We start from the raw sequence: 71,020 nt of genomic DNA, 5'->3' as shown, positions 1-71,020 counted from the left end.
TTCCTCTTCATAAGTCTCCCTTTCTAGACTTTGCTGCTGCAGCTGGGCTTCTGGGTGTGGTTTGGGTTCTTGTGATTTGATGCGATCCCAATGTTTGGAGGTGGGAGTTATTAGCACACAGCACCTTTCTGCTTTCTGCAATCTGGGTCAAAAGACTGGGCTTGGTGTGTGGCTCACCTTCAGGGATGGTGGTCAGAGACAATAGAAAGGCATATTTTGTTTTGATTTGTTTTTTTCTGTGAGATGAGGTTCTGAGTGCACAGCCAAAGAACCCTGATTTACATGGGGCAGATCTGGGTCAGTGTCTTAATTCTCCATTTTTTCTCATGCTTAAAATAGTGACACCTCCTATTTTCTGCTGCCAGCCCCCAGCTCTAAGTGTGAGGCATAAATTTACAATGAACGATGAGCTCAGAAGCTGCCCTGTCAAGAGCCACCCCTCGCTGAGATGCATATTATTTGAAGCACACATGTTCTGCACAATGCGCTCTTCTTGGGACTATATACTGTGTCATTACCTGAGCTTCCCAGAGCTGCAGGGTGAATGAACATCAACATTGTCACCCTGGGTTTCAGGGAAAATGCCAGTGTCTCATTCACCTGGGAATAAAGGCACTTGCCCAACGAGCAACCCCCAACTCAATTGGGAGGGAGATTTTTAATTTTTCTTCTTACTATGTGCATGTAATGCCCCACCTCCCTTTCTTCCTCATTTCTCCTGTCTTTTGAGACAGGATCTCATGTGTTCTAGGCTGGCCTAGAACTGGCTCGGCAGCCAAGGATGACTTTGAAGTCCTGATCTCCTAGCTCCACCTTCAGAGTGTTGAGATTACTGTGCGTGCTACCGTGCTCAGGTTTATGCAGAGATGGGGACTGAACGTGGGCCTTTGTACCTACCAGGCAAGCACTCTACCAACAGAACCTCAACTCCAGCCTCTATTATGTAATGTGTCTAATGCTGACTGTGTTCTGACTTCACCCAGCACAGAGGGTGCATAGTGTGACTCATACTGATGCTCACATCAGGGTTTACAATGAACACAACTTAGAGGAAAATTTCACTACAAAGTTCTTGTGTGTTTAACTATCTTGAGAGTTAGTAGCACCGGCTGCTGTTTACTGGGCATTTTCTGGGCCACCATAACGATTCTAAACACATTATTAGCTCACATAAGCCATTGCATCAAGTCGTTGCAGAAGGTGGACTTCTGCCTTGCAAATGAAGAAACAGAGGTATAGTAGATAGACACCCTGCCCTCTGTCACACTGCCAGGAAGTGACAACATCTCCATTTGCACGCAGACCTTTCTGGCTCTGGAAGCTTATGGATATTTTTTTTCCTTCATTTCCCCAAATTGGACCTTCAGAGTTTTGTGCAGCTTCAGGATATAAATTCTAGGGAAACTGAAGGATGTTATGGGATGACGATGAAAAGTGACTTCATTTCTTTCCCTTGTGAAACCACTGGCCCAGAGTGAGGGGTAGTGGAAGCATGCTTTCTTAGTATGTCCAAGGTCCTAGGTTACAAACACAAAAAGCCTCAGAAAGTTCCAAGAAAGGGGACCAGTGGTGGTCCTTGTGCAAAGTTGACAAAAAACAGGGCAGGCCACTCTCCTTACAGCTTCTTCTTCTTCTTCTTGGCCATGGGCCAGTTCTAGGAGTCCTCATTTACTTCTGTTGAGTCTGACTTCTACCCCACACACAGAGGGGTGCATCAGGAATCCTGAGGGAAAGCCTCCTGTGTGCCTGCCTCCCAGTAGCTCATTTCTCTTGCTGGGCTAAAGCAGCAAAGCAGAGCCTCCCTGTGTCTGCTCAGAGAGTTTTCTCCCGTGTGCTTACTCTGTGCCATAAAAGGTGTGAGGAGGGGCAAACCATCTGGACATTGGAATCTAGACCTTGGCAACCGAGGGCTGAACAACTTATGACTGTGTTTAATTTTCAACGTTGCCCAAATACCCAAGCTGCTTACCAACGTCATGGAGGGGGTCAAGGCCTCCAGGTCATTTAAGGGTTGCATCAGCTGCTGTTCGCAAGAATTGCTGACAGGAGCAGCTGTTTTCCCAAGTGCAGGCTGGAGTCCCCAAAGGGAATGAGGGTTCTACACGTCTCACTTGCACATGAACCTTCGCTCCTGAGCAAACACGGGTGTATTTCAGAGGCAGGAACACATGGACTCAGCTTGGCTCGGCTCATCACGGTTGAACTTTCTCCTCTAACTTCTAAGCTTGTTTTTAATCAATGTTTAACTTCCTGATTACTGTCAGTCGTTTCTGAAGGTAATTTTTTCACAGCTCAGATAATGTGTTCTGCACGCTCGCTGAGCTAAGGGCTTTCTCAAAACTGTAAACACTTCAGGTTGCTTTGCCTTCCTAATGTTTTCCCTTAGTATGTGGGGGTTAAAAATCCAGTCTTGCTTCTTTCTGCTATCTGCACAATTGCCAGCACTTAAACATGCTTGCCTCTCTCCCTCATTGCCTCTGGGGAGAGAATCGCTTGCTCAACCTTCACTAAATTAGTGTTTTTCTGGTTTGTTATCTCTCATTTCCTGAAGACCATCGTGTAATTAGCACTTGTATTTTGATGTTTTTCACTGGACTGCCTTTTCTTTGGCGATTCACCTGCTTTTCGTTTTCATCCTTCCCATCTGCTGGTTCCAGGGAGGAACTTCCTCGCCCACATCTTCACTCTGTTTGCTTTTTAAGACAGTTCATGGTTCTCTGGAAGGAGAATGCGTTATCCAAAATCGGAACCGTCTCCTTTGTCATCTCGTCTGAGCAACTTGAGTGTATTTTCCATCCTCTCTTCTTGGGTATTGGACTTGGTGGCGCCGTGTAATCCTGTAATGGAGCCACACTTAAAAGCCAGAAGAATTCCTCAGAGAACTATTTCTCTCGAGCAGTCCCATTACCAGTGTTTATCAATGTGCAACTGACACGACAAAGCTCCTGGGAGGTCATTTGTGACCACCAGAGGACATCAGGTGGGCGCTTCCCAGCACACTCCCTCCAGTGTTTCCTTCCCCGCCTGCTGGACCACAAGCTCTGTAGTTCCTTTCAGTTATTTATGTCTGGCTCCTTCTTGCCAGTTTGTCTGTTCTTAAAACAGCAGATGCCATCATATGGCTTGTGATAGGGCTCTCTGGTTAGTAATACATGTCATTTTGGAAACAAAAATTGAAGAATGTTATGATGCCACTGCACATCTTAATATTTTCCTGTGGAGTCTTTAAATTCATCTTTTCCTTACATTTTGAGACATGGTCTCTCTCTACATAGTCATGGCTGTCCTGGAACTCACTTTGTAGACCAGACTGGTTTCAAACTCACAGAAATCTGCCTGCCTCTGTGTCCTGAGTGCTGGGGCTAAAGGTGTGCGCCACCACACCTAGCTGTCTTATGTCTTTAAAAACCTTTACTCCATAGAACCCAGTATGTTGGAATCTTCACTTAGATATATTCAGTGATTGCATTTCCTATTTATAGATTTCTATTTTCGATGTGTGTGTATATGTGGAGGCCAGAGGCCAGCCTCCCGCATTGTTCTTCATGCTCTGCTTTTGGGGACCAGGGGGTAACACAGTGTCTCATTGGCCTGGTACTCATTCGTTAGATTAGGGTAGCTGGCCAGGGAACCCCAGGGATTTACTCGTCTCCATTTTCCTAACACTCACTCTGCCCAGCAGTCTTAGAAGGTTCTGGGTTCTAATTCGTGCTTGCTTGGTGGGCACTTTATAGAACAAACATCTGTCCATGACTGAGTCAGTGGTTTCTTAACATTTGGGTTGTGTGCCTAGCCTCTTAAGGCTGAGCCATCTCGCCAGCCCTCAACATAAGCTCTGAGAGGAGTGATTTCCCACCGTAGGGCCTGAGTCTGTGCCAGTTACTGCCCTTGTTTTCCTACAGAGTAACAGAAGACCTTGGACACTGAGGTATCTTTTGGTTGTCTAGTACCTGGTGTGGGCGGGTATAGCCTGAGTGGTTGGTTTGAACAGGCAGACATCGGTTTAATGAGGCGGTAGTTCTGAGCATACCCGACATTCCAGGTGGTTTTTATTCTCTGGGTCTTTTTTTTTTTTTTTTTTTTTTTTTTTTTTTTTTGCTTGTTGTTGTATAATCTTTTGATGGGAACTGGAATTATTTTCAAACCACTTGTCACAGTGTGGTGGGTGTTCTCATCACATAGGAAGATGGGAACCAGCTCCAGGCCAGTGTTGGTGTATAATCTGGGTTTTATCTCTCTTGTGAGTGAGGGCTGGCCTCCTTGAGGTCAGAAGGGAGACTAGTCTTTATCATCAGACCTTCACCAACACTGTACTTATAAAAGCATGATAACATTTTAAAATGGCAATTTCATAGTACAAGATAATATTCAGATAGGCGAGTTATGAATGGGAGGTTACCATGGCTGACTCCCCCAAAACTTGCAGTTTGATATTTCAGAAGAAATAAAAATTCCTCTGTAGTATCACAGTACTGTAATACATCAGAGGTTAAACCCTTTGGGGTGCCACTGGGTGCTTTTGCTTCTTGTTTATTATGCTCTGGCATCGTCTTGTAAGCAGAATCTAATCCACACCCCTGGTGGTGGCACAGAGGGCTCTCTGCCAGACTCTACTGAGTGTTGGAGGTGTTGGCTTCAGCCCTGCTGGCTGTGTTCAGTCCATAGTCGTTTCTACACTGGTGCAGCTTTGAGAATTATGACAGGGACAGTACGGCACACAGACTTCTCTCTGACCCTTTCACGGCAAAGGAAGCCCAGCGCTGTTCTGTAGAATGCCGCCCTTGCTGCCTGCCAACATCTGCAGCCTGTTGCTGAAGACTCCCCGTTCTCTCCACTCTTAGAGAACTGGGCACTCTGTCTGACTTCATGGTACTACAGTCTCCCCAGCAGCCATTTCCTGAGGTGAAGGGTGTGTCCCCAAGGTCCTCTTGTGGCACATGATCCCCTTGGGGGCCCATGGGGACTCAGAGCTCCCCCACCCAACAGCTCACACTTACTCTCTTCAGTTCTTTAGTGAAATCCACATAGTGAAATTGCCCGTTCTTCACTTCACAAATGGGTGGCATTTGGCAGGTTTATCATGTCACCTTTCTTTAGTTTGAGAACATCTCTACCACAAAGAAGCCCTGTGCCCGAGAAGGATCTGATTTCAGCCTTTTGGGATTTAGCTAGTCTGGATTTCCGCTGTGAATGCGGGGGGTTGGGGTTGAGGGGGGCACCGTCATGCCAGGAATGCAGGGGTGGGGGTTGAGGGGGGGCACCGTCATGCCCTTATTTACTGCTGCACATCCTGCAGTCACTGTTTAGCATGCTTGCCCGAGCTCACGATTGGCTTTGGCTGGGTTACCCTGATCTAATTAATCATGGCCAAGGTTGGAGGAGGTGAGGGTTATGGGGCCTCTCATGGGAGGTCTGTGGACTGTGTAATTCCCCTAGAAAGGAAAGGAAACATGACACTCATAGAACACTAGAAAATAACGTGCTTGTTCATGTGTGCCCATGTGTTCATGCTCATGGAGAGAAATAGCAGATGTCTGCCTGCCTCAATCAGCTCCCAACAGTTTTTTGTTTGTTTGTTCTTGAGCTGGAGTGTCTCACTGAGCTTGGAGCCCACCAGTTTGGTGAGGCTGGCTGGCCAGTGAGCTGCAGGGATCCCCCTGTCTCCACATCAAATGTGGGTGTGATCACATTTGTGTTTGGCCATGCTGGCTTTTTAATTGTATGCTTTGCTAAGGAGATAAATCAGACACCCAGGAGCCCAAGAGCTGAGAAAAGATTGCAAACTTTGGGGAGGAGAGTTTTGCAATTTAAGAATTTCCCAAATGCCTGGGCTGAGTGACTCAAAGAATCTTCTTTCCAGTGAATGAAATGCATTCATCAAACTTCCTGGATTTAGATCTACTTCATTGTAGGGAGTGTGTGCTAGGAATCTATGCTTCTAGAATATACTTCTTTGATGATTTCCATTCATACCAGAATTGAGAGATTTAAAACAATGCCCTTTAGGAATTTTTCTAGGGGGAGAAAGAACTAAGATGGTAGATTAGATCTGTCCTCTTTCTTATGTAGAAGGTTCCTGACACGTTCCCTGGCTGCAGGAGGCAGTTAATATAGACAAGGAACTATAGTCCCTTGCAATGTTCAATAATTGGGATGGTAGCTGGGCATGGTGATGCACGACTCTAATCCCAAGATTTTGGAAGCAGTAACAGATGGATCTCTGTGAGTTCTAGGGCATCATGGTCTAAAGAGTGAGTTCCAGGACAGCCAGAGCTACATAGTGAGACCTGTTCTTGAAACAACAACAGCAACAACAACAACAACAATAACAACTAATAATAATAATAATAAATGATGACAGTGACAGTAGCAGGAACCTAGTCTTAACATAATTAAAAGATAATTAGGTGCAAAGCAAAGGATAAAGTCATATTCGGGAAGAGGCACCCAAATTTTAATTATAATTAAATTAAAAAAGATATGACATTTCTGCTTCCAGCCAACATGGTTTGGATTTATCTTTCCACCTGACATATCAGAAGGAGGCTACAGAATAATAAGGAGGCTAGTACAAGGTCTGTGTAAGAGACAGGTCTGGGTGTGGCTATGCACACCTGTAATCCCAGTGCTAGGGGGATTAGGCAGGAGGTTGGCTGTGGAGTTGGAGCCAGGCTGGTTTATGTAGAAAGTACCAGGTCAACCAAGGCTGTAAATCAAGGGCCCATAGTTTCTCTATCTACTAGTAATGAGTGATCAGAGACTGAAATTTGTTTTGTTTGAGGAAGGGTCTCACTGAGTAGCTGAGGCCAGTTTGGACTTACTCTGTAGTTCAGCTGGCTTTAAATTCTTGATCCTCCTATCTTAGCCTTGCAAGTGACAACTAAAGTTTTTTTTATGTCGTATTCGACAGCATAAAAGTATGAAATACTTATGGGTAAACATAGCAAAAGATGAAATTGCATTCAACTAAAAACATACAAACATTAATGAGAGAAATGAAGCAATACCTCTGAAAATTTAGACTTGCCATTTCATTATTCATAGGTGCCAGTCAAAATTCTTGCTGAATATTGTTGGAATTAACTGACTCTAAAGTTGATATGCAAATACAAGAACTTAGATTAGTTCCAATGTATGTTTTTTTTTTTCCTGAGGTAGGGTTTCTCTGTGTAGCCTTGGCTGTGTTGGAACTCACTTTGTAGATGAGGCTGGCCTCGAACTCACAGACATCTGCCTATCTCTGCCTCCTCGAGTGCTGGGACTACAGGCATGTGACACCACACCTGGATCCCAACAAACTTTAAAAAGAACAAAATCTTAAGACTAACAATACCTGATATCAAGATTTATTTTAAAGCCAGGTGTGGTGGTGAGTCTAGGACAGCCAAGGTTACCCAGATAAGCCCTGTCTTAGAAAAAAAAATATTTTAGAGCTACAATAGTTAAAACACATGATTTTGATATAATGACACATAAATAGATCAATTGAATAGAATAGAAAATGCAGACATCAGAAACAGATGTACAAATATAAGAAAACTGATTTTGAAACTGGGGCAAGGGCAACGCAAGGCAACTGGGTACATGCATGCAAAGACATATCCTGTGTCTGTGTTGATATCCCACACTCAGTGCACAGCTAGTGCCTGGTGAATAACAGACCACAAACTTATAAGAAAGGTGAGATAAAGTTTTGTGGGAGGTGATGAGGGACGGGGCTACAGTCGGGATGTAAAGAATTCAAACTGCAGAACAAGCTGGTACCTTACATTGCTAATCTCATTACATGGGAACAGCTCTGAGACTGGCTGAGACATGATGTCTAGGCATAGACAATGCTTCTTGTTGGCTACAGAACGCCTATGAATTATTATTAGATGCCGTTCTTCATATGGCATGGATGAAGATTTACTTCTGCTCATACAAAGAGCAGAGAACCAGCCTTAATTGTTCTGTGCATCCCGCACACCTCATACATTTATAATTTTAGGTCTGTATAATGCTTTAAAGGAAGGGGACAGTTGAATATGAAGTGGAAAGTGAGAATAATAGAGAGGGAGGTTTAACCTAGGAGAGGGAGAGAGAGTTTGGCAGAAGAGAAGGTGGGGGAGAGATAATGAAAAATAACTGCCACTAAGGATGTTCGAAAGGGCCTTATGAAAACTACCATTTTATAAGCGTCTTCAATATATGCATATGGGTGGAGATATAGATAGATAGGTAAATAGATTGCTATTACACTACACAGGAAATAATGCTGCTTATAGAAAACACAGGTTGCCAAATGAAAAGACCAGCCTTTCTTGCTCTCCCCACAAATGACCACTATCTAGTTTCCTGGATTCCACAGGCACTTCAAATAAAGCATGTGAGTCTAAAGGTTTGACACTATGAGCCACATGTGAGTACATGTGGCAGTTTTCTTTCTGGGTTTGAGTTACCTCGGTTAGTATATTTTCCATCTCCATTTATTTACCTGCAGATCTTACATTTCATTACAGCTAAATAAAACTGCATTGTGAATAGGCCCCACACATTCACTTTCCATCATCCATTCTCTTGCAGTGATGGACATCTAGGCTGATTCCATGTTGTAGCTGTTGTGTATAGGGCAGTGTGAACGCGGACAAACATATGTCTCATTATCATCTGTGAACACCATTCCTCAGCTCTGAGTGTAGACATGTATCAGTGACTTTCTAGAGGCTCCTAGGCCTTTGTCTGGGGCCCGGGCTGCATCGTAGTTCCTCTTGATCTGGTGCCTAAAACTTCTTGGACCTTGAAGCTGCTGGTTTCCCCTGCTTCCCAGTCCACAGATGGCCACTATGGGACAAGTCCGCCTCTGATGGTGAAAATCAACCTAATAAACCTTGTCTTGCAGTGCAGCTCTGCTTCTCTAGAGAATCAACTGCATACATTTGCTCTAACCTCTACCAGCTCAAGTTATGTATTAGTGTTATAAAAGCCATGAGAAAATATGGCATCCCCATTTTGTGTGAGACTATGTGTCTTCTGCACTCACAGCTAAAAAAATTGCATCAAAGATTTTGCTACAGTGGGTGGGAGTAGGGGCCATATGCAGGGGAAAGATCCCTTATTGGTAGCATCTTTATGCAAGCCACACAAAGAAATAAACATGGAAGTTTATTTAAGCCTGTGTGGAGTCAGGCTCAAATAATAATAAAACTGAGAAAAAGATAGCATCTACCAAGTTGCTCTCTCGAGTTAGGGGATTTCAAATGTTCCCTTCAACTGGCAGATGTCTCCTATTCTAAAACAAGACAAAGCAAAATACAGTTGAGGATGCTCGAAACCATGCCAACAGCAGACAATAACAGCTCCTTGTACTTCCAGGGAAGTTTCCACTGAGGTCAGTGATACTCTGCAGGGAGTCACTCAAACCCGGCCAGCCTGGGGATGTTTTCAGAGACTGTGCCAATGAGGAAGTGTAAAGACAAGGAGTGTCACTGGAAAAGGGCCTGGAGCTGATGCTGCAGGGTCATCGGAGCCTGATCATCAGATTTAATCCAGGACGAAATGGGGATCAGGTGACCTACCTGGTTTTATATGCTCTCTTTCATAATATTGGGTTTTATTTACCACGTGAGTCATTAAAGTGACTGAGTCCACATTAGCTCTGTTAGCTCTAGGTTGCGGACTAGTGGGTGAAGGCAACATCCCCATTGCTCCTTATGCTGATGGGTGATGGCTGGCCTGGTGATGTCCCTGATAGGGCTTCTCTATATGTCCCATATATCCTGGACCACGTCTGCTGACGTTCTTACTCCAGCAAGATAGCCTCAGAACACAGACTCACAAGTATGTGAATGGGAAGAAAACCTTAACTCTCAGAGGAAGGTGGTACATGGACAGCCAGCCGGAACTCTCGGAGGACTATGGAGGGAACAGCCTGGACCTTTCAGAGGACACGTTGGCATTGAGGAATATGCTCCTGGAACTGGTGCTCGCTGTCTTTATTTGTACTTTCAAACACATCCACCACTCTTCTCCATATGCTCTGGGTCTGAGAAGATGATCTTTAGGATAGCATCAAGGGTTCTCTTGATCTCAGGATGTCAGTTGGGGTTTTCTGTTGTACAATCTCAGAGAAATGGGGAGATGGGGGATGGGTACATACTTCTGGTACCCTCAGGATTACAGGGGCTAGCCACTTCCCTCTACCTACTTTTCTGCTGCTGGCATTAGCCCTCTTGACTGTGTGTGTGTATGTGTGTGTGTGTGTGTGTGTGTGTGTGTGTGTGTGTGTACAAATTCTGGTGAAATTTAGGCCTAGCAATAGCAATGACATTGTGCACAGTTGGGTTGGCACTGGGGTAATGTAACATCCAGCATGTCTTTACCTATCCATAGCTTTGTCAAAGACTTCTTTGTACACTTCTCTTGAAGTCATCTTAAGTTTGGTATGCCTGCTCTTGCCCATGTAGATTTTGACTTATGAGTTCCTGAATGTATAAAAATTAAAAAAGCAATACTATCCCATGGATTGTTCATAACTTATCCCAGTAATGATGACAACTATATGGCCAATAAGTAGCTCAGGATGTATCTTAAAGTGGTGCTTGACTCAACACAGGTCAGCCCTTTCAATATGTGCTAAGCCTGCACTGTTTATAAGGCCTAGAGCTAGCCATTTTCCAGGGCATAAAAATGTTATAGTGAGTTGTACACGGTCCATAGCACTCACGGCGACAGTTTAACTTCTCTACTTTTTTTTTTCCTCCTTACACTCAACATTACTTGACAGATATTTATTAGGGTTTATCAAATTTTGGGTGACATGCTACTTGGGGATGAAACAACAAACGAAATATATGTAGCCCTGATTTTGGAGCATAAGCAGACTACTAGGAAGGGGGAGGTGTCAGTGATATTCTTTCACATGCATCATAGAGTGTTCTCTACAAACGGACAGAAGGGCTTCAGATGAACACCTATTTCTGTAGGACACAATACTTGGTCCTGGACCAGGGCCAGGAACTACTCTGCTGAGAAGGCAATGCTAAATGAGATGGAAGGAGGAGGAGGGGTGAACCAGGCAGAGACGCATGCACCAAGTCCATGTGCGGGAGCCCTTCGGAGGGAAGTGTCTGGAGTAGAGAGAGGATACATGCATGCAGGTCATTTGGCAACCACGCTGAGTCATTGGATGTAGGCTCTGCAGGCAGGGATGGCCTTTGGATCTGAACTTAAAACCAAGGCTAGCTTTGATGGTGCACATTTGTAATCCCAGAACTTGGGAGGTTGGTGCATGGTGTTTGAGAGTTTAAGTCCAGACTGTGTGAACCCTCTCAACGAACAAACGAACAATAACTCAAAGAAACCTATCAGGAGGATGCTTCCTGGTGTTTTTAAGGGTTGAGGGCACCACTAGGCAGTAACAAAGAGAATGGGTTGGAGGGTGAGGAATGCTTATGTGAAGAGCATAGGCTTTGGCCATCATCTGGCTGAAGGAAGACAGTCTGGGTTGAACTGCTACCAGAGACCATGGGGAGACCTGGGATGGTAGAAAGGACATTGATAAAACTGAATGGACAAGAAAGTTGGGAGTAGATTGGAGGTGGAGGGTGGAATATTGAAAAGCATCAGCCTAGAAGGGGAGTACTGGGTATTGGTGAGGTTTGGTATGCAGGGTGTGGAGACGACCAAATACAGTTTTTAGCTGTATATGTCCTTTGAGACGTCTAGATCGAACATATCAAGAAGCAATTCGATCTAGGGCTCTGTACCTCTGAGGATAGGGCTGAGATGATGTTGAGAATAATTCACAGAAAACCCTTTGTGATCCCTGACAGGCTGAGTATGGAGAGAGCTCATAAAGAATTCCAGAAGGGTACAAGGCAAGCTAGAAGTGTGGGTGTCAAAGAGACTGAGAGAATGTTGCAAGTGAAGGGAGGAGTAGCGCCAACAATGTCTAGGGTTCTTGAGAAGCCAAGAGGAGAACCGAAAAACAGCCGCTTGATTTAGCAACATGGAAGTCTTCAGTGACCCTGGCAGGAGTAATTTTAATGACACGTGGTGACCAACGTTAACCTGGAGTCATGTTAAGGAACACAGTGAATTTATCTTTGTCGATATCACTTTCTTAATTGATTTAACGATAAATAACAGCTGAAGAAGGGGAAAGAGGCAGGGATGCATTGTTGCGCAGCCCTCCCTCTTTTACTTTTTAAAGATGTATTTTATTATTTTAAATTGTGTGTGTGTGTGTGTGTGTGTGAGTTTGACGTTCTTATGAGTACAGGTATAGAAGGAAGCAAGAATCAGGTGTTGGATGCCCTGGAGCTGGAGTTACAGGTAGTTGTTAGTCACCTGATGTGGGCACTGCGAACTAAACATGTTCTTCACTGCTGAGCCCCTCTTTTCTTTTCATTTCCTTACCCCCCCTACACACACACACCAGGCTCTCATGTAGCCTAGGCTGTCCTAAAAGTCATTTTGTAGCTGGTGATAACCTGAAACATCTGGTCTTCCTGCCTCTGCCTCCTGTGTACTGGAATTCCACGTGTGCTGCCTATGAGCAGAGCTGGAGTTGGAGCCCAGTGCTTCATGCACAGTAGGTAATCCACCGAGTGAGCTGCATCCCAGCTCTGGTTTTTCTAAGATGTCCTAAGATGTAAGGTATTTAAACATATTTGACTGTTTATGAAACAAAACCAGCTGAGAAGAGGTAGCTGAATAGGTCAGGAGGAGGCTGGCTGGACAGCACAGCAGATTTTAGGGAGGAAGCAAGCAAACTGTTTCTTTTCTTTGTATGATGAAAAGCATAATTAATATAACAATATAAATTACATACAGATAGAAATTATAAATTAAATTAAATTTGAAAATGGATAGACATTAATAAGATTGGCCAAATAGAATGGAAAATTGTAAAAATAATAAAACATGAATGAAAATGAGTCATTTATATAAACATACAGAAATTTTCATATGAAGGTATGATTGATATAATATTACATCAAAAATTGGCTCAGCTTTTAAAGCTGAGGCTCACAACCAAAAATATAAGCTGACTATTTCTCAAGCTCAGATGCTAGAGAGACAACAAGGAGCACTAGTGCTTCCATTTTCAGGGAACGCAGAGTTGCCTCATGGTGGTCACCTGGTGACTCACTGTCAGCTGTAACTCCAGTTTCAGGGAACCCAATGCCACCTCCTGCTTCTACGGGCACCGCAGGCGTACAGTGCATAGACACACATGCAGACAAAACATTCATGTGCATAAAAAGCAAATGAAGAAAAAAAAATCCACAGAGGTAGAGGATGGTAAAAGAGGAAGGGAGGACTGGACAGAGGCAATGAGGTTAGAGAAAAAGGCGAAAGTTACCCCAGGAGAAAGTGCAAAGTTACCACCTGGGGTCTTTTTCTTATTTTTTCTTCCGTAGTGGAAGTTTTGGTTTCTTTAAAAAGCCCAGTTATAGCCTGGCGGTGGTGGTGCACGCTTTTAATCCAAGCACCCAGGAGGCAGAGGCAAGCAGATCTCTGTGAGTTCGAGGCCAGCCTCCTCTACAGAGGGAGCTCCAGGACAGCCAGGGCTACATAGAGAAACCCTGTCTTGGAGGGAAAAAAAAAAAGATGTTTTAATCTTAGGTATGGGGCTGATTCAGATTGTCCACAGCAGCAAACTATTTGTTCGGGCTGAGAGGGGCTCTTTGCTAGCTGTAGATAATTTAATTCTGAGGACTATGGAGACGAAATAAATGCCAGAGCCAAGAGAGAGACTGGGGACTCCAAGAAAGAAAAATGCTACTGCTCCCCACTGCTGCTCCTGGTTGCTGCTGATGGGGTTTGAAAAGAAGTGGGCAGCCGGGCGTGGTGGCGCATGCCTTTAATCCCAGAACTCCGGAGGCCGAGGCAGGCGGATCGCTGTGAGTTCAAGGCCAGCCTGGTCTACAAAGGGAGTCCAGGATAGCCAAGGCTACACAGAGAAACTCTGTCTTGAAAAACCAAAAAAAAAAAAAACAACAACAACAACAAACCCCCCCCCCCCCAAAAAAAAAAAAGAAAGAAAGAAAGAAAGAAAGAAAGAAAGAAAGAAAAGTAGTGGGCAATACTCTGAAACGAAGATTGGACTTGCCCCAAGGGACCAAAGGACCCTATCTGGCAGGAAGTAGTCTAAGAGAGCCACACCCCCTCTCCCCACTAGCCTTCTTTCTCTCCTACCTGATGTTGGGGTGTTGGAAGGGATTGGGGTGTGGAAGAAAGGTAGAGGTATATGGAACCCCAAATAAAAAAGAGCTTAAAAATTAGCGCCTACATTGTGTGTGTGTGTGTGTGTGTGTGTGTGTGTAGGGGGTCAACATCTGGTGTCTTTATCATTCCCACCTTAATTTTGAGACAAGATCTCTCATTAAGCATGGGTCTCATCGATTCATCTGTCAGATGAAACAAACCCTCTCTTCTCCAAGTTGCTTCTGGTCAGTATTTTGTACACTGACAGGGGAGCAAGCCAGGACAGTTGCCAAAGATTCAAACCCACAGAGACGCACATAATGCATAGAGCAGTGATAAGAACAAGGCTGCATTCAGCACGAAGAGGCTCCCGAAATGACAGCTGGGTAGAGAAAGCCCAGGCTTCTCCCTTCGGTTGTTGTTCTTTGTTTCTTTTACTTTAAAGAATTAGAAAAAAGGAAGGAAAAAAAAAAAAAAAAAAACCAAACCAGTTTCACAGTGGTTATGGTAATTAGAAACAACAGCTTGGAACTGAGTAGAACAGAGTAAGTCCTCACAAATCTGAAACTCTGGTTTGAAAAAGTCCCACTGTCTACTAGGAAAGAGGAAAGGGATGGGGGAGAGGTGGAGAATTAGGGGAGACAATGGGGATGAATGTGATCAAAGGTGTCTGCATGTATGAAAATGTCACAATGAAGCCTATTATGTTGCACAATTAATATACTCTATATTAAAAAAAAAAAGTCCCATTGTTTGCTGGTCACACGAGCCTCCAGTGAGACCCACGTGGGTGGATTGTGTTCTGTTCTGAGAACCAGCTGAGCTGGGCCACAGGACACCCAGCAGGCTCTTTTTTCCTTGGAACTTACACCTTGACAAGAACGTGGACAAGTCTTGGAAACATCAGAGTCTGAGGCAGCAGTAGCCCCCCCCCCCCAGAAGTGAAGAGCTGAGCCTCCTGGGACTTGCCAGGGTTTCTCTCAGGACTAGGAAGGGCCAGGGCAGAGGAACCTGGACTCTGAGATCTTGGAGGCCAGACAGACATAGCACGTGCACGCAAGTCATCATGTCTGAGTGTCAATGTCCACCCCTCTTCACTGTGTGACCCAGAGAAAGCTACCGAATTTCTTAAACCACAGGTTCCTCCTTTATAGAAGGGGAATAAGTTCTGATTGCACTTAATCACAGGGCTAGGGTGGGACAGAACAAGAAGATTCATCTGGAAGAGCCTTAGCCAGACATGTAATAAGCACTCAAGAAACATGAGCGATGATGATGACAAAGCTTGGCCCAAAGATGTGAACTAGTGTTCCTAAGGTGGTGTGGTTTGCAGGCGAGCCAGGTCTGGGTCTGCACACTCTTTCTCCTTTCCATTGGTGCTAAAAGAAGCAATATGTTGGCGGCAGAAAGCAAAGCCAAACTCTGGGCTCAAGTCCCAACTCTCCACTGTCTGATGCTAAACGCATAAAAGAGGAACTCTATTGTTTATTCCTGCGTTTATTTAGTGTGCTAGGGATTGAATCCATGGCTGCATGCTATCATGCATGCTACACAAGCACTCTACAGCTGGCCCACACTCCCCTGGCCCAGGGGCACCTCTTTAAACTTCAGATTCCTCCGTTGTGTTATGGGCGGACCCAGGTTGTCACAGGGTCTGAGATGAAAGGCCGTGAGGCTGCGTGCATGTGCCTAGCAAGTGGCATTTCTCTGATGCCCCCTTTGCAAATTTCCCTCGTGCCTTCTAAGTCAGACTTTCAGAACCGGCATGTGGAAGAAGGCCGGGGGCAAGCCTCCAGCCCTTTAGTGATGTGATCACAGTCTAACAAGAGGGCTCTGTGTGGAAAGATGCCTGCCACCAAGCCTGACAACTTGAGTTGTCATTTGTAGAAGGAGAGAACTAACTCCCAAAGTGGTCTTGTGACCTCCATGTGCATATCACAGCATACACATACACACAATAAATAAACTTAAAAAAAAAAAAAAAAAAGGAAGTACTCCTGATTCTATGTACTGGCCTTTGGTTCAGGGCCTTGGGAGAGTTGGGCAAACTCAACAGATACAGGCTCGTCGTCTTAGAGAGTATAAGAGAGGTACATGTGGAACCTTGAGTGGGGTAGCTGGAGCCTGGGAGAGACTGGAGATGTAGGCCTCAGACTGAGAGTGTGTGTGTATGTGTGTGTGTGTGTGTGTATCTTTGGGGGGGGGCAGTCCCACCTGGGATCAGGGAGAAACAGAGTAACTGGAGCAGTCTGGCAATGCCTGTGGCTGTACATGTGACTTCGTGGTGGGGGAGAGAGTAGCTGAGAACGGGAACAGCAGAGGACAGCCACAGGATACAGATGGCCAGGTCTCTCTGATGGTGATGGCAGTGGGTGCTGTAGATATCACCCAGTCGCTGAAAGAGGACAAATTCTTCCATAGCTGCTGGGACTGCTGGGTTAGACAGCGCTGCAACTTTGAAGGCAAGAGACAGGGCAGCCTACAGAGGATGACAGGTGACCCTGGTGTGTAGCATCTTGGCCTCTCACTGAAGCCATCTTAGGAGGGTCATCTCAGCCTTAGGGGTCCCCACGGTTAGTTGCACTAATTATTGCTATTGTGTTATAGCTCAGCATCCTCCATCTCACCCTGCTCAGTATTGTCTCCAGGCACAAGAGCATAATTTCTTAGGAAAATGAGTCATTGGAGCACAGGGTGGGCCATGTGGGTGAAGAAGAGGAATTGGAGAAAAACAGGATGGTACTGGAGGGCATGCCAAGAGGCAGTGGGTCCAGGGCAGGGCAGGAAGTTTCAAGCCCACACCAGATGAAGAATAGTTGAGATGGACAAGTAGTTTGATAGCAACCTTTGACCATCAGACAGAGGACTCAAATAGGCTAAACGGAAGGTATGCTGCTAGGCCTCCCCGCTTCAGTCTATAGCCTGTTCCTACACCATTTAGAATAAAGCAAGTAATGCCACTTTCCACCTTAAAATTCTCCAAAGAGCTCTTCACGCACTATGAATAGAACCCACAAGTGTCTTCTATGACTCATGAGATCTGTCAGAATTTCTTCCTTTTTTTTTTTTTTTTTTTTTTCTTTCCTGATGTATGTGTGCTTGTTTGGTTATACATGTGAGGTCCTAGAGACAGCCTTGGGTGTTGTTCCTTGGTCACTGTCCACCTTATTTTGAGAGATGGCTCATTGCACTACCCTGGCTGGCTAACCAACCCCAAGGATTTGTCCTCATTGGCTCCCCCCCCCCCCCCCCGCCCCAACATCCTTCAGCTTTTTGTGCAAATCCTACTTTCCCAGTGATCTTTCTGACCTCTCAGTTTACTCTCCATTTCCCTTTCCTCTTTCACGGTCCCCTGTGCCAATGTGGCTCCTGTAGCAAACCGACTCAGGGTTTGTGTTTGTTTTGTTTGTTATCTGTCAAATGCTATACTCCAGGAGTTTGTCGTCGGCACCCCCCCCCCCTTCCCTGGAAAGGTCAGGATGCTGGCTGTGGAGGTGCCTGATCTCAGGAGGATAGTTTTTGTGTCTGCAATAGTTTTCTCTGCAGAACACACTTCTTGGAAACTAAGGTTCTCAAACTCTAGGAGGCAACAGTTAAGATTCAGAATGGACAAGGATGGGAGAATCCACTTCCCAGGAGGTGGCTCAGAAGAGCTGGCTGACAGGGTGCAGGGAGGTGATGGGAGAGCTGTGGGTAGGAACTGAAAGCAGGCCATCTTGGGCTCCAGTGCGGCTTTCCGTGACCGCTGTGTGACACTGAACTTGCTTTGTATTTTAAGGAAGGAAATGTCCACCAGGCCTTCCTCTCTGGCAGGTTACAATAGTGATTGAAGGCGATCACCATGCAGGTAGCTCAGAGGCAAGCTGCGCAATGCAGATGGGCGGTGGGGCAACAGGGGAGGAAGTGGCTATGTTGGCAGCGGCAGTGGCAGCGTGGCATCTAGGGGAGGGTGCACGGAACGGAGGGAGGGAGAGGCTAGGAAGATTTCGGCCAGCGGGGCGCGGGCAGCTAGCTGCACAATGCAAATGGGGCGGTGGGGCAACAGGGAAGGAAGCGGCTATATCAGAGTGGCATCTAGGGGAAGGTGCATGAAACGGAGAAGCTGGAAGGATCTCAGGCCAGCGGTTGGCAGTTGGGTGGAGGAAGCAAGCAAGGAGGTGTTTCCTGGGACAGGGGGCGGAGACCAGATGATTAGAGGCTCCCCCAGGACTCAAGTTCACTGAGCTTCTGCAGACACTGGGTACATTCAGTCCTCTCTCTGTGATCATCACCTGGGGGCCCCACCTGCCTGCACCTGTAGCCAGCACCTGCAGCCCGCACCTGGCAGCTAGCACCTGCGCCGGACCTCAGCAATGGCGGACCAGGCGCCCTTCGACACGGATATCAGCACCCTGACCCGCTTCGTCATGGAGGAGGGCAGGAAGGCTAAGGGCACCGGAGAGATGACCCAGTTGCTGAACTCGCTCTGCACCGCGGTCAAAGCCATTTCGTCCGCGGTGCGCAAGGCGGGCATCGCACAGCTGTGAGTTAGGCCTCTGGCGGCCACGTCCTGTTAGAGCACCTGGGGTCTGCCTCTGTGGACACCTGCGGGTAGCCAGCGCTCTCTCTCCTCTGACACCTGAGATTCCGGTCTCTTGCCTTGCTACATACAGCTCTCACTCCCCTTTCTCCTGGTGATGGAACTTGCACCCTCACAGGACTGTCTCTCAGGTGCACAACTGCCCTGGTCTCTTGTAGTCTCGAGAACTCTCCTTCAGCTCCATGGTAAAAGTGAGTCATTTACCAGGGCACACACTCGCAGACGCACCCACCCTGCTCCCCATTTCCCTTTTAACTTCCGTTACTCTCTTTGGAATTGCAGTCCCAAATTCGGTTTCTAATCCAGTATCATCCTTAACCTCACCTGTCAGTCAGTCTGGGAGCAAGCCTAGTCCAGCGAAGTAGGCTGGGGGCAAGGTGCCCTGGGAGCTCCCTCTTCCTGGAGCCAGCTGCAGACTCATCTTGTGAGAATCAAAGCCTCTCCCTGCTTGGCTTGCATTAATGCCATGAACAGACCTTGCCCAAAGACAGGGCAGACATTGTAGACTGCTTTTAATGGACCCATCTCCTTCCCTTTCACCGTTTGGGGGCCTTGATATGCAGACCCTGCTTCGGGGGCAATAGAAAAAGTCTGAGACCCCTGCCTTTCCAACAAGTCCCCTTGTGGTGGGTGAAGATGGTAATGGCTTTTTATTTATTTTATTATTTGGTTTTTGAGACAGGGTCTCAATGTCTTAGAACTCACTATGTGTAGACCAGGCTGACCTTGAACCCACAGAGATTCGCCTGCCTCTGCCTCCTGAGTGCTGGGATTAAAGGCGTGTGCCACCATGCCTGGCCTGGCGGGTCATTTTAATGCTCTGATCTGCAGTTTGTGCTACAGGTTGGAGAAAATGAAGAAATGCAGAGTCTCAGAACACCTTTTTGTAAACTACCAATACTTTTTTTTTTTTTTTAACTTTGTTCTGACCAGAGCACATATTTGGTGTGTGAGTGGTCTTCGCACAGTTGCATGGGTTTTCAGATTATCTGTATACTTTCTTAACATTACTCATACCTGTGGACAGCGCAGAAATGATATGTGAGGTTTAGAGCTGATTTGGACATAACTTGGAAGTGCATTTTTAAATGTTCCTCCAACAATGTGGCCTGGCTTTATTTACCTATTGATGCATTTATTTCTGGAAAACTTTGGTTCGACTGTGTGGCCTGGTAGAGATAATTCTGAGGAATGAAGTACCTGGTAGCATTTATTTTGAGATGCCAAGCAGGGTTAGGCCTTGCTAGAGAAAGCTAGGAACAGGTGTGTTACAGGCGGTGACTCCTTCGCTGTTTTGTTCTTGACCCTAAGAAACCTTTCAGGCAACACACCCAGGTGAAGTCTCACTTCAAATTAAATTTAAAGCTTATGGATTAAGCTCTCTGAAGACCTGGGGGCTTTATGAAAGACAGCAGTTGGCATTTCTTTTAGAAGTTGGCGTTAGCTGGGCATGGTGGCCCACATCTGTAATCCCAGCATTCGGGGAGGCAGAGGCAGGAGGATTTCCGTGAGTTTGAGCCCAGCCTGGTCTACAAATCAAGTCCAGGACAGCCAAGGCTACACAGAAAAACCTTGTCTTGAAAACAACAACAACAACAACAACAAGAAGAGACGAGCAAAAAAAAAAAAAAAAAGTTAATAATGGGAGTGGGGTTAGGTGGAAGGTGCTAATTCAGAAGGGAACGCGTATTAATAGACTAGGTGGTCATGGCACCAATTTTGAAAATGTTATCACAGATTCCTTAAGGAGTTGCACCCATTGACAAAAACACCAAGCCATTCAAAAGATACAAAGGAAAAGGAGACCCCGCCCATACCATGCCAAAACCCTGGAGTACCCACTGCTAAGTCTTCTTGGTTATTTTCTCAGACACTTTTTATGCTCATATAAATGTCCATATGAACATGCATGTATATCTTCCTGTGTAGCTAGCAAACACAATGGTACTATATGTGCCATGTTTTTCTCCAATTATGCAATGAGCACTCTCTGCCACCAGAGCATGACATCTACCACCTTCTTTTAACCTGCTGTCAGTGTTTCCCTGAGCAGATACCTTGAGTGATGGAACCCTCCTGCAGTCTGGGGCATGTAAATCCTCACTACTGTGGTTACTACCGTAGGAGAACAGCTGTTGATGCTGACGGTGCACTCACACCAAGTAATGAGGGGAAGGCGTTGGATTCTTGTGGGACAGGAAGCATGTGGCTATTCACAGGATGGCATGCAGTCAGACCACTAGGGCCAGATATGATCTCAAGACAGGCCTTTCAATTATACTCCTCTGGGCTTTGATGTGTTGGATGAAGAGCCAGTAAGGCTGCCAGTTGATGCACCCAAGGGATGATATGGGTGCAAGTCTGTGAGAAGAACCCCACCAAGACTGGTTTCAGCCTGATGTCTCTCACAGGGAATCAGCCGAGGTGTAATTATGGATCATGCTGCTTCTCTGTCTCAGTCAGCCTTAAAATTGCCATGGTAGTCATTTCCACTGCTCCTAATGATATGATATGGTATGGTATCTTGAGGCAGCATCTCATATAGCCCAGGTCAGGTTCTGAGAAGGGAAGGCTAGAAGTGTGGGGTTGGAAGAGAAAGCATGGAAAATGGGTGGAAGAGATGGAGTGAGCAGAGCTAAGGTAGCAGAGAGCAGGGTAAGGACCTGGCAAAGGTGAAGTGTGGATTGAATTTGAACGCAATGAGGGCTGTTCTCAGAGAGCTTGTTCTAACAAACCAGAGCAGAATCATGCCATTGAAAACCAAAGCAAACAAAACACCAAGCAGAATTCCAGGGAGAAGTTGACTTCTAGAGGCTGAGGAATAGTGGGGGTGTGCAACATTTGGGAGCCTTGGCTTAGGCTATTGTAGAAATGTACAGTCATAGACTGCGGGCCTCTACGCCACTGGACTTAGTACTTTTGCCCTGAGGCAGAGAGGAAGAGGAAGAGAACCTCAGGTCTGGCTCTAGAAAAGGAGGGGCATGCAGAACCCAAGAGCCCACTGCAGAGAGAAGGAGTGAGGCTCAAATCCCTGGGGCCCCCATTTAGTTTAGGAGGTGATATGCATGGATGGGTGGTGAAGCATCTCTGAGAGCCTCAGTTTCCCCTCTTGTTCTTCAACCATGGAGGGTCGTGTGAAGATGAAGGAGTTTACTAAGGACATATGATGTCATCCTGCTTTGCTTTCCATCTATTTTGTAGCCACTCACATACATATCAGCTGGAATATACTCCAGTCTACAACGTCTGGAAAATGTGTGTGTGTGTGTGTTTGTGTGTGTGTATCTGTATATGTGTGTGTGTATCTGTATATGTGTATGTATTTGTGTGGAGTGTGTGTGTGTGTGTGTGTGTCTGTGTGTGTGTGTGTGTGTATAGGTCAGGGCTAACCTTTGCTGTTGGTTCTCAGAGGCTGTCTGTCTGCCTTGTTTGTTGAGCCTGGAGTTCACATACTGGTTAGGCCCGGCAAGCTGCCCAGTGAGCTCCTGGGATCTGCCTGTCTCTACCTCCCCTGCATTGAGATTACAACTGTGTGCTACCATCCTCTGCGATTTAAAACATGGGTTCTAGGGTTCGAGTTCAGAAACTTTGCTCATGTCACAAACAATGAGCTCCCCAGAACATTTCTTTCTTTCTTTCTTTCTTTCTTTCTTTCTTTCTTTCTTTCTTTCTTTTTTTTAATGGATGAGGTCTTCTCTCTTGTTTGACAAAGGAAAACAATAAGGGATGCAGTTCTAAGTTTGGAACTGTGGGTCAGCTAATGTGTGCTTATGCTTGTCTTTGCATTTGCAGAACTTATGGCACAAAACTGCTGAGAACAGTAGCAGATTCTCAGGGTGTTTCTTGGCTTATCTGCGCCATATGGCGTAAGTGCACCACAATCTCATTCCAGGGCAGAATCAGAGCTGGCCCCATACCCTGGCATCTGTCCATCTCCACCCTGTGTGAACAAATGCCATGGTTGGGTTTGTGACCCTGGGGGAGCTTGATTGGCACTTCTCCCGTGTGTTTCTGCAGTAACCCTTGGATTTTCCCCTCTGGGTGAGTGGTTGGTCATTTGCCACAGGATCAATCAATAGCAGGGTGGAGGTGGGGTTGCCTAGGGGTTCAGTGGTAATCTCCCTCATAATCTCCCTCCCTTTGTCCATGGCTGGGTGTTCTGAGAATCAGAGCGGGCCTCCTGCCTGCTGCCAAAGATGCTGCTGCTCATGGCTCTGGGGTACACACTGGAAGGGGGGACATAGTCTGCCAGTCATTAAGTCAAGGGTGTCACATCCAGCCTGTGACAGTCCTGGTTCTAGTCCTGAGGATCAAAAGTTCAAGGTCACCCTGGGATACATAGCAAGCCTAGGCTACGTAAGACACCCCATCCCATCCCCAATTCCACTGAGGCTTCTCTCCCATAGTCAAAGAAGCTCCTTTTTGCAGCAGTTGGTGGAGAGAGGCCCAATTGGGCAGACTGTTGAGAGTAAGAGACCAGGGCTCAGCCCTAAATAGAGCAAATTAGCCAACACTCTAAGGAATTCCATTTTCTATTAATTAAAATTCCATTTTCTATTAAAAAAATTCAGTAAAAATTTCAGTTAGACAGTAGAAGTAAAAGATGAGATATATAAAACACTCTTCAATGCTATCTTTAGTCCAAGGATCTCAGAAGGAGGATGTTGTGTTTCTGGAATCCCATGGCAGAAGGTCAAGGGCCCAGACTCTTGACCACACACTCCCCTCACTGTAACCGCTTGAGCTGAAGGCCAGCTGATTTCAATAGAACGGAACTGTAATGTCATAGGGTCTAAAAGGAGCTGCTTTTTCTTCTTGCCACTTACTTGTGATGACAATCCTGTGCTGGCAGGCATATCTCTGTGAGTTCGAGGTCAGCCTGGTCTACATAGAGAGTCCAGGACAACCAGGGACACACAGAGGAACTGTCTTGAAAAACCAAACCAAAACAAAGAACCTGTAAATTCTTAGGTGTGCCTTTTCTGCACAAGGTCAGTCCCCTTAGCAAGTACCCTCAGCATTTTCCTCACACCTCTGAGCCCCTGCTCTAGGATCAACCCTCACCAGAAACAAAGCAGGCTGCCACGTTCCCAGGAAGAGCCCTGTGGAGAGAGAGTGACCTTTAGACTGGCCCCAGCCAGTCAAGACAGGACGCAGGGATTTCAAAATAGACAAGTCACTGTGTTGTATTGCTCACTGCTATCTTTTCTAGTCTTGGGAGTCCTAACTCTGACTGAGATATGTGCAAATGTGCTGGGCCTTGAACTCATGCTAAAGCACTCTAAAACGGAGTACGTCCCCAGGCCTGGTCTGAACGCCAGCTATAATCTGCACACATCTGAGCTTTAATGAGCTTGGCACCCCGGCTCGGGTTCTGGGTCCTGGTGGTGCGGGCAGGTCAGAATGGCCAAGCATTCGAATTCTGTTGTCTACATGGGTGGCCAGTGGTGCTCAGGCCTGAGCAAGCACCCCACCCTTTTGCTTTCTGCCTGCTGGGGAGGCCTCAAGCCATTTCCCCTTTCATACCTACTGTGCTTTGACATTTCTCCTTTGAGACCCAAGGGAAGAGAGCTAGGGAGCAGTGTGAGATGCTGCCTTTCTTTCCTGAAGTAACTCCCCATTGGGACAAGCTTCCCAGGCAGTGGAGCCGTGGTCCCACAGAAGCAACTGCTGCTGGTTTCAGTTCTGTTGGGGGCTGCAGAAGGCACTGACCCCAGACCCATCTGCCTCTCCTGAGGTCTTTGCCATCTTCGTTCTCTGTGATCATGTGTCCCTCGTTGGTGGCAGGGTCCAGCTGGGCAGTGTTACTGTCTGGCAGCTGGAGATAATTCTCCTGAGCCCAGTGTCCACTTTGGAGTCTTGTTGCTGTGTTTCCTTGTCGGGTGTCTTAGCACCTTGGCTCCCTCGGGGAAGCCCACACACTTTGAGCCCTAGAGAAGTTGTACTTGAACCTTTGAGGTTGGAGGTTTCTGGGAGAGGCAGACCCTCACTGGGAGCAAAGAAGAGGTTTGAAGGAACTTGGAGGAGCAGTGTTACACCACGTGATGGTGAATGGAGTCCTGGAGGTGTCGGGTGAGACTGGTGCCTCAGTGCCGGGGAGAGAGACGCCCTCCATACCGCTCCAACCTGTGGTGTGTTATCTAGACAGCAAGGATCTTATCATGGGCAGGTGCAAGCCCCTGTGACCCTTGGCTTCCTGCATGCTGGGTTCTCTGTGACCCCAGGGTCAAGCTCTTGGAGGGAGTGCAGACTATGAGCTTGACCCATCAAATCACCTTTGCTGACACCACTGTGACCTCTCATAGGCCAGGGCAAGATGTGTGATGCCAGGTGTCGTGTTTATTTATGTTTTGTTGAATGTTGGGGCCGAAGGCTCACATTTAAATTCAGCTGAATGGAGCAGAGGCTCTCTTTACTGTATCTCATGAACCAAGTTCTTCCTGGATCCTGGATCATGGGACCAAGGCCTCAAAAGTTTTAAACCACTGTTTGTACAGATGGTTACGGTTACACAGCATACAACTCCTTTCTTCTGGAGATGCAGAAAGCCGGGCTATCTCCTTGGAGCTGCTCATGTACCTGCGCTTCGAAGTTGTTGCTGACTGATTCAGGCTTCTTCAAGGACTTTGGGTATCTTCTCTTTCTAAAACAAACAAATGAACAAACAAACAAACAAACAAAAACAACAACAACAAAATCCAAAACCACCCCCACCCCCCCCAAAAAAAAAAACAACAAGAAACAAGCAAAGCACTCTAAACTTCTTGCAGTCTGAGGACCCACCCTGCTACCTGCTGTAGGTCCCTGACTGTTGCACTCATTTGGAAACAGCCATTTTCTTGTTTGTCTCTCCTCACTGCAATAATCAGGCCACCAAGGCTAGGGGCCTGGCATTCCCTGTTCAGCAATGCTGCTCTAGCCCAGTAGGTCCCCCAGGAAGTTATTTGTAGATTTTCAATAAAAGACACTGGGGTAAGGGAGCAGGTGGGACTGGGGACCCATGGGAAGGAGGTCAGTCCTTCCCACAAACTCACCCTGTGGTGGTGGAAGCCTCAAGGGATCATGTGCTGGGGAGCCTAGTTCTCAGTCTGCAGGTCAGTGTTGAGAAGTGCTGGGACCTTTAAGAGGTGGGGCCCAGTGGGAGGAGGCAAGATGGCCCTGCCCCCTTACCCTGGCTCCTTTTGTTTCACCTGTGAGCTTGTCTCCTTCTTCCAGGCACTCTAGTCAAGGGGTGTCATCAACGGGACAGACAATAGGGTTCTTATCAAAGCTGGTACTGTGTACCTTTGTGGCCTCTCTCTCTCTCTCTCTCTCTCTCTCTCTCTCTCTCTCTCTCTCTCTCTCTCTCTCTCCTCCCTCTCCCTCCCTCCCCCCATCTTCCCCCTCCCTTTTTTTGTAAGCTAAGTACTGCTTGGGGTTCTTCATAGTTGTGAGAAACTGTAACAGGGGTCCCTGACTGCAGTGCCCCAGTCCTTTGCCTGGGGGGCTCATCTCCTGCTCTGCCCCCACTTTTCAGGCTTTCCAGAATTGTTCCCATTAATCTGTATCCCTGAGGTGAAGTACCAAGGGCTGTACTGAGCGCCTCCCCACCCCTCGTCCTCCCCCCACGTGTCTGTCTGCTTGTCTGTCTCTCTCCTCTTTCTCTGTTTCTCTCCTCTCTCTCTCTCTCTCCTCTTTCTCTGTCTCTCTCTTCTCTCTCTCTCTCTCTCTCTCTCTCTCTCTCTCTCTCTCTCTCTCTCATGTGTGTGTGTGTGTGTGTGTGTGTGTGCGAGCGCGCACACACACGCGTGCCTGTTTTCTAATGGCAGCCTCACATGAGAGATTCCATTCCCTCTGTGCACATACAGGAAGGAAGAGAGGGAGACTGAGAGACCGGGCATTCACAGAGCAGAGGTTTGCAGAGGGAGTGAGGGAGCTAAGGTTGGCATCTTTATGCTTCTGCCCATGACTGTTGGTACTGATGAGTGGCTATGATGGCAGCAACCTGAAGCTAGAGGGAGAAAAATTGTCACTATAGGGCCAATGAAGGAAAAGTGCCAGGGGTGGGGATCCCCAGTAAATGTCCAAACACCCTCTTCCACCAGTGTGGGGGCTTCACAGTTGGGTTCAGAAAGAGGCCCAGAGCCAGAAACAGGATTGGCAAGGCAGAAAAGGAGAGATGGAAGGGCTAGAGGGCAGGATGCTGTTTTCCAGTCTAGAAGGGAGTGACGGTGACAGTGGTTGATGCTGGCAAATGAGCCAACCAGGCTTTTTGTTCAGTTATTTCTAGGTTGCACTGTGCTTTGCCCAGCAATACAGAAGCAATTTAGGTCTAGGGGAGGGAGATATGTTTTCAACAGTTGAAGCAAGGGGCTGGAGCTGTCACTCAGGTGCTGGCTCCACCCTTAGTTCCTATGATTTGGGTATGGAGGTGGAAGTAGGGGGATCAGAAGTTGAAGGTTGTGTTCTGCTAATACAAAGAGTTCAAGGCCAGCTGGGCCATATAAGACCTTGTCTAAAAGAGAAAAAACAGTGAAGCCATCAGTCACTGAAGCAATGACAGCCAGTTCCTAGGAAACACAATAGAGATCTCAGGGTGCCACTGTGCCCCCCTTACCCACTTCCAGCTCTGTAACTGAGCCCCTTGTCCACTCTGCATTTTGTGCCTGCTTCCCGTGTCTTTCTTCAACCTGCGTTGTCAACAACCTGCCTCCTCCTCATTCAAACCGTTGATCTCAGGCTGCATTTTGGATAAACTTCTTGGCTTCTGGGAAATCCCTCAATGACTGACTTGCAGGTGGCTCACAAAGAAAGTAAGAAGGGAGGCACCTCAGTCCTTCCACCCTGGAGGACTGACTCCAGCTCACTGCCAGCCATTCTGTCTGCCTGTGTGAAGTCCACTGGTATTGGCATCCAATCTTCCTCCTCTGTAAAAATGACCTGTGAGGCAGCCGCTGCTCCTTTTCTTTCAGGATCATTTCTGCTATGAAGCTGCAGTGTCCCCTGGGTTAGCTCATCGGCCAACTCGCTTCAACCTGGGCTTTCTTGTTTTCAACTGAGGCGCTGAACCTCCACATGTGGGGATAAACATTGGTTCTTGCACAAAATAAACAACATAAAAATCACTCCTTATTCTGTATGGAACACAGACATAGTAGTAAACACCCACTATGGAAGCCAGGCAGTGCTCTGTTGGTCTTATTAAAACATGCATTTATGGGGGAGTGGGGAAGATTGTTTTAAAAGGCTCACTGGGGACACTATAATGGAAAAGAGACTGGGAAACATGCATGTGGCCAGTGACATGAGTGATCTCACGACTGGAACTGGGTCTTCTTCTGAACAGTGTCCCGGCTCCCCACTGCTGGCCTCTCCAGGCAAGGCCACCCTTCCTGCTCCGTCTCCCCAGAACCAGGCATACCTGGCACGTCTGCTCTTCTCCCTTCCAGATCCATTCATGGTTGCCCGCGGTGAGGTTCTGGTAGCCATGGCTTATTTTCTGTGCTTTTCTTCCCTCTAGCTTTGGCATCGCTGGCTCAACCAATGTGACAGGGGATCAAGTGAAGAAGCTGGACGTCCTTTCCAATGACCTGGTTATCAATATGCTCAAGTCATCCTTTTCCACCTGTGTCCTCGTGTCCGAAGAAGACAAACACGCCATCATAGTAGAGCCCGAGAAGAGGGTGGGTCTGCGTTTACACTGCCCAAGGCTTGCCTGGAGCTATTCCCCTTCTTGGCTTCATGGAGGACTTTGTGTGCTAGATTTCCAAGCTAGATTTCTAGTGATTTTACCAAGCTCCCTTCTGTCATCTCAGACCTGTCCTCTGAACCCAGTTCCACAGGCTCCATGGATGTGGCTCTTCTCATCTCTCCAGGGTGTGTCTCCATTCCTGAGTGGTTATTGGCACTTAGGGACATCAAAGCCTGGCCTCTGCTGGTTGCCTCTTTGTTAGCACCGATCTCCAGCCTTCATGTTAGGCCCACTGCCAAGCTGACCTACCTCCCCTTTCTGTCCTCGGCTCAGGCATCGGGATCCTCCGGAGGCCAGGTTGCTTTATGAGGGCTAGTGTCTAGCTCCACAGCAGCATGCTATGGGGCTCAAGGACAAACTGCTGGGGGACGGTGGAGCATCTGCTGGGGACATGTTCACCACTGCAGAGAGGCCCTTGAGTTTGGACCATGGCCTGTTACAGGCTCCTATAGACAATGGCAGCTAGGAAAACAAACGTGAGACTGGAAGTAGTTACTGTCTTTCCATGGTCGAGGTGAACTGGGGCCAGGAAGGAGCAGAACTGGGAGAGAAACCCAGATTAAACACTGAGCTTTGTTAACCTTAGTAAGGGGCAGGAGACAACCTAGAGTGACCTGCTTTACCCCCCCCCCCCCCCCCCCACCGCCTTCTAAAACATCACTACAGGCCACAGGAGTGTTCTCCAGCAGGCCCCTACCCCCGCGGTGACATGCCATCACAGTGGCTGCAGTCTCATTTTCCAGTCTACAGTTTCCTGTGTCCGTTCGTGGAAATGAACTGTTAAGAACAAGCAGTCAAGGAATCCCCCTGAATGGAGGTGGGGTGGGGGCAGAACATTAAACACCCACTCTGTATCTAAAGAAGCTAAGTTGGAGGTGGAAAATTCCCAGTGTGATGAGCCCAGTAAACGGGCCACTCCAAAAAAAGTCTCCAATTTGCTGAACTTATAAAACTTAATGGTATAAGTGTTGAAAGCCTGGCCTGGACACTGACAGAGTCTGGATAAAGGTTCAATGAGCTCTCGAGAGCTGGAGCATATGCTTTGCTCCCACCTCAACAGAAGGACGTTTCTTTTAGGAGTCATGACAGGGATATTGTGCATGACAGTTTAGAGTAGCCCTGACCAAACGTGAATGACAAATGTCTTACAGCCCTAAGTGATAAGGACATCTTCCCACCCGCTAAGACATTATTTCTTTGCCTTAAAAGAAAAGAAAAACAAAAGATTAATTTTGTTTCCCTTTTTTTCCCCTTTGGCTGCTAGGACACTCTCTAACCAACTAACTCAGTTATTCAGTGATGTAGGAAGTAATGATTTAATTATCTGTATTTTATCATTTCTATACTTTCTATTCTAAATGATGTTTTCTCTGCCTAATGATCTACCTGTCTGCTGTCTGTTTATTCATCCACCTTCTCATGTCCTCCCAACAGAATATAAATAAATAAGATCACATTTCTCGCCGTGTGCTCACCTTGTTTGCATTGTGTTTTCTTTGCTCAGGGCAAATACGTTGTCTGTTTCGATCCCCTCGATGGCTCATCCAACATTGACTGCCTTGTGTCCATAGGAACCATTTTTGGCATTTACAGAAAGGTAAAGTGTGGTGTGCAAAGCTCCTGGTTTTGATCAGAAAAATAAATGCGGAGCATTAACGCTGTGGGGCTTGAAGAGATTCACAACAAGGTCTCACGGCCCCGCATATACGGTGCAAGAAAGATCCACAAAACTGCTAAGGTACAGTAGTGGAAATGCTGGTCGGAAGAGGGGCCGCTTCATCCTCTCAGCTATCTCTCTTCCTCAAAGAAACAGATTTAAAAGATGGCGAGGCAGCTATAGTGACAGCCTTCCCAAACCAGCCCAACTGGCCTCGCTGTTTTCTTCTTGAAGCCAAAAGCTTTTTAAAAAGGTTCTTTTCATGCAATACAGGCGACAGAACCAAGCAAAGCTTGTCACGTGAGATGACTCACCTTTCTCTAGTCTAGTCTTCCTCTAGTAATTGGCAGAACCCTTAAGCATATTTGGTGCCTGTAGCTAAGAGGAACTTTAAGAGGGATGGTTATTGCCCTTGTGAGGGAAAGGCCTTAGGGAAACAAACTAATAAAACCAAAACACAAGAAAAAAAAAAACACACACACTTTTATTTTTCTTACCAACCCCCCAGCCTCTGATATCTTCCACTCCCTCTTAGGTTCTGTGAAACCAGCTTTAAAATGTGCCCTTACTCTGAGTTCCAGGGGTGGGGTGGGGGTGGGGTTTGAGAGGTTAGGGTGGGGGGAGAATGTCAGCAGCATCTAGCCTGTGCTCTAATGACTCCAGAGAGATGCCACAAACTGTATTTCTGAGAATTTCTTTGATGTGGGAGTAACTGACTGCACTGCCCACTGAGTGTGTGCTTCAATTGACAAAAGCTCACGGAATCGATTTCCCCAGTAGATGCTGGGCCCTGCAGCCCTGTGCTAATTTGTTTAAAGAAAGATGGAAAAGGCAGGTGAAAGATACTGGTGCCTGTAATCAGGTTACATTAGTGGAGCTGGCGAGAAAGTGTCCTGCTTTTTGGAAGTGATAGTGGGCACATGAGGGAACATCAAATTAGGAAGATGTTAAGGGGATGTTGATTGGAAAGAACCTCATGCAGGAAGCTGGCATCTTTCAGGAAGGCCGCTGTAGTAATGCAATCAGAATGCTGCTGCTGTGTGAAGGGAGGGCCAGCCCTGGATGCCAGTCACACTCATTAGAGCAGTGGGCCGCATATCAGATATTTATATTATGATTCATAACAGAAGCTGGTTATGGTTATGAAGTAGCAACAAAAATAATTTTATGCGGGCTCCTTTGTTCCAAAGTCAGCCTAGAGCGGCTGGGCGGGACAGCCATGTACCCCACCATGTTCTCCTTGGCGCTGTGGGCTAGGGTTACTAACCTCACCCCTCAGTGGGGACAACATGTAAGGAATTTGCATAAGACAACAATGCGACATGGTGCTGGAGGAGCCTTATTTGTGCATAGAGATACTTGCGGGAACAACCCAGACACTCCATTCGATTTCACACCAGAAGACTGTAAGAGGATGGAGGCAATAGTGAAAAACTTCCCAGAAGGGCACACAGCCACAGCTGTTCTTCCAGTCCTGCATCTGGTCCAAAGACAGAATGGACGGTTGCCCATCTCCAAGATGAACAAGGCGCCAGGAGTTTTACAAGTACCTCCAATGAAAGTATATGAAGTAGCAACTTTTGAAACAATGTATAGTGGAAAGCCAGTTGAAAAGTACCATATTCAGGTGTGCACTACTACTAGACCTTGCATGCTTAGAGATTCTGACAGCAGCATATTAGAGGTGCTTCAGAGAAAGCTCGGAATAAAGGTTGGAGAGACAACACCTGACAAACTTTTCACTCTAACAGAAGTGGAATGTTTAGGGGCCTGTGTAAATGCACCAATGGTTCAAATAAATGACAACTACTATTAGCATCTGATGCCAAAGGATATTGAAGAGATTATTGATGAACTCAGAGCTGGGAAAGTTCCAAAACCTGGGCCAAGGGGTGGCCGCTTCTGTTGTGAGCCAGCTGGAGGCCTTATTTCTTTGACTGAACCACCTAGAGGGCCTGGCTTTGGTGTGCAAGCAAGGCTTTAACTTATATTCAACTGTAAAATGTCACCAGAGAAATAAACTATGAACTTATCTACATAAAAAAAAATAATCTTATGGCTGGGGGTCACCACAGCATGAGGAACTGTATAAAAGGGTCACAGCATCAGGAAGGTTGAGAGCCACCGCCCTGGAGGCACCACCCTCCCATGCATCCTGTAGATGGGTGGCCTGGAAAAAAGGACCACAAAACAAAATGAAGTCATGTTTTGTTTTCTCTTCTGCTTTAGAAAACTACTGATGAGCCTTCAGCAAAGGATGCTCTGCAGCCAGGCCGGGACCTGGTGGCAGCTGGCTATGCACTCTATGGCAGTGCCACCATGTTGGTCCTTGCTTTAGAGAGTGGTGTCAACTGCTTCATGCTGGACCCGGTGAGACATCTCCTAGGTTGGGAGCTTAGCTGGTAGCTTTGAGCTTGAACATGGTGTGTGTGTGTGTGTGTGTGTGTGTGTGTGTGTGTGTGTGTGTGTACCACCCAACATGGGTGCTGAGAACTGACCCCAAATCCTCTGGAAGAGCAGCAAGTGCTGAACCATCTCTCCAACTCCCCACACCCCAACACACACACACACACACACACACACACACACACACACACACACACAGAGAGAGAGAGAGAGAGAGAGAGAGAGAGAGAGAGAGAGAAGGTACAAAAGAAGACTATGAGAGATTGCTTGAGGTGTGGCAAATAGCTGTAACTCAGAACACTGTCTCTACCTTTGACCGGTGGGTGCAAGCTTAACCAAGCTGCACTTTGACCTCCCTGGGAGCATGGGCACTTAGTTAGGAAACTAAGATTGAGCAGGAGGGTAACAGCACAAGTCAGTATCTTTGCATGAGGCCCCAGGGGAAAATAGGGCAGGTCCAGAGCAAGGTTTAATCTGAGAGAAGGGTACAGCTTCTGAAAGCAGTGGTGTTTGACCAAGTGTCACCTGCTCAGGTTGTCCAGTTCCCTGGATGAGCTCCCAGTGCCCTCTCGGCTTCTTTTGAGTTGACAGATATATAGAGGGAAAAAATCCAGCCTCTTGACTGCAGATTATAGACAGGCTTGTAAAGGGTAAGCTTCTGGGTACTGTGAAACTCCCTCCCTCCCCAGATGCAGATGCTTCTGGATCACCTCAGCAGCCAGAATGCTCCCTTGCTGACTTCCAAAGCTCCATCTGGAGCTTATACTCTCTGGACGGATGGAGACAAGGTTACCCCAGGGAGATGCTAAGTGCCTTCCTTTTCCTTGTGTCTCCCTTCAAGGGCAAGTTGATGGCTGAGGCCCCCTCCCTCGATAGCTACAGGTGGGTTCCTAGCAGGCTTCAGCTTTCAATGAGCATCTATAGCTCCCACCTCCCGCGTCACCCACTGGGTGCTCAGGCTGGGCAGCTCCAGCTGCTTGCCGTGAGGTAATTTCCTGTTTTCAAATGTTTCAGGTGGAGACAGTCTTCCAGACTAAACAAAAACATTCCTATAAGTTTCTGGCCCCCGTGTTTAGAAATAGGAAATCAAAAGTCACAAAAGTGAACAAGAAGACTCATCCCCAGTGATGCACTTGTGACCTTGGGCAGTTCCCTCTTCTCCCCACCGCTGCCTGGCCTCTCCATCCCCCTATTTCTCAGGAATGAGCCTTAGTCTCACATTTATGTGTTTATTGTTAGCACTCTCCTGGTGTTGTATTTCACATGCTTCCTCATACACATAAATAATGGATTCTGGTCACAGTTTCCTTCTCTAGATGCTCTCTCCTTACTCTCACCCGCTGAAACTTTTCTTCCTAGCCCGTCCTGTGTGTGTGTGTGTGTGTGTGTGTGTGTGTGTGTGTGTGTGTAGTTTAAATAGGGTTGCTTGTACGAGCAGGGGCTGTTTATAGGGGCATGAACAACCTATCAATGACCGTGACAATGAGGAAAATGACCTTCTTCCTAGGACCATTAAACTGACAGTGGTCCTTCCTGGAGGGATGGTGAGACCCTCCACCATCTATGATATTGGAGGCAGGGTCTCAAAATGTAGCCCAGGGTGACTGTAAGGTCCTAATTCTCTTGCCTCAACCTCTCCAGTGTTGGGGTTACAGCTGTGCTCTCCCATGTCTGGCCTCGTGAGTTTTACTTCTTGTTTTGAGGAGACCATTGGCACTCTTAAACCCCTGTATCACCCTGTTGGCGTTGGCACCCTCTCACTTCATCCATACTTCCTGCCTCTGGAGTCTTTGGCTGCAGTCACTGTGCACTGGAACGAGGTGTGGCCACAGGCCATGCTTTGTTCATGCCTTGGAGAACCTTCTGGTCATCTGGCTACCTTTGTCCCTTGTTTCAAAGGCCATTGGAGAATTCATCCTGGTGGACAGGGATGTGAAGATCAAGAAGAAAGGCAATATCTACAGCATCAACGAGGGCTATGCCAAGGACTTCGACCCTGCCATCGCTGAGTATGTCCAGAGGAAGAAGTTCCCTCCAGTGAGTGGGTAGCTAGGTGGGACTGGTGTGGCGTTCAGGTTCGGGAGGAGTGTCCTTGAGAGCAAAAGGGACACTAAGCCATTGAGAAGGGCCTAGACTTCATCTGGGGCTCTCTCTTGCTTTATGAGCTAAATCTTACAATGTGGATTATCCTGGAGACGAAAGCAGAGAGAGGGAGGTGGAAACCATTGAGCCTAGGTGCTAGCGGTGGAATGCTTGCACAGAGACATCACGATCAGAGCGTTATTTAGCCTTTATCTGGACAACAAAGTCAAACAGCTTTACTTATTGAGCTCCTTTACAACAATAAAACATTCCTGGTTCTGGGGCCCGGGGCACCCAAGCACCTACCACAGAAGGTCTGTACCTTCAGGCCTGCGTCTTGACAGATTTCTGTCAGTTGTATCAAAATGGCCAGTGTCAGGCAGGAGAGATAGTTCAGTGGGTAAACTGGAGACAGGAGATTGGTCCTTCAGGGCCAGCTTACAGGAGGCCTGACATAATACCAGTGTGGGGAGGCGGAGATGGGATTTCCTGAGCAAGCAGTAAACTAGGTCTGCCGAATCAGCATATTGCTGCTTCCAACCCCATAGCTGGAACCGACCACCCTCTCCTTGTGGCTGCTGCTGGAATGTGACCTTCTGGGACATATTTAGGAGGCCCTGTCCCCAAAACTGCCCTCGTTCTCCAGAATGGGATTTTCATTTCATGTCTTAGGTCCAAGCGAGCTTTCTGTAAGGCACTTGGTGAATGACCGTGAGTAGAAGAACATCTTTTATCTTCCACAGCCCTAAATATTTGCTGTTGTTAACCTTGCAGGACAATTCCTCTCCCTATGGTGCCAGGTATGTGGGGTCCATGGTGGCTGATGTTCACCGCACTCTGGTGTATGGAGGGATCTTTTTATACCCTGCTAACAAGAAAAGCCCCAGTGGAAAGGTACGTTCACCCCCAAGGACATGAGAGAGAAGTGGTGGCTTTTATTTCTAGCCTGGGGGACTTGACTGCATTAGGAAGAAAGGCCTTGGGGCTGATGAACTCTCCTGTGGTTGCTAAGATGTCTGTGGCTCAGACTGTATCCGCTAAATGTGGCAATGTCCCATAAGGGCCCTGCCAAAGCTAAGGCATAAGAGAATTAATGGAGCTCCAGCAGGGGACTAAAAGGGCTCAGAGCTTCCAAGGGGCTTGGGTTTGCCTTGGACAGAATGGGTTCCATTCATTGAGGGAACTGAAATCCTCCTGTCTCATTACCAAGAGAGCAAATCAAACATGCATTGCCGGGATAGGTCTGCTTTGATGGTTCCCAAAGGCCGTAAAATGGATGTAGCTAATGACCTTGGCATTTGCTACTTAGAAAGTGATGTCATCGGATGAGGGAAAAGGCCGTGGGGGAAACCCAGAGCTTCTAGGTGGCTTTCCCACCAACGTGTACTGTCCACGTTAAGGCCCAGTTCCCAGCAAGTCACCCAGGCTAGTATGTCTTCCAATACTGGCTAGGGGAGATTCTTTGCATCTTCAGGCAAGGTGCCAAAATGCTTCCTTTTCAGATAGCCTGTCCCCTTCCACACTTCTTTTGTTTTGTGAGACAGTTTCCTGTGACCCAGGGTGGTTTTGAACTTTCTATGTAGCCAAGGGTGACTTTGAATTCCCTGAGCTACACCTCCAGCACCTTTTTTTTTTTTTTTAATGTGAAAGAAGAAATAGAAGGAGCAATAACCTTAAACTGTCAGGGACTGAGACTACTGTTCTGACCCATCTGCTTGCGCCTCATGGTGTCTGCTTCCCTGAGGGCATCTTTCTTTCTTTTTAGCATACCTGCCTTGCTGGTGCAGTCCAGACAGACACAGCCAGCTTGCTCCATTGCACTTTCTCAAGTGACTCGCTTTCTTTTTCCTTGAAAGAAATGTGAAAGTGACTCCCCCCTTTTCAGGGTTTCAAGTCTGGCCCTGATTCTCATATGGAAGTAGAGTCAGGAAACACTAGCTCAGCCAGTCTGCTCCATAGGCCAACTGCATGAAAATGTACTCAATAAAAAAATTAATATTCAAAAGTAAGCGCCAAGATATATGGCAGGCAAAAACCCCAGCCCTGGAGCCTTAGGAGGTTTTCAAGAGGAACGCACAGAGTTACAGACAATAGTACACTGTTTGGAGGAGCCCGTCTGCCTTCCAGATGTCTGAAGCCAGACACCGCTGTGGATTTTTACAAATGCTTTTAGCACAGAGCTCGTCTCACACATACAGAATCACTCACTAAGTCCAGTGCCTGGATGTAAAGAGTTGGGGACTGTTAGTCCTGCCAAAATGTCACTCTGTCCCAAATCCAGGTGGTTGGCCAGCTCTGGTTCCATGAACAGTTTTATTCAACCAAATAGCTAATGATTTTTGTCTCAGATGCTTTCTGAGGCACAAGGGAACTTCCCTAATTCAGAAGGAAAGAGGAGAGGGAGGGAGGGTGGGAGGGAGGGAGGGGGCAACAGAGGGAGAGGGGGAGAGGGAGGAGGGGGAATGGGGGGGGAAAGGAGAGAGAGAGAGAGAGAGAGAGAGAGAGAGAGAGAGAGAGAGAGAGGGAGAGAGAGAGAGAATCAGTTACCATAGAAACTCTCAGCAGCTCTGCAGAGCTTTGCAACGGACGAAGCTCTGCAGCCCTGGTGAGAACATGTTCTGGCTGAAGACCTTGGTCTCTGCTCTTGTTTTCCAGCTAAGGCTGCTGTATGAGTGCAACCCCATGGCTTTTGTCATGGAGAAGGCAGGCGGACTTGCCACCACCGGAAAGGAGGCTATACTAGACATCATTCCTACCGACATCCACCAGAGGGCACCAGTCATCATGGGGTCCCCTGATGATGTACAGGAGTTCCTGGAGATCTACAAGAAGCACGGAGCCAAATGAAGGCCAGCCTTGCCCTTGCCCAAAGCCGAGCCTTTTATGTGGACCTGTGACCTCAGGAGGCTTTACTCTACTCTGACTGTTGTATATTCCTAGACAACAGACCTAACAGTGTGGATAGTTTCACAGTTCAATGCTTTGTAATGCCCAGGACTGCTTCACCCATATGCCATAACACCATGATAGCAGGTACTACTCACCCACATGCCATAACGCCATTAGAGCAGGTAATATATATTTTAAGCGGGTGAAAGAGAAATAAACACATTCATACCTTATAACATTTTTTTCAGCGCTTTGTGTCAATGTAATATTAGATGGCTCATTTACTCTCCATTAAGCTGCGTAGCTGGAATGCTGTGTTGGGTCCTTTTTACCCACGATGAAATGGAGAACTGAGGGCTGATGAAAGCTGCTGGAAGTCTCCAGCCAGTGAGTGGCAGGTGGGGCTGGAAGATGAACCCAGGCATCCTGGTCACTTCCCAGGTCGTAAACTGAGTTAATGCCACTTCTTATATGTGCCGTCCTGTTCTGTTCTGTCCGTCTCTGCCCTTCTAGAAAGTATCAAATGTCTGGCTTCTCAGCCTTCTACAGGTATCTATAACCATCCAAGACACAATGACAGTTTATGTTGCTATTCAGTGATGCTTTTTACACAAAAGTGGCATCGGATAACAAAGCCATATAATCTCTAGGGAGGGTCTAGTTGTCCTGATGAGAATGATTGGCCATAAGAACTAAATTTAAGGAAACAGACTATGTAGATAGAGCACGGAGTCCCAAGTAGTAGCAAACCTCTAGTTTTCCTGGGTGGTTTCAGGCTTCCGGAGATACAGGGAGAATTGGTAGTCTCTGATGGCTGCTGGTCTCTGGAATTTCAGGTGGAAATGGGGTCCAGGAAATGGGGCATGCAGGTAGCTGTTGGACCCTGATGTCTGTTGTCTCTGCTGCTCCCTGATGACTGTTGGCCTCTGGGACTGTTGTTTCCTGCTGGTTGCCTGTCTCCAGGACTGTTGTTTCCTGCTGGTTGCCTGTCTCCAGGACTGTTGTTCCCTGATGGTTGCCTGTCTCCAGGACTGTTGTTTCCTGCTGGTTGCCTGTCTCCAGGACTGTTGTTTCCTGATGGCTGCCTGTCTCCAGGACTGTTGTTTCCTGCTGGTTGGCTGTCTCTGGGATTGTTGTTCCCTGGTGGCTACCTGTTTCCGGGACTATAGGTGGAGATGGAGTCCAGAAAATGGATTATTCCTGGGAGATAGAGAGTAGAGCAGACTGGGAAACGGGGTGGGGTAGGGAGTCTGGTGCAGATGGCCCAGGGAATACCATGCCTCTGCTGGCAGGCGCTATTGTTCCCTGATGGCTGCTGGTCTCCAGGATTGCAGGTGGGGATGGGGACCCAGGGGGTGGAACACACCCAGGAGCTGGTGTGTAGAGCGCTAGTTCAGAGGTTTAGTCCATTGTCATCATGAAAGGAAGCATGGCGGCATGCAGGCAGACATGCATGGTACTGGAAGAGGAGCTGTAGACATACAGATATGAAGGAAGCATGAAGACAGAGTCATGTGTGTATGTTTAAAATGTGCTTTTTTTTTCACTTGTGAATGGAACTGGTTCCATGTTCTTCCAACAGGAAACTTGGTTCAACCCTAAGCCTTAAATTTGCTTTTGTTTGATGACCAAACTGAAATCCTAGCATTACCCTGACTTCAGTTGTGGTTGGTCCTCTCAGGAAATCCCCTGGCTCAAAAAGTACCCCCCGCCCCGTCTCCCTCTCTCTCCTCTCTCTCTCTCTCTCTCTCTCTCTCTCTCTCTCTCTCCCTCTCTCTCTCTCTCTCTCTCTGTGTGTGTGTATGTGCATGTAGATATGTGCAGTTTACTTCCAATAGTCTGATGGTGTTATTGTAGGCTGTTTAGGATAATTAAGTAATATAAGTCAATTGTTGATTAATTCATACTCATGTAAAGTATAAAAATATACATGCTAGGTTTAACAGATATGATTCTATAGATAAATATGGTAAAAAAAATAGTTAACATCTTCAAAAACCTCAGAGACCTACAAAATATGGCATTTTAAAATATTTTTATTATTTTAAGGATTCTTTGACAATAAGACAGGTTAACTCCTGGTAGCACCCAGCCTCCATAAAAAAGATGATGAACATTTTAAAAAACCTCCTTGTGGAGATGCCTTTAAGTGTGGCAAATCAGCCACTGGAAAAAAATGTCCTCATTTCTCTCAAAGACAGAATTCTGCCTAAATTGGGCAAGCTTGGATGCAGGCGGAGTCGACGGCCAGACCCTGCCAAGACAGGGTATTCAAGTCCTCAATGGTTCCTGCTTCACAAATATGTCTGTCAGATACACTGGGCCAGAAGGCTGAAGATGATGCTGCAACGTTATAGAAAATTTTGGGTGTCTGTTCAGGCAGTAAACTGTCTCTGTCATTTTTTCATTTTGGAAGCTGCTAACCTACACTTCCCTTTCACTCAGATAGTTAAATTTATTCCTTCTCAATTCTCTGAGGGGGTTAAAGACCGGATAATTTTAAAATTAAGCTTAGTTGTTTAGAAGTTAAAAAGAAATTAAAAATTAAGTCTAGAAAGATACTTTTAGGTTGATAGATTTGAGCTTTAATAGATGTTGATTTAGGTTCAAAACTTTAGATTTACCAAGATAAAATAGATAATATTTTCTACAAGGTTGCCAAATACATTTTGATTAAAATTTATGTGTGTAACTCTTACCTATTGATTTTTATAAATTTTCACAATTGTACTTACTGTATATAAAAAATGGCCTTTTTTATTTATACAGAAAAGGGGAGATGTTGGGGGATGGTCTGATATATTTTGATGCTAATTACTGCTTGCTGTCTCTGTGACCCTTTTGCTTAATAAAAAGCCATCCCACCTGGTCAGGACAAAGGACAAAGGTGGAGCTAGGAGAGAGAGGAATTCTGGGAAAAAGAAAAAAGACCACCATGAGAAGGAAAAAGAGAAAGACCAAGAGACCTGAAGGGAGAGGAATAGGAGGCCGCCATGGGTGAAATGGAAGAAAAACACATGGCTGGCGTGGATGGAGAATCCGGCCCAGAAGAATATTAGCAAGTATTTGGGATTTTGAATGGGAGATAGTTTGACAGAAGTTATCGGAAGCAAATGACATGGGATTGAGACAGGGATCCCATACCTTCCCCACTATAAAAAATAGTTTAAAGGATTGATATCTTCCCTGGTTAACTAAGACTATTTTAAAACATAACAAATGTCTGTGTCTTCATTGATCACTAGCCAGGTCTACTGATAATACAGATAATTTAAAAACAAAAGCCTTGGAGTATCTGCAGCCTGATCCTCAGTCTCAGGTTTGAGAATTAGTTCAAGATGCCTGCCGTTGGTTCCATGGTACCCTTTCAAAGACATGTTCACATTCAAATCTCTGGGACCAGCCAATGTGACCTTATTTGGGTAAAAGGTCACTGTGGATGTGATTAAGCTGAAGATTTTGAGATGAACTCATCCTATACCCCATGGGCGGGTCCTAAATGTAACAAACAAATGTATTTATAATATTACATGGGAGGAGGACATGTGTGTTTTAGTCAGAGTTCTCAAGGAACAAAACTGATAGACTGAGCATGCACGCACGCGTGCACGCGCGCGCGCGCACACACACACACACACACACACACACACACACACACACGGGATTTATTGGAGGTGCTTACAGGCTGTAGTCTGAGTAGTTCAATAATGGCTGTGTCCAACAGAAAGACTAATACTTGAGTAGCTGCTCTGTCTACAAGACTGGATACCTTAGCAGTCTCAATCTGGTGCTTCAATCCCAGGAAGGTCCTAGAGAGCTGCCAGCCTATGTTGACATCCCTAAGATGTATGTTCTAACACCAGCCAAGGAATAGCTCAGCAGGACTGATGAGCTTGCCAATGGGAGCGAGGGCAAGCAGGCAAACAGCAAAACCCTTCCTTCTTCCATGTCCTTTTACGTGGGCTGCCACCCGAAGGTGCAGTCCAGATACTGGCTGGGTTGTTTGACTTCAGATGATTCAGATTTAGCCTAGGCCTCCCAACCTCAAATGACCCAACCAAGAACATCCCTCCCGGATATGTCCAGACGCTTGGGTTTAGTTAATTATTTATGTAGTCAACAAGTGTGAGGAGCCACCTCACCATATGACAGTGGAGGCGGAGACCAGGGTGATACCATAACCTGTGCCAGTCAAGAAATGTACCAGAAGCCAGAAGACACTCCCAGAGCTCTCAGAGAAAGCAAGCCATCTTGGGTCTGGCCTCAAAATGGTAAAAATTTTCTGGATTGTTGGGTGAGTTATGTTTATCAACGTGTGCGCGTGCGTGCACATGTGTGTGTGCATGTGGTATGCACACATATGGAGGCCAGAGGTCGGCGCTGAGTATCTCCCTCAGCTGCGCCCCAACTTACTTTTTGAGACAAGGTTTTTCACTGAACCTAGAGCTTACTGACTGTGAGGTGGGCAGGCCAAGGAGTCCCTGGAACCCCGCCTTTGTTTCCTAAGTGCTGAGGTTGCAGGCTTAAGCCAACATATCAAGTTTGTACATGGGTGCAGTGTCTGGAAGTCAGGTCCTCCCGCCGGCATGGCAATCATTTTACTGACCCTTTCACTGAGCCATCTCCCCAGCTCCACATTCTGTCTTTACTGTTGTTGTTGGGGTTTTTTTGTTTGTTTGTTTTGTTTTTTGTTTTTTTTTTTTTTTGTTGTTGTTTTTTAAGTAACTTGGTTTGTGACTTGTGTGGCAGACTTAGGATGTCTTCCCATCATGCACCACAAAGTCCCTGTGTGACTGTGCAGAGCAGTCCTCCGCAGGGCCATCCTCTTCAGAGGCTACCTCTATATAGGGGTGCCTCTTTCGGTTTCCATGAAGTGTTGACGTGGAGAAGGGTCCCTGTGACTCCATACATAGTGGTGGTAAGATGGAGGTAGCTGTGCCAGCAGTCCTGAAATACTTGTGAGGGGCAGCTGTCACACACCCCATCTTCCTAACACCTCCAAGAAGCTTCCGTTGCATCTAGGTGAGTGCTGCCTGGTTGAGAGACTGCTCAGAGATTAGTAGGCACCCCAAAGGCACTGCACACTGAACGTCCATGATGAAAGTGTGTTGGCATCACATGACAGGTTAGATAAAGCAGCTTTGCCAACAGGAAGGGTCCTCAGACAACATTTCAGAACATATTTCTAGGTGCAGGTCTCTGGGTAGATGGTTTTGCCCTATGATAAGAGTGTCTTAACTGGTCCAACGTCCATTTGTCCTGATGCACGCAGGCTTGAGTATTTCTCACAGAACACAGCTAGGTCACCAATAGCTCTGTCAGTGATATGTCAGCAGTCCTGAAATACCTGTGAGGGGCAGCTGTTGCCCAGCCTCTGGACTGTCACCATAGCCACTCTGTAAGATTCCGCTCTTGTTGTGTGCCCCGACAGAACTTGGCATTTGCAGAAAGGTCAGCAGCTGCTATCTCAGGCCACTTGGGCAACTTGAACTTCTACTCTCTGGATGCAGCTCTGTGTGTAAGCCAGAACTTGACATTAGGCATTAGGGTCTCTCAATTACCCCAGGAACCCAGCTCTCACTGAGTTGACTATCCTGGCTGGCCAGCAAGGCCATGTTCCTGTCCATTCCTCAGAACGGAAACTACAGATGCACTCCAATGTGTCTGGTTTTTAACGTAGGTGCTGGGGAGCCTAAACTTAGATTGCCAGGCTTGCGTGGTGATCACTCTCCAATTAATCCAGTCATCCAGCCATCTCTGGAGAGCCTCAGAAATAGGGCTCTCGAAGGGACCTTTGACTACCTGAAAGGTTGTCGCAGCCACAGCCTGGCAAACACATGGTCCAAGAGAAAAACCAAAGCAAATACGTGTACAAATTGCTCTGACTTTTCTTTCCTTTTTTTCTTTTTGTTGTTATTGTTGTTTTGTTTTGGTTTTTTGAGACAACGTTTCTCTGTGTAGTCTTGGCTATCCTGGACTTGCTTTGTTGACCAGGATAGCTTTTAACTCACAGATCTTCCTGCCTCTGCCTCCCCGAGTGCTGGGATTACAGGTATATGCCACCATGCTTGGCTGCTCTGAGTTTTCTATGACCTGTTGCTAAACAAAATTTAATGAAATAATTATCAAAGGAAGATATCCAATTGTAGGGCAATGTGCACATGCTTGGTTTTGTTGATTGATTTATTTATATAGTCTTGATATATTGGCCAGATGTGGGATTATCCTGATTCAGCTCTCCAAGTAGGTGGAGATATTTGAAATTATTTGTACATATACTTACAGTTCTAGACACACTGAAGAGCTGGAAGGATGTAGGTTTCCAAGATCTGGAGCTTGATACCAGGCCCACCACCTGATTTTTAATCCTTACAACCATGCCACCAGTTGTTACCTGAAATTTATGAAGACATCAAGGCTTTAAGAGTTTAGTAATGCTCCCAAATTATCCGCACAGTGGGTAGCCATCTTGGGACCCAGAGCCTGGTCATCACAGAAAGAACACCACTAGCTCAGTTAATTTTAGGACACTTTAAACATTTTTTTAATTTGGTTTTTCGAGTGTGTGAGTGTTCTGCCTGCATGTATGTATGTGCACCGCTTACATGCTTAGTGCACGTGGCAGTCAGAACAGGAGATTGGGTATTCTAGAACTGGAGATACAGATGGTCGTGAGCCACCGAAGGAGCCAAACCCAGACCCTGTGCAAGAGCAGCCAGTGCTCTTAACAACCGAGGCATCTCTTCAGCCCTGGTGTTTCTTTTCAAATAGAGAAATATTTTTTTAAAAATAAAAATAAAAATCCAGAGAAACTGACAAATCAACCCCAGGGCTAGACAATTCGATAGGAATGTAATAGTTATCTTCCAGAGTTGGGTACCTCCCATGGACATCCTTTTTGTCGTTGCTCTTGCTTAATGAAAATAAACCTGAAAGAAGTCCTGCTACAGTCACTCTGGGAATGCCATTAGCATGTTATGTGACCTATGCCCCAGATAAGGTACCTGCCAGTCTGCCATCTGAGAGCCACACCGTGCAAAACGAGGCCCCAGCGGCGGCTATCTGCAGAGAATCCTCTTGTGTCCAATAAGTTGATTTTGTGGGTTGTTCTTATTAGCTGGTCTTCTCTCCTCTTACCTGTGACTGAGCGTGGCTTCGTGGGATCTTCAAACAAACAAAAAAACAACAAACAAACAACCTAGGGACCTTAAGCAGAGAATGGGGCCAACCCTTCCCTGCAGCACTGTTCTATTTACAGCCTGCTTAATACACTGACTGTGGCAGCTGCCACTAGCAGGGAAGCCAGGGAAGTTCCCTTAAGGGCTTGTCCAGCTATCTGAGTCACGTGGTCTGGGGCTCTTTTCCCTTGGCCCCCCCCCCCCGCCCTGTACAAGTCAGTGGAGGTGTCTCTTCAACGTGCAAGCTGTGAGACTGCTGCCCCAGAGAGAGCAAGGATTCCTGCAAGGAGGAAAGGAGGCTTGGAGGTCTCACCTGACACAATGACAGACAGAAGCCCCTTTGAGACAGACATGCTCACCTTGACCCGCTACGTTATGGAAAAGGGGCGACAGGCCAAAGGGACTGGGGAGCTCACCCAGCTGCTCAACTCGATGCTGACTGCCATCAAAGCCATCTCCTCCGCTGTGCGGAAGGCCGGACTGGCCAATCTGTGAGTCCTGGTGAGCACGCATAGGCACAGGTGCCTAGAGCAGCAGGCCCAGGCCGGGGTGTGAGAGCCATAGGTGCTGTGCAGAAGCTGAGTCCGAAGCCAATTTGTCTTTTGTGCCCCAAGGATGCTGCATTTAAATTATTTGTATTTGCTTTGATAAAGCAGCCTTTGGCATGTTTTGCCAGGAAAGGGGGGAAAATGTGTAGCGACAAGCTGTAGAATGTGATTGTCCATTATCACTGATTATAATGGTCACACCGTAGCCTGTTGCCTCAAAACCTATATTGAATTCTCATTACTTATACTTGCATAGACAGATTCTTACCGAGACCTTTAAATGTGTTTTGATGCTCTTTTCCTGTACAAGTGTTTGGTTATCATGACCTTTGCCAGTAGGATAGGGGTAGAAACCACCAGAACACGGATTTGCTGGGGCCCTGGCCATCATGGAAGGAACCTGCTTCGGTTGTCCTTAACTTCACATGGTGCGAAGGAACCTGGGCATGCTGGGCTGGGGCAGGCAGAGCACAGGAGCTTTGCTTTGTTCTCTTTTGCAGAATGAGGCCACATTCCTGCTGGAGTTGCTGGTGGCCACGGCCAGGAGTCCAGTTTTAAGCCATAATGGAAAGAAATCACCTCCTTTGGCACTCCATTTTGATTGTAGTGCTTCCAGTGAGGGCTCTCTCGGAAGCTGAAGGGACATACATGTTTTTAGGGGTGGGGTGCGGAAACCACGAAAGAAGAACCAACAAAGAAAGAGCCCACCTATTTAAATTGTTTATTCTTAACAGTATGGTACCTTTAATCCCAAACGGTGAGAGCACAAAGCAATAAATGCAACCATACGACCATCGCAGAGCGTATTCCAAAGTGTGTAAGAACTACGGGGGGGGGGGGAGACCCAAGTTAAAGATACTTGCTGACTCTCCTCCTACACATCCCCTTAACTGTATTATTACTGTTTTTTTGTGAAAAGCGGACAAGTGCTGCCTTTAATAGCATGCTTCCAGAATGTGAGGTCCCTGTGTGTGTGACGATCACCCCCAAGTGACATTAGACATGGTCTTTGCTCTACTACAATTAGGGCAGTTTCCTGTGGGCCCTCAGGACTTTTGTCCCCTCCTCTGTACAGGCCTTTCAGCTCCACAGCCACTGTCTTGGCTCTTACGTATCTGCTATAGTCGGCTTCCCAGTGGTTCAGCATCTGACCAAGGGGTCTTAAGGGACTAGATGGTTAAGTGCTTAATTTAACTTGGGTTTTCTTACCTTGTGGTTGCAGACAATGGTTTATTCTTGCTAAGACATCTATGCTTCTGAATCGGAGAAGTACTACTGACTTTAACTCAAAGGGTTGTTGTAAGCGTTAGCCAGTTACTGTGACGACAATTCTGACAGCCAGGCCCTGTGATAAACACTCAAGAAATGCCTCTAGTTAAAATGAGTCCAAGACCATACCACGAGAAATTTAAAGGTTGGCCTATGTGGTGATTGAACAGTAGGTGGCAGCCGCAGGCCTGGAAATGGAATCAGACTAGGACCTGCTTGGCACAGAGGAAAAAAATCCTAACCCTCATGCCAAGAGCAGCCACAGCCAGGTGAGACAGAGACTGCAGGTATCCTGACTTTGTTCCATGCAGCTGTGTCCAGCCTTTTGGCATTATTACAGGACACTGTGGTTTACAGATGTGTTACAGGGCTGGATCCGTAGCTATCCTGGGATGCACGAGGCCTGTAGGCTGCAGGCTGGGCAGGATGCTGTGGTTTACAGATATGTTGGGCTGGATCTGTAGCTATCCTGGGATGCACCTGGCCTGTAGGCTGCAGGCTGGGCAGGATGCTGTGGTTTACAGATGTGTTGGGCTGGATCCGTAGCTATCCTGGGATGCACCTGGTCTGTAAGCTGCAGGCTGGACAAGTTTGCTCAGCTTTCCATTTCCCAGCAGCAGCTGCTTTAAGACCCACTATTACACATGAGGCTATGATCCTGATGCAAAAACAATCCAACTTTATTGTTCTCGTTGTTTCCTTACATACTGCTGGTTTGAAGCAAGGAGTAACAGTCTTCCAGGTCGTGCTCATCGTACCACACATCAAATTATGGATGGGGGTGAAGTGGGAAGCTTTCCGTCGGGGAGGAGAGGGAATGCGTTGCCGTAGGTTAGGATCCATCCGTGCGTCTCACCTCGAGCCACTTGTTCACAGAACCTCAGCGAGAGGAGGGCAAATGGCTTTTCTGCCATCCCTTTTCCATGGTGCGGCAAAAACATTTATTGTGCATAGACTTCTGGAGCACAGGTTGAAAGACATGGCTTTTGTCCTCAGCAAGTAGATGGTGCAGAAGGAAGCCTTGCGCAAGCGGTCAATGCACCACCATCAGGGCATCCCAGGGGTGTGCTGGTGTCTAGAAGGGACATTGGAGGGCTTGAGGGACGTAAAAGGGGTGGGTAGCAAGCATCACACTTTGGAGATGACAGGAGCAGAGATGAGGAGAGAAACCGCTACTGGGGGTCAGTCTGTGCTGGTGGAGTTGGAGCAGCCCAGGCAGAACTTGATAGTCTCACTCCTGGGGCGGGAGGTGGACACACTGAGAGGCTCATCTTAACAGGACGTTCTGATAGGCCACCATGCCTGACACTCATGTAAGGACCTGGCTCTGATTTTGGGTTAGTTGGCTCCTCTGTTGCTGTGATAAATGCCATGATCAAAAGCAACTTGGAGGAGGAAAGGGTTTACTTTATCTTACAGTATGCAGCCTGCCATCAATGGACGTCAGAGCAGACGCTCAAGGCAGGAACCTGGACACAGGAACTGAGCCAGAGGCCATAGAGGAATGCTGCTCCCTGACTTGCTCTCAATGGCTTGCTCAGCCTGCTTCCTTATATAACCCAGGAATGACTCTACCCACAGTTGTCTGAGCCCTCCCACATTTGTCATTAATAAAGAAAATGGATGTTTCCACTGGCCAGTGTCATGATGGTGATTCCTCAATCAGGTTCTCCCTTCCTAGGTGACATTAGTATGCTTCAAGTGGACAAATTTAAAGCCACACATAGTGAGATGGGCCTGAGGCTGTTGGGGACAGCCTGAGGGATTGAGAAGTGAGAAAGAGGTCACTATATTTACTGACTCCAAAGCACAGGGTTCTGTAGAGATGCTTGAAGTTAAAGCTCGGTGTTCCAGTGTACACAAACTATGGCCCTCCTTTCTCCGGCATCCTTAGGTGTCGAGATGTGTCTGATCTTAGGGCTTCTCCCATCTTCTCTAGCTGCAGGTGCTGCAATTGAGACTTCATCAGTGACTTGATCCACCCTGTCTTCTTAGGTATGGAATTGCGGGAAGTGTGAATGTGACAGGAGATGAGGTAAAGAAACTGGACGTGCTATCCAATTCCCTGGTCATCAACATGCTCCAGTCCTCCTACAGCACCTGTGTCCTAGTCTCTGAAGAGAATAAAGAGGCGGTGATCACAGCCAAGGAGAGAAGGGTGAGTCTAGGGAGGGCTGCAGTGCTCCACATCACCAGTAGGTGGTGCTATGGGACGAGAGAATGGTTATCTTGCGTAGTCTTTTTGTGGGATTTTCCTGTATTTGGGGACACTTTGTGTGTGTGTGTGTGTGTGTGTGTGTGTGTGTGTGTGTGTGTGTGTGTGTGTGTGTGTGTGTGTGTTTAAGAAACAAAGGGTTTCTCAGTCCTTTAGCTGGAAATCTTATGTGGGCTCACGTCCTTTGGGGTATATATCACCTAGTGCACTACTAAACATGCCTTGGCATCATTTTGAGCTTGGACATGCAGAGTCCAGAGAAAAGGAGGGTTTCTTTGGGGGAAGTCTTTTTGACAAGAGCTGTACAACGCACTCTCTGGCTCAGCTCCTCATGATTTTTTAATCAATGTCCCGAAGAGGGCTTCGATTCCTTGCATGGGGTGGGTCTTCCCAAATAGGTTAGCCTGACAAATAGACTAATCGAGAGAACAATCTGTGACAACCCTGTGCCCTTGGCAGAGTTTGCTAGTCCACGGGGAAGGTTTACAGTCACCAAACTCACAGTGATTTATTAAAGGATAGCATTTTCTGGTAGCCAAAACCTCAGCCAACGTTCAGTGGCAATGCTGTTCTGGTTAGTTCGCCACAAACTAGAGTCTCCCGGGAAGAAGGAGTCACAATTGAGGAACTAACCCCGTCAGATTGTCCTGTGAGCAGCTCCGTGGACATTTTCTTAATTATGATTGACGTGAGAGCGCCCAGCCTATGGTGGGCTGTGCCATCTCCGGGAAGGTGGTCCTGGATTGTATAATGAAGCAGACTGAGAGAGCCGTGCAGACTGTGAGCCAGTAAGCAGCATCCCTCCCTGTCTCTGCTTCGGTTCCTGCCTTGGGCTCCTGCCTGGGATTTCCTTGGTAATGGATTGTGACCTTGGAGGTGTTAGTTAAAATAAACTCCCCTCAGAGCTTGTTTGACCAGAGTGCTTTATCACAGCAATAGAGAAGCAAAAAACAAAAACAACAACCCCCTCCCACAAAACAAAACAAACAAACGAAAACAAAAACCCAAAACCAAAGAAACAAATGAAACCAAAATACAACAACAACAAAACCGAAGCACTGTGCAGTGTGCTGAGCTACTGGTCCTTGTTGCATGCGTTGGGAGTTAGGGATGGGGGCGATTTCTTTGTAAATGGCAGAAGGACTGAAAAGATGGGGCAATGCCAAATCTATTAAGCCTTTCACACTTGTTTGACACAAACCACTATCACATCTGTTATTTTAAGCTTTGATCTTCAACTAGAGAGGCTCTCCCCCATCTCCCCCTTCATCTGTCATTCTCTTGAATGTATTCTAACCCGTTCTGTGCCAGGACACTTGAAGATCTCCCTGCCTAGCGTTCTTCTGCCTAATTCTCTGCGGACCCTACTTTTCTAAATCCCAGCCAGGTCTATCACCAGATGTTAGCTTTGCCTGCTTCCTATCCACTCACCTGCTCATCTCTACAGCCCTTGCCACACCATATGTGTGCATTTGCCTGTATTGCGTGTCTGGGTTTGAATGTCAGTCCCACCACCTGAGCCTTGAAGCAAGTGATCCCTAGTATATTTTCCAGCATATCCCAGACTCATAACACTTACCCGTTGAGCTATGTCCATAGCAATGGCTTTCAGTGAGTGCAGAAATGAAAGGCCCATGGGTCCAAACCTCTTGTTATTGCAGACGTCAGTCACATGTAGCTCTGGCATAGAACAGTTGTGCAATCGGTAGGTGTGCTGACTGGGTGTTTGTGTCTCTATGATTTAGGGGAAGTATGTGGTTTGCTTTGACCCACTGGATGGATCTTCAAACATTGACTGCCTGGCCTCCATTGGAACCATATTCGCTATCTACAGAAAGGTGAGTAGATAGGCTGCCATATTTCCCGAGGCCTATCTTTTCCATTCATTAGACAAAGCACTATAGGCCGAGACACCTCTCCCTCCCCCTGCCTTGGGCTCTTCACTGGGAACCTCCGTCAACCTTCTTCCTGGCATCCCCTGAGAGAACAAAACGGCAGGACTCCCACGGGACCTTGTTCTGGTTGTCCGGATGGAACACAGACATGAGGTACTGAGCAGGCTGAATATTCTTCATCCAACATGCTGAGGACCCGAAGTACTGTGATTTCAAATCTTGAAATGTTTGCAGATACATAATGAGTTGTCTTGGGGGCTGAGCACGTAGCTCATTTGTGTTTCTTATACATCACTTCCATGTAACTTTCCACAATATAAGTTTTAGTGCGCCTGCAATGTGACTCTAGGCTGCAACGGAAGGCCAGGTGTAGAATTCATCATGCATGGCTTCATATTAGTACTTAAAAATTTCAGACATTAGGGGTTTTATTTATCTTTTTTTAAGTAGGCTCTTGCTAGGTAGTTCTAGCTGGCATTGAACTTGCAACATTCCTGCTTTATGTCCTGGGTGCTAGGGTTGCAGGCATAGCAACAGGAGGGTTACTCGGCCCTAAGGCTGATCCTAGGCTGTAAGCACACACACGCTCTGCTTCCTAGTGAGACTCAATGCTTACTGTTAGTTTTCTGTTGCTGCTGTGTCACTTATCACCCTCTTGGAAGCCTAATCACCTGTTGATTATCTGTTCATTAGGTCAGAGAAGGCTGGGAACACCTGTTGATTATCTGTTCACTAAATCAGGGAAGGCTTGGCAGTTTTAGCGCTGTGGGCCCATAAACCGGCCAATCTGATCTCTTTAATGCCTAGAAGCTGGGGTGAAGAGTGGATAGAATTTGCTTCTGGGTGAGCTTAGGTTGATGGTGGAATTCAATTCCATTCTGTAGTAGGCTGCAGATATTTCTCTGTTTGCTACAAGCCCTTATAAGCTTCTAGAAGCTGCCTGAACTTGTTGGCCTGTGACTTCTGTTTCGAACGTCACAAAGGTCCCATGGCTTTCTCTCAGACTTTCTAAGATATCCGTTCCTTGCTATTGCCCCACTCTCCCCGACTCTAACCACCGAAAACTAAATGAGTTCAGGTTTTCATTTGATTAGACTGGACTAATATTATCAGGACCACTGAGGGCCCCATCTCCCTGTTGTAAATCTATAACCCTAGGCAAAATTCATTTTGTTCAGTAATGCAAGATTCTAGGACTTAATGTAACCTCGGGGCCATTCTGTCTACCCTACAAGCTTAACAACAGAGGAAATCTTGATGGTTGGCCTGTGACCATCCAGCATGACCATAAATTCTTTTTTTTTTTCCTTTTTTTTTTTTTTTTTAATTTATTCTTGTTACATCTCAATGTTTATCCCATCCCTTGTATCCTCCCATTCCTTCCCCCCATTTTCCCATTATTCCCCTCCCCTATGACTGTTCCTGAGGGGGATTACCTCTCCCTATATATTCTCATAGGGTATCAAGTCTCTTCTTGGCTACCTGCTGTCCTTCCTCTGAGTGCCACCAGGTCTCCCCCTCCAGGGGACATGGTCAAATGTGAGGCACCATAGTACGTGAGAAAGTCATATCACACTCTCCACTCAACTGTGGAGAATATTCTGACCGTTGGCTAGATCTGGGAAGGGGTTTAAAGTTTACCTCCTGTATTGTCCTTGGCTGGTGCCTTAGTTTGAGCGGGACCCCTGGGCCCAAATCTGCCTATCATAATGTTCTACTTGTAGGTTTCTAGGACCCTCTGTATCCTTTTATTTTGCTGTTCTCCCATGCGTCTCTCATTTAGAGTCCCAATAGGATGCCTTCCCCTCTGTCCCAGTTTCCTGGTAAGTGAAGGCTTTCGTGGGACATACCCCTTGGGCTAGTATGCAGATATAAGTGAGTATATACCATTTGATTCTTTCTGCTTCTGGGTTAACTCACTCATTATGATCATTTCTAGCTCAATACATTTATCCACAAATTTCGGGAATTCCTTGTTTTTAATAGCTGAGTAGTATTCCATAGCGTATATGTACCACAGTTTCTTTATCCACTCTTCTACTGAGGGACACTTAGGCTGTTTCCATGTTCTGGCTATTATGAATAAGGCTGCTATGAACATGGTTGAGTAAATTTTCTTGTTGTGTGCTGGAGCATCTTCTGGGCATATTCCAAGGAGTGGAATAGCTGGGTCTTGAGGAAGCCCTATTCCCATTTTTCTGAGATAGCACCAGATAGATTTCCAAAGTGGCTGTACTAGTTTGCATTCCCACCAGCAATGAAGGAGTGTTGCTCTCTCCCCACATCCTTGCCAGCATGTGGTGTCGCTTGAGTTTTTGATCTTAGCTATTCTGATGGGTGTAAGATGGAATCTCAGAGTTGTTTTGATTTGCATTTCCCTGATGACTAAGGAGGTTGAGCATTTCTTTAAGTGTTTCTCAGCCATTTGATACTCCTCTGTTGAGAATTCTCTGTTTAGTTCCAAGCCCCATTTCTCAATTGGGTTATTTGGTTTGGTGGTGTTTAATTTCTTGAGTTCTTTATATATTTTGGATATTAGACCTTTGTCAGATGTAGGGTTGGTGAAGATTTTTTCCCAGTCTGTAGGCTGTCGCTTTGTTCTCTTGACAGTGTCTCCTGCCTTACAGAAGCTTCTCAGCCTCATGAGGTCCCATTTATTAATGGTTGACATTAAGGCCTGGGCCGTTGGTGTTCTGTTCAGGAAGTTGTCTCCTGTGCCAATATGTTCCAGGCTCTTTCCCCCTTTTTCCTCTAAGTGGCTTAGTGTCTCTGGTTTTATGTTGAGGTCTTTAATCCACTTGGATTTGAGTTTTGTGCAAGGTGACAAATATGGGTCCAGTTGCATTTTTTTACACATAGACCTCCAGTTGGACCAGCACCATTTGTTGAAGATGCTATCCTTTTTCCATTGAATGGATTTGGCTTCTTTGTCAAAAATCAAGTGACCATATGTGTGTGGATTCATATCTGGGTCTTCGATTCGATTCCACTGATCAACCAGCCTGTTGCTGTGCCAGTACCATGCTGTTTTAATTACTATTGCTTTATAGTACAGTTTGAAATCAGGTATGGAGATTCTTCCGGAGCACCTTTTATTGTACAAGATTGTTTTAGCTATTCTGGGTTTTTTGTTTTTCCATATGAAGTTCAGAATTGAACTTTCAATGTCTTTAAAAAATTGTGTAGGTATTTTGATAGGGATTGCATTGAATCTGTAGATTGCTTTTGGTAGGATGGCCATTTTTACTATGTTAATTCTCCCGATCCATGAGCAAATGACCATAAATTCTACACCACTTTTCATAGTTCGGACATCATTTGTCTGTACTCATGTATGGACTTTTCCACATGTGCCTTGCTGGTGCTCCTTCTAAATCACACACTTGCAAAGGAGCAGGAGACGACTGCACAGGACAAGAACAGGGCAAGTGACACTGAGGTTACAGGATGCTGAGACGAAGAAGCATTTGCTTCTTAGAAGCAAAAAAAAGAAGAAGGAAAGTATAAGACACAATTTGGAGAGAGGGACCCACTTGTATATTTACATGGATTTCCACGTTGTTTTCTTGGACAGGAATCATCTCTGCACCCACTTCTGGTGCTGTTCTATTACTGTGTCAAAACACTGCCCAAAAGCAAGTTGGGAGAAAAGGCTTCACTTCACCTTACATTGTACAGTGCATCATCAGGGAAAGATAAGATAGGAGGAACTCAAGGCAGGAGGCTGGAGATAGGAAATGAACCCGCGTTTACAGTCACGAGGTCCAGGGGTGGCTGAAGTGGAAGAGCAGCGTCGTCGAGAAAGAGGGTCCAAAGGCTTTTGTTTTAGGCTTATCGGGGCTAGGAGATGCTTGCATCTAGTGTTTCTCTTTGTGCTTTAACTCTCAAGCTTTCTGGATATTTGGGGGCTTGGGTCTGCTGGTCTCAGTGAGACTTTTTGAACTTTCTTAAGTCTTAACTGTCAGGCTGATGGCTGTGCATGCTGTACTTTAACTCTTAATCTTTCAGGCTGGTAGCCTTGCTATTTGGAGCTGCTGGTTGTGGTGAGAAGAAAGGAAGAAGAGAGGGGCAGGGGAAGAAAGCCATACATTCACACAAACATAGGGAGCTCCCACAAATTATTCATAAAAGCATATATAGACAATCAGACAGATGGGCATAGTTTTAGATGAAGCAGGGAACTTCAACAAACACATTCTAATAGGTTTCACACACACACACACACACACACACACACACACACACACACACACACACGGAATCATGGACAGTCAGACAGACAGACACATTTTTGAATTAACTTTTTTATTTTTCCCCAAGACAGGGTTTCTCTGTGTAGCCTTGGCTGTTCTGGACTCACTTTGTAGACCAAGCTGGCCTTGAACTCACAGCGATCTGCCTGCCTCTGCCTCCCGAGTGCTGGGATTAAAGGCGTGTGCCACCACTGCCCGGCTACATTTTTGGATAAAGCAGATGGCTTCAACATTTAATTCTGTCTTGTGTTTTTATAACATCTATGAAAAACTTACCTCATTCAAAAATAGATGCAATCATTACAAAAAAAGGGAACTGCAGTAAGACTATTGGTTCTAAGTTCTTTCCTTAGAACTGTATCTAGCCAGATACTTTTGTTTATTATAAGTTTAAAGCAGTGGTTTTAGCTATATGCTCATTATGCATTAAAAGCAGAAGTTTTTATCTTTTTCTTATTTCAAATGAACATTATGTGTTCAAAACAAGAGTTTAAGTGCAGATCTCTGTCTTGTATTGTGTAGACAACCATTGCTTCTGTTTCTATATTGATAGGGTCTTTCTTATCATAGTGTACACCTGGACCTTATCCTTTGGCTAAACCTAGAATGAATGTATTTCCTTGCTTATTAGTTTGTTTCAATCTTGTTTTTCTTCTTGGTGTAATTCACATGGAGGTTCATAGAGCTCCTAACAGTTTTGCTATATTACAGGAGGGTTAAAGTTATTTGAGTCAGTTAGAAACCATTGTCAGGAATTATAAAATCATCTGTAGAAAATCTGCCCAACAGAGATAGTAGCATCTATGGAGGAATATTATTGTGTGACAGCCAGTGAGAGTCTATGCCATGCCAGATAGATAAGATAATCATAGAAAGGCAGCACAGCAACAATAAGCGGTCCTGAGGCAAAATCCTTGGGGCTTGCCTAAACGAAGGACACACCCATTCATCAGCAGTGCAAAAAAATGAGTGGGCTGTCGCCAGGAAATTTACTTGCTTGCTTCTGCCAATCCAGCATGCAATTGCTCCCAGCACAAAGGTATAGTATTATCATTCATGGCATATAACCAACAATCATGTTGGAATTTACATGGACTTGGACACAGAGATTTTGCCTTAAATTTTAAATAAAGCACAGACATTGATGGCCAGTCCAAATAACCCTGGGTTATATAATTTCTCTGGTTATATGTCTAAAGAAAATGCAGACTTCAAACACATTGACGAAGGTTTGCTAGGGCATCATAGAAGACATGTTTGGTTGTACCATCAGGTATCTGGAACACTATAAAGTCAGAATCCTGGGCCTGGGCCACAGGCAGTAGGTAAAGTGTGTTAAGTGTACCCCACGGACCCATAAAAATGTCTGGTGTCAGGGGATACACTTAGATCCTAGTGCTGGTGCAGTGGGGGCAGGCAGATGCCTAAGACTTGCTGGACAATCAGTGTGGCCTAACTGGTGAGCTCTGGGTCATTGAGAGACTGTGTCTTAAGTGTTCATGAGGTGCTCATGAGGATAATCCTGAAGTGGTCCTCTTACAAACACACACACACACACATACAGAGAGAGAGAGAGAGAGAGAGAGAGAGAGAGACAGAGAGACAGAGAGACAGAGAGAGACAGAGAGAGAGACACACACACACATTTCCCAGTCATGCACACGCATACATGTATTAAATGCTGAGAGAGAAATACTTATGGCTTCTACATTTATATTAATTAGAATGTTTCAGCTCTGCACGATGTGGTATGAGCACTTCAATTACTGAAGCCCCAGACTCTCTATTTGCAATGTGGAGACACCAGTGTTGTCTCCCTTGTAGGGCTGCGGAGAGATCATTGTAGTGGGCTGGGAACACCGCTTGTGGCACTTCAGAGGAGTGTGGCCAGAGCATCTTACAGTGAGTGCCCTTGACAGGATGCAAGGACAGATACTCTCAGAGAGACACAAGAACAGTCTTTGCTCTGCATCTCAGTCTGAGCTCTTCGCAGTCAGCAGCTCACCGCCTCTGCAGGCAATTTCTGCAGCCCCATTTTTGTCCACTGTGCAGCGTCCCAACCACTTGGGATGAAGAAAATTTCAAAACATATAGTTTAATTATGAGGTGGCTATGTTAACATTTCATCATGGTGACCAAATTCCTAATAGAACACTTCATGGGCAGGAAGGCTTTGGCTTGGCTCCGGGTTTCAGAGGGCTTGGTCCATGGTTGCCTGACCCCATGCACGTGGACACACATCAACATGGTGGAAGTGTATTCTGGAGGAGATTCTCCATCTAACGGAAGGCAGGAACAGAAAGAGACATAGAGAGGGGCAAGATAGATCCATCAAGATAACCCCAGTGCATGCCTTCCTCTGTGCCTCTCTTCTGAAAATGCTTCTAATGAAAATGTAGACTGTGAACACATTAAGCAGTTGCATGGGCTGAGGCCCAAGCCTTTACTTAACACATGAGCCTTTGGGGCTAAGGACACTTCATACCTAAATCATATGGGTGTGTGGAGATAGAAGAGGGAAAAAAAAAATCTCAATTTCTCTTTTGAGGACAAGAGGTAAGATGGTTACTAGCTCCGATTTATGAGAGCAACTGCAATCAGGTGAAGCAGGTTAAGGGCTCCAGGCTTCGTTTTTTCCCCCACAGACCACAGAGGATGAGCCTTCTGAGAAGGATGCCCTGCAGCCTGGCCGCAATATTGTGGCTGCAGGCTACGCACTCTATGGCAGCGCGACCCTGGTGGCCCTTTCTACAGGGCAAGGAGTGGACCTCTTTATGCTGGATCCGGTAGGTGCTGTACACGCTTGTCTTTGGGGACTCCGTGCATTTCCGGGTTTGAGTCCTTGTTGCTATGTTAACATTTCATCATGGTGACCAAATTCCTAATAGAACACTTCACGGGCAGGAAGGCTTTGCCTTGGCTCTAGGTTTCAGAGGGCTCGATCCGTGGTTGCCTGACCCCATGCACTTGGACACACATCATCATGTTGAGTTCTTGTTGCCTAGGATAATTTTCTGTCATTTTGGACAATTGTTTTTTGAAGTTAGAGAATTCTATCATGAAAAATATGAAGGGCCTCATGCAATGTTTTGTATAAGTAAATTTATTTTAACGGACACATAAAAGTATAAGATTGCTCATATCCAGTGGGTCCTGTGTAATGTCCCAGATGTTTAAATCATGTTACATATAATCTCTTCAGCATTTATTATGCCTTTTGTGGAAATATTCAGCCTCCCTTTGCTTAGTTTCTGGAGAAGAGTTTGTTCTCCAGAAATGTATTCACCCCGTGCTCTTATTAGGCCATCGAGAGGGGACAACCCCAGACCACTTTCCAGATAAGACCACAGATCTTTAGAGGAACCCCATTCCTAAGCTTCTGGGAGATGATGGGGTCTGTGCCCTGGCTGCCCAGTCCACTTCTGTGACGACCAAACACTTGAAGTATGGCCAGTATGCATGGGAAAAGGGAGTTCTACATTATTTATAGTACTAATTAAAATAGTCCCACATGACTAGTGGCTTCCCTTGTGGGTAGCGAGGACCTGGTGAGTTTTTCCCAGTGTGCAGGACACAGTGGGGCTAGTGATGGTGGAAAATGGCCCCGGCCAGTACTGTGTACTTCTCCACACCAGTCATGATGACAGAGTGCTCAGCAGGAGGAAGAAAAGAGGCGTGGTCTCTGGACGGATGAAAACTGTGTCAGCGTAGTCCTGACCAAAGGAGGAAAAGGCTGGGTAAAGGCAGACTTTTGAAAGAAGGGCTAAGCTTTTATGGGGTGTGCAGATTGAAACAGAGAACATTTAAAAGGATTTCCAAATTATAGAATTTCTCCTTTAAATGCCGGGAGATTCACAAGCTGCTTTGTTGAAGATGCTGCGCTCTCATAAAAATCCCACAATATGACCAACGACTTCTTCAGGTACTCCAGTGTCCACTTGAATGGGAAACAGCATTTCACTTTAATTCAGGTTTGCAAGCATTTACTGAACACCTTCAATACTCCAGAGCGTCGTTCTAGACAGCTGTGGCCAAGGCTTTCAGAATCAACCGCGCTGTATGGTATGGACACCCAGGGACTTTTCAGATATGAATGCGCTACATAATGCAGCTTCCCTCCTGAATCAGTTTGTTAACATTTTGCCTTCTCTTTATTTTTGAAGAAAGAAAGAAAATCTTGAGAAATTCTGTGGCTCAAAAACATGAAGTTTAGGTAAAATACTCTTGAAAATTGTTCTAAAATTCCAGCCAACAGCTAGACAGCACCAGTTAAAGTAGAAGGGAGGCCCCCATTCTAAGCAATTTCTATCTGCTCATGTCAAAGTAGCCCTTTGAGGAACCCTCCAGAATTCTTGTTTGTTCCAGTTTTCTGACTAGGCAGGCAAGGCAAAGTGAGTGATTGATGGTAAAGACCTTGTTCAGGTTACGATGGTGACTGGCTGAATTCTGACCAACCTGCCCTTGACTGCAAGGCAGCTACCTTCTATAAAAGTCTGAAAAGGTTCTGGAGGCCACAGGACACACAGGGCCAACTCCAAGATGCATAGGCCTAAGTCTTTTGCTCTCTAAAGCCATGGCAGCCTGAACAGAGGTCAGTGTGAGGTCAGCATGAGATACAGACCACAGCACAATCTGCCTGAATGCTCACCAACTAAACTTTCAATTGAGGGAACGAATCCCGACCTCAAGACATTTATTTGTAAGTGGGAAATAAACCTGCACAGCTGTGCACACACATGAATACATCCTTACACCAACACACAGGTGTGCATATATATGAACACTCCTGTACACAAGTTCACAAACATACACACCTGCATACACATATACATGCACATACACAAACACAGTTGCATACATATGCACAGAAGTGCTCACATAGGTATGAACATACACACAGGTGTGTACACACACAGGAACAGACACATATGTGTACACACAAACATACTTACACTTGAATACACAGGTGTGCACACACATGAACAACCCTCACACACAAACACACAAACTCATGAACACACATACAAACACATCAACACACAGGTATGCATACACACGAATACCCCTTACACATACATGAACACATACACAAATAAAGGAGTTGAACTAAACATCAGGCTTTCACAAAATAAAGATGCCCACAGTGACTGGTTGATGTCAGCATCCGAAGACTACCAGGGACACACTTAACTTACAGTAAGAAGAAGTTGGCTTTCTTTGACAAGGGGGAAGAATTGTGAAACGAGTAGGAGGCATGTTACAGCCCTTGGAGGTTCTCACGGGGACTGGAGGAGGGAGAGGGAAGTTCTGGATGCGATGCTGTCAAGATGTGGGTGAACCTCAGGACTGGGAGTCTTCACCCAGCATCTTGCAGGCAGGGAAGTTAAGGAGCACATAGATTCACTGGGAAGGAAGCAGGCTTCACTCCTCTTTGGCAGGAGAGAAGAGAGGGTAGAGAGTTCTGCAGTTTCTGAATTTCCTGGTCTCTTTCCTATTTCACACATGGTTGGCATAGCCTCGTCTATGTGTTTAGAGGGTGAAGCTGATACCCCTTGGGTAGCTTCTAGCCTGGCCGACAGCTAGGAGGAGCCCTCACCTCGGTTCTTCACTTCCAGCAGGCCCTGCAGTAGACAGTGATGTTTAAGGCAATAGCTGCCTTATCAGTCCTTAGGGAGGAGCTAAGCCGAACTGGGTGGAGAGCCGCTTGAGGGATGCTCCCCAGGGACTGCAGGGCACTGGCCACAATTGTATTAACAACTATGAGGATTCTTTTGGTTTTTGCCACTTAGCTCCTTCTGTGGGGTGAACCCAGTAATGGATTGAAGGCATTTCTTCTTTTCTCCAGATAGAAGTGGACAGGAAACCAGTACATAGTAATGACTTTCAAGACAGAATCATTAACATAAAATAACTGAACAACAAACTGATGGTAAATGCTGTATCTCTCTCTTCTATCAGTGTAGCGTCTTTCTCTCATTGTTGGTGCCCTGAAGACCTAAACCTTAACCTGGGGAAGAGACCTTGGGGGTTAGTTCAGCAAGGTTGCTTAGAAATGACATTGAAAATACTGAGGTAAAGGAAAAAGATCTTGGCCTCTTTCCTGTGGTTTATTTTATTCTTTATATTTATTTATTTATTTTTGGTTTTTCGAGAGGTCTCTCTGTGTAGCCTTGGCTGTCTTGGACTTGCTTTGTAGACCACCCTGGCCTCGAACTCACAGCAATCCGCCTGCCTCTGCTTCCCAAGTGCTGGGATTAAAGGTGTGTGCCACCACACCTGGCTTATTTTATTCTTTATTCAATTTCTGCTTAGGTCCCCTGTGAAGATGGCATTTCATTTTATTCTGCCTATCATCACAACATGGCAGGTCCCAGATGACTCCAGGGAAGCCCTGGGCTACTGTCTTCTGACACCCCCTGACTGTTGCGTGCTGTGCTCCTGACCTCTGCCTCTTGGCATGGCTCATCGTCCTGAAGTCTCTTATCTCTCTAGGCTCTTGGAGAGTTTGTGCTGGTGGAAAAAGATATCCGGATTAAGAAGAGAGGGAAGATTTTTAGCCTCAACGAGGGCTATGCCAAGTATTTTGATGCTGCTACCACTCAGTATGTACAGAAAAAGAAATTCCCTGAGGTGAGTGAAGACAGCCTGGGCAAGCAGCAGGGAGAAGGCTGTCTCAGTGGTGTGCCCGTGTGACTGAATCCTTTATTTCTTTAAAGGGGTTGATGCCACTGCTTACAACTCTGGTCTGCATGAGTTTGGTGGACTCTGCTCTTCTTCATAAATGGTCAATCTTCTTTGTACCTGAAATTTACATATTAAGATGAACAGTGCCCAATTCAGTCCTTCTAGAAATTTTTCAGACGCCACATTTTCAGAATTCGAAACTTCGGCCAGAACCACTCTCAGGTCATCTGTTTGCTAAGATGTAATCTATAGACTCTTAGTACCTGGCTACTTCTGCTTAAAGATGGCATATGATCACATCTGAGAGTCCAGTTTGCAGGCTGTCATACCAGGGTCTTGCGGTTAACTGTGGGCAATCCTGTGTTATCATTATTGTTGGTGATGCTGGGGGCACCAACTCAGGTCCCTGCATATAGTCTGCAAAAGCACTGAAGGGCTGAGCTACACTCCCATGTCTCCTCACCTCTCTTTGTTTTCAAAGGTGTGTGTGTGTGTGTGTGTGTGTGTGTGTGTGTGTGTGTGTGTGTGTGTGTGTGTGTGTTTAGGCCAGGAGATACCTGGGACATGGTTCCTTGGGCAAGACACCTGTCTTTCACCAGTCTGGAGCTTGCCAAGGAAACTAGGCTGGCTGGCCAGTGAGCCCTAGGAATCTATCCATCTTTACCTCTCTGACACAAATGTGTAACCCCATGCCCTACTTTTATGTGGATTTGGGGCATTAAATTTCTGTGTACAAACACTTAACCAATTTAGCTATCTTCCCTGCCTCCACATAGTCTTTAGTTTTTAAAAAAGTAATTCTTGAAAACTATTATTTTTATTTTATGTTTATGGGTGCTTTGTCTGCATGTGTGTCTGTGTACCACTTGCATACTTTGTGCCAATGAAAGACAAAGGGCATTGGATCTTCTGGAACCAGAGTTGTAGATAGTTGTGAGCTGCTATCTGAGTGCTAAGAATGGAACCCAGATCCTCTGAAAGAGCAGCCAGATGGCTCTTAACCATTGATCCATCTCTCCAGCCCCAGGAGTATAGAGGCCCTGTTGATTTGGCTGCTAACCCTGTACTGGTTGGTACAGGCTAGCTGCTAAGCCTGGTGGTTCTGGTCTCTTCCCTTTTTGTCCCTTAGGATGGCAGTGCACCTTACGGGGCCAGGTATGTGGGTTCCATGGTGGCTGATGTGCATCGCACCCTTGTCTATGGAGGAATCTTCATGTACCCAGCCAACCAGAAGAGTCCTAAGGGCAAGGTAACTTCCTGGGTCCACTTAGCTAATGGGGTCCCTCCACTCCAGATAAGCTGTATAGCTACTGAGCTGCTTCTAGGCGTGTGTGTCCTTCAGAGCACAGAGGAACAGAGGTAAGGTCAGCTTCTTTTAGTGAGTTTCGAAGCTGTGGTAGGTTTGAGGAAGCAAAGGCTGATGTGCTTATGATGGGCAAGTCTCACAGGCCCTCTCCTCCTCTGGTCTCATGCCCGTTGTTTGCAGCAGTCACATGCTCATCTCTCACGTTCTCTAGAGTCACAGGATCATATCTCTGTCACTTTTGTAGGCTGTCTGATCTTTATCTGTACTAAATGACCTGGGACCATTGACCCCAGGGAATCAATCCACTTCCCAGAAAAAAATATTTTGTAAACATGGTCTTTCCACCTGTTTCTGGAGGGTTTGTGTGTGACCTGAGCTCCACACAAAAATTCAGAATAAAACCTTCTATTCAAGAGCCCCTTCTTTGTCTCTAGAAAGATAGCTTCCAGAAGAGCTTTATGAGACAATACTGAAAACAACCACTGTCAAGTGGGAACCTTGTGATCCAAATTCTTCTATCATGAGAGAAGTCACCTACAGAAATGTCTCTGAATTTTGGCCAGCCACAGAAGGCACAGGTGGATTTTCATGCCAACAGAAGCCATCCATTGTGTGCCATCTAGGTTGACTGAATGAAGATTGTCACACCCAGTTTTATGTATCAGGCTTTGAATGTGTTTAGCTCACATTTACTGACCTACTGACCTCATGACTATGGAGACGTCTGCAATCAAGTGAGACTGGGCAAAATATGTAAAGCTCGTGAATAAACTCACACTTGCTACCTGCTGAATTCTAGCAGGTGGAACACAGATAAGTTTATTAGAACGACTGTAAATGAGCCCCCCAAAATATCCGCATATAATTACATAAATGTGTTCGAAACACAGGCAGTCCCATGTAGAGATGTGCTCACTGCATCGTGACCACTATCCAGATGGAAGATACTGATCTCCATGGCTTAGCTGTGACCACATCATTGTGTGCACGAGTGTGTATATGTGCACACACATATTCTTGTCTTGTATACTTGACTCCTGTAGCTGTGGTAGCTCTCAGATGTTCCCCCTCCACAAAAGAAGAGCACATGGCTTGAAGGCCAATAAAGGCCAGTTGTGTACAGCAAAGGTATCTGAGGTCCTCACCCCCAAAAGTGGATTATGCAGTAATGTTGAGCTTTTAAGATGTATCTGAATTGACAAATTGGTTACAGTCTGACTTACAGCCCAACATCCAAATGCTCCCTGTCCTCAAGATCTCAAGATAGAGAAAGGGAGGAGGAAAAGGGCAAACCCTAGAAGCACCCAAGGTAAAAATCTGGCTGGCTGAACTGTCAGGACACAGTAGCTGCCAATGTCCTCCTGGGGATGACCAGGGACAAGATTACCTGCCAAGTGTGGCCCCATGTGTGAGGTCTTCTGTCAGGTGACCGATACTGTGAGGGTCTCTGGTGATGGTGTCTTAAGTCTTCGTCTGACACGTTGGTCATTTCCTTTGGGGTTTGAACCTGTTGTGTCTTCGGTGTCTCTGGCTCTTTGGCCTAGACTGAAGACATTTTGTTCACACCCTCCAGGCAGCAGTAATAATAATAATAATAATAATAATAATAATAATAATAATAATAATAATAATAATAATAAAAGCCAGAAAACAAATAAATGGAATACCAGGCAGGTCACGTGCTTTGGTTTCACCTGGTTAGGGGTGTCTCCTGAGAGGTTACCAGCCCACAGCACCCAGAGGTGGGTACTAGCTTTAGGCTCCGGAAGGTGGATGGTTCAGGGAGTTGACACCAACAGCGCAGTAGTTCACACTGCTTTCAGTATTTAGGGTGTGTTCCTTGGGCTGTCTGGCCACTTGAGAAATGTACACACCTGTTCCTGTTTTCTGCAGCTCCGGCTCCTCTATGAATGCAACCCTGTGGCCTACATTATTGAGCAGGCAGGAGGCATGGCGACCACAGGCACCCAGCCTGTACTGGATGTGAAGCCAGAGAGCATTCACCAGCGAGTTCCCCTCATTCTGGGGTCCCCAGAAGATGTACAAGATTATCTCACATGTGTGCAGAGAAACCAAGCAGGCAGGGAGTGAGCCTGAGCTCACAGGCCCACTTCCCTTTGCCTTGTATGTTATTTTACGAAGGACTAGGTGGACGACCAATGGAGATGGCAGGAAAGGCAAACACGCCAAGCTTGCCAGGTCACTTTCCAAATAGCACTCTACCACTAAGGGCGGGTTTAGAAGCCAGAGGTAAAGATATGGTCAAGGGCTAAAATAAAAACACAAATGTGAAAAGAACCTTTTTTCATTGGTCTTCTGTCATGAACAACAACATTAAGTGGGCAAAAATGGGACTGTGACTCTCCGTCCACTAGCTCACAGACAGCAGCTGTCCATCCCCCCAGGTAAAAGTCACTTGATGAGATAAGGCATCTATGGAGTTTTAACTTAGGGTCTTCCTCTGCCACAGACATAGTGCATGCACGGACATACGCATGTGCTGCTTGTCTGGGGTGGGTTAGGGTTAGGAATCTCATGCTGTTAAACACCGAGTTCCTCCCTGAGCCCTCTTCAGTCTGTGAGCTGAAGGACAAGCAACCTCATAGAAAGTGTGGTCACCTTCCGGCAAAGTCAGATAAAACATGGAGCTCGTAATTCAATTGGATGCTTACAGTTTTTCATTTCTTCATGTTTACTTTTTGGGAGATACTTTAAGAGACCCTAGAGCAGTGGTTCTCAGCCTCCGTCATGCTGTGACTCTTTCATACGGCTCCTTATGTCGCGGTGACCCCTCAGCCATGGAATTATGTATTGTTATTTTGGAGCTGTAATGATGTTACTGTTCTGAATTGTAATGCAAATATCTGACATGCAGGATGTCTGACACGTGACTCCTGGGAGAGGGCTGTATCCCACAGGCTGAAAGCCATTGCTCTAGAGTCTAACAAAAATGAACTAGTCAAATGGCCCCACCCTTGCTCAAATGTGTCAAGATTAAACAAATACATGCCTCTGAAATCTCAATTTGTTTGAATGATAGTTGCTACGTATGTGCGTGAACTTGGTGTATATATGTGTGTGTGTGTGTGTGTGTGTGTGTGTGTGTGTGTGTGTGCATCTTATTGAACAATTACATTTGTAAACTATTTGCAAGTGCATAACACCATATATATATATTTTTTTCTTACTCCAAGTTGTGTGCTATAACAAGAGCAGTCTAGAAAATTTAAAATAATCATCATTTTTATCCAAAAATAAGAAAAGGGAAAGACCTAAAATACATACCCATTCTTTATTTCAAATAATGAAAAACAAACAAAAAACAAGAACAAACCAAACCCAGACTTGGCAAAAGAAATAAAGAAATCCAGAGCAGAAATAAACAAATTGAGGCCCAAACAGCATGAAGATAAAAATCATTGTTGTCATTTGTACTCCAGACAGCAAGCCCACCAATGGTCACTGGATTGTTTCTAACCTGAGGCTATGGAGATGGTCCTGAGTCAGTGGACAAGCCAGGCAGTAGGCCAGCAGACAGAGGCAGGAGAATTTCTGTGAGTTTGGAGCCAGCCTGGTCTGCACAGTGAGTTTCAGGATCAGACAAGAAAGGATAGTGTCCTGGGCCAGGGTGCCAGCTGGGTCTTGGTGGTGTAGCGAGTCAGTGGTACACAACGTGATTAGACTGGCGCAGCTCACAGGCCTCGGAAATGGGCAAGTTTGGTTCAGGTGGCCAAACAGGCAGGGGCAAGACCGGCCGCACATGGACAGTTTCCTATGACCCATCAGTTTTGATGTTAGAATCAGGAGGAGGAGGAGGGGCAGGGAGTCCCGGCAGCATTAGATGTTGGTGGCCAGGTGAAGCGTGTTGGGACTTGGTTGCGTTTATGCAGGGCCTGTTACTCTCCAAGAAGCACATGTAGGCTAACAGTCCCATGCAGGTATTTAGAGCAAGTGATGACGCTTACCAGCAAGTGAGCAGAGCATGACGTGTGAGTCCACCCTAATGACCACCTGGCAGGTTCCAGTTCAGACTTAACGGATCGCTGGGAGCTGAGAGCTGTACTGTCTTTCCTGCCTGGGCTCACTTGAGGAAGACTGATTTCCACACTTGTGTGTATTCCAGTCACATGTTTTAAGGCAACAGAAAGCATTTAGTGCGTTAGCGTGCTTTCTCCTAGGTATTATTAAATACAGATCTTGGAGGGACTTCTGTGTTACCCTCCAAACAGATTAACATTTGCATCACATTCCGGAACTAGACTCTTCCAGATCGGAGGGAGAGCACAGACTTGTGGGTAAAAAAAAGCTGCTTTCAGGAGATTCCTGTGGGACAGGAGCCTCTGCTCGCGCTTGCCACCTAGTGGCAATAAGTGAAAACATACCCGACTTTAGAAGAGAAGAGTTTAGGAGAGAGAGCTGATTGTACACTGTACTGGTGTAGAGTTCAGTTCTCCCAAGATCCTCAGTGAGGAGGATGAGGGGGTCTTCCTGCAGAGCGATGCTCTATCTCACTAGAAGGGAAAGAGGTAAGGATGTCTGGGGATTGTGTTCTGCTTATCCTGATGGAGAACAGGCCCCAAGTTTGCGTTCCTAAAGCCACGGAGAAGACTTATTTAGCCAAAGCCACCATTTTCTTCTGGAGGAAAAACAGTATTTGGGGGGATGGAAGAGAACAGAATCTTTTCTTATCTCCTGTCCATTGAAAAGCAAGACTGTATTTTTGTACCATGACTCAGAATTGATAACACCACAAAGCATGGGAGATAGCGGTCAGGGAGACTCTATTACACATGGCTACTGAACACGTTAGTCATGGATAATGAGGTCTGCACTGATACCTCTTTGCTAAAGCCACGTGACGACATGGTTTTCAGAAATCATGGGGCATGGAACATCAGTGAGGTGAGGGATGAACTCACCCACACCTTCACAACAGCGAGAATTTCACACGATGCCCAGAAAAACATTTTTTCTCACACGTCCTTCAGATTCTCTCATAAAAACAAAGCTCTTTTTACCTTTCCTTTTATTTTAGTAGCAATCCCAGATTTTTTTTTTACTTTTATACCTTTTAAAATTAAAATATAAACACATCACCTTTCCCCTTTCCTTTTCTCCCTCCAGCCCTTTCCAAGTCCTGTTCTTCCAACCCCTTGCGTGTCCGCACCTCTCTTGAGAGCTTTCTTTTCTTTGATTATTATTGGTATACATATTGTCTTAGTTAGGGACTCAATTGCTGTGATGAAACATCATGGCCAAGAAGCAAGTTGAGGAGGAAATGGTTTATTCAGCTTACCCTTCCATATCACTGTTCATCATCAACCGAAGACAGGACTGGGACACAATCAGGGCAGGAACCTGGAGGCAGCACTGATGCAGAGGCCATGGAGGGGTGCTGCTCACTGGCTTGCTCAGCCTGCTTTCTTATAGAACCTAGGACCATTAGCCCAGGGATGACACCACCCACATTGGGCTAGGCCCTCCAATACTAATCACTAATTAAAATGCCCCCACGGGCTTGCCTACAGCCTGAGAGCTTATGGAGGCATTTTCTTAATTGAGGTTCCTTCCCCTCAGATAAGTTTAGCTTGTGTCAAGTTGACATAAAACTATGCAGGACACATATATTACGTATTAGAAGTATGTAGAAATATATAAATACAACATGCTGACTGAGTCCGTTTTCCTTCTTTGTGTAGCTGTGATTTATGGCTGACCATTTTGGATTGGACAATTAATAAGGGGCTCATCCAAGGGAGTGTCTAGTTCTACCTCTCACAGCAGTCATTAGTTATCTGTAGTTCCTTGTCACAGAGTGGGGGTTGTGTGAAAAAAATGTCCTCTTCCCACAAGAGCAAGTCTACTGATATTGTCATGGTCCAGTCTTGTTTATTACCGCTTTAGATCAGACTTCCTGCTGTTCTTGCTCTTGCTGTCTTTCCATCCCTTAGAAGAGGAAACTTAATTGAGAACATGCCTCCATAAGGTTGGTAAGAAGCCATTCTCTTGACTGATGACTGCTATGGAAGGGTCCAGCCTACTGTGGGTGGTGCCACTTCTGGGCAGGTGGCCCTGGGCTATGTAAGAAAGCCACAGGGAGCAAGCCAACAAGCTGCCAGGTTCCCACCTCGATCTCCTGCACTCTATCTCCTTGTGGTCTGTTTCTTTCATGTTGCTGGTTTCTCATCCATTTTGCTATTTTCCCCTCTTGTTTATCCCTGTTAGGGTTCCCATGATTTCAGGGGATGAGCCTAACCCAATTCACAAAAGGGCAGTACTGACTGTACTCAGTGGGTTATGAAAAGAGGATATGAATAGGGTGGTGGGGTTCTGTGTGGAGTTAAGAGGGGGACTGAGAGGTTGAACAAAACACATTATATACATGTATGAAATTTTCAATGAGTGAGAAAACTGTACTATAGAGTTGTAGTAATAAAAACTTGGCAGAATCAACACAAACTTAGAAGTAAATTCATGAGTCTATGACCACCTGGGTTCAGTCAGAAGTGCTAAGAAGTGATGTAAAGATTGTCCTTCCAATACCCCAGCAAACTGGGCACACGGCTACAAAAGAATGAGAAAAGATCTCCATTTCTCAGCTGCTGCAGTTGAAGAATCCACTGGAAACGAACACAGATCAGTATAAGACTGGAGGCTAGGGAACTCCAAGAAGAGAGTATAAGAGAAATGTTTTCAGACATTGAAGGAAATTTCTGCAGATGACTCCAAAGTACACACACATACGCACGCGCGCGCACACACACACACACACACACACCAAGTCAGTGGGATTCAGTCAAGCAGCAAACTTTTGCAAACAAACTAAATGATCATCAGAACGAGAAAACAACTTACAGCATGGGATGAAATACTCAACACACAGGCTGGGATTGAAAATGGAGAGTATAAAAAGTAAGCGTGAGGTCGGGCGAGTCGGGGAGCAGAGGTGGGTGGGAAGAGCAGGGGATGGTGAATATGACAAAAATACGTAACACAAATTCTCAAGGAATTAATAATAGTATTATTTTTAAAATGTAAAAAGGAAGGCATGGAGTTGGGGGGTATTGAAGGTAAGAAAGTGGATCTAAGGCCGGGTGTGGTGGCGCACACCTTTAATCCCAGCACTGGGGAGGCAGAGGCAGGCAGATCGCTGTGAGTTCGAGGCCAGCCTGGTCTACAAAGGGATTCTAGGACAGCCAAGGCTACACAGAGAAACCCTGTCTTAAAAAAAAAAAAAAAAGAAAAAAAAAAAAAAAAAAAGAAAAAGAAAAAGAAAGAAAGAACGAAAGTGGAGTTAAAAGGAGTTGTAGTGATTGAAGTGTTAATATGACCAAAATGCCTTGTATGAAATTCTCAGAGAATTAATACAAATATATGGGGATAAGGAGGTGGTTCTGGGGTTAGGGAAGGGGAGAAATGATGGGTAAATAAGATCAATTATGAACTTTTCTCCCCATAAAATATGAAAGATCTAGCAAAATATTATACTTAAATAAGAACACACAGTTAGCTGAAGTTTTATCCTGATTAAATAAAAAAAAAATTACTCAAATAATTCTTAAACGTCGAAAGTACCAAAATAAACAATTACTACATGAGTTTTTAAAAAAAAAGAAACTCCAAGAACTAAAACAAAACAAAACAAAACAAAACAAAAAAACAACAACAAAAAAACCAAAACAGCTAATTAAAACCGAGCATCAGGCTTGACACAGCTACGTGCGATGCAGCTTTCTCTTTCAGACTTGACCTGTCTGTCACTGTCACAGTAACCACAGGAATGCGTGGGCTGCCGTCACAGAGTAGAACACTGCCCTAAGAATGCAGTGCCTCCACGGAGGGCCCGCTTCCCCTGCGAGCCTTTGACGGGATCTTTATTCTTAGATGCAAGAATCAGGAGCTCTTAGTGGGCGCCCTTCTAAACAGTGAGCATGCCTGGAGACATATTTTAGTTTTGTACTCTCCCAAGGGCTTTACGTTAGTGCCTGGTTTACAGGCAGCACCAGCACCCAGACTTTGACCAGGGCAGAGAGCTGGTAGCCCACGGACAGTGAACATCCAAGTTAAGCCCTTTATGGTCATGCTGCGAGTGTGCCTACATGGCTGGGGTGCCAAAAGCTTACACAGAACCAGCAA

General features: G+C 46.1%; 2 protein-coding genes and 1 pseudogene across 2 annotated transcripts; all 3 read left to right on the top strand.

Annotated features, from left to right (window-relative positions):
* Nucleotides 1-18,363: 18,363 nt before the first annotated feature.
* Nucleotides 18,364-37,774, top strand: Fbp1 (fructose-bisphosphatase 1). The gene is made up of 7 exons (XM_051151111.1): nt 18,364-18,715; nt 28,272-28,434; nt 30,007-30,099; nt 32,389-32,529; nt 34,465-34,602; nt 35,422-35,541; nt 37,303-37,774. Exons 1-7 carry the CDS (start codon nt 18,546-18,548, stop codon nt 37,492-37,494), a joined length of 1,017 nt encoding a protein of 338 aa, XP_051007068.1. The 5' UTR covers nt 18,364-18,545; the 3' UTR covers nt 37,495-37,774.
* On the top strand, nt 30,786-32,202 carry LOC127193871 (NADH dehydrogenase [ubiquinone] flavoprotein 2, mitochondrial-like; annotated as a pseudogene).
* A 7,136-nt stretch (nt 37,775-44,910) lies between the features above and the next one.
* On the top strand, nt 44,911-65,147 carry Fbp2 (fructose-bisphosphatase 2). The gene is made up of 7 exons (XM_051151110.1): nt 44,911-45,205; nt 48,527-48,689; nt 50,492-50,584; nt 57,540-57,680; nt 61,387-61,524; nt 62,708-62,827; nt 64,778-65,147. The coding sequence occupies exons 1-7, from the start codon at nt 45,036-45,038 to the stop codon at nt 64,973-64,975; spliced, it is 1,023 nt and encodes a 340-aa protein (XP_051007067.1). The 5' UTR covers nt 44,911-45,035; the 3' UTR covers nt 64,976-65,147.
* Nucleotides 65,148-71,020: the final 5,873 nt, after the last annotated feature.

This window comes from Acomys russatus, chromosome 9 (genome assembly GCF_903995435.1).
Source record: "Acomys russatus chromosome 9, mAcoRus1.1, whole genome shotgun sequence".
Lineage (NCBI taxonomy): Eukaryota > Metazoa > Chordata > Mammalia > Rodentia > Muridae > Acomys > Acomys russatus.
Note: the sequence above shows the minus strand (reverse complement) of the source record. Positions and strands in the feature narration are given on the sequence as shown.

Bases quoted from the DNA above. Each gene is read 5' to 3' on its own strand.
- Fbp1 (XM_051151111.1), top strand. From the start codon at position 18,546: ATGGCGGACCAGGCGCCCTTCGACACGGATATCAGCACCCTGACCCGC. The intron at 30,100-32,388 runs GTAAAGTGTGGT...CTTCTGCTTTAG, and splicing joins TTTTTGGCATTTACAGAAAG to AAAACTACTGATGAGCCTTC. The intron at 34,603-35,421 runs GTGAGTGGGTAG...TTAACCTTGCAG, and splicing joins AGAGGAAGAAGTTCCCTCCA to GACAATTCCTCTCCCTATGG.
- Fbp2 (XM_051151110.1), top strand. From the start codon at position 45,036: ATGACAGACAGAAGCCCCTTTGAGACAGACATGCTCACCTTGACCCGC. The intron at 45,206-48,526 runs GTGAGTCCTGGT...CTGTCTTCTTAG, and splicing joins AAGGCCGGACTGGCCAATCT to GTATGGAATTGCGGGAAGTG. The intron at 50,585-57,539 runs GTGAGTAGATAG...TTTCCCCCACAG, and splicing joins TATTCGCTATCTACAGAAAG to ACCACAGAGGATGAGCCTTC.